Raw genomic sequence first — 72,089 nt, 5'->3', positions numbered from 1 at the left:
CTGTCCTCTCAGTGAAAATGGTCCAAATGCGATGTCACCGCACGGCTAATCATCTATCGGTTCTCACTCATGTTGGAATAGGATCCATTGATCCTTTTGCGTCTGTCACTACGCCCAACACTCGCGAGTTTGAAGCTCGTCACAGTCATCCCATCCCAGATCCTACTCGGAATACCACAGACAATGTTTAGACTTTTCGGATCTCAAGAATGCTGCCAATTGATTCTAGCTTATACCACGAAGACTCCGATCTTTTGGAATGGAGGCTAAAAGATATGCATTCAAGCTTGTTTTCATGTAGAACGGAAGTGTTTGTCAGGCACGCGTTCATAAGTGAGAATGGTGATGAGTGTCACTTGATCATCACATTCATCATGTTCTTGGGTGCGAATGAATATCTTAGAATAAGAATAAGCTTGAATTGAATAGAAAAACAATAGTACTTTGCATTAATTCATGAGGAACAGCAGAGCTCCACACCTTAATCTATGGGGTGTAGAAACTCCACCATTGAAAATACATAAGTAATGAAGGTCCAGGCATGGCCGAATGGCCAGCCTCCAAACGTGTACAATATGATCTATGATAGCATAAAACTGATCAAGGATGTAAAATAAATCACTAAAAGTAGTTTTTATACTAAACTAGTAGCTAGGGTTACGGAAAATAAGTAACTAAGTGCAGATAGTGCAGAAATCTACTTTCGGGGCCCACTTGGTGTGTGCTTGGGTTGAGCATTGAAGCTTTCACGTGTAGAGACCCTTCTTAGAGTTAAACGCCAGCTTTGGTGCCAGTTTGGGCGTTTAACTCCAGCTTTTATGTCAGTTCTGGCGTTTAACGCCAGAATAGGGTAGAAAGTGGGCATTCAAACGCCAGTTTGCATTATCAAAACTCGGAAAAAATATGAACTATTATATATTGCTGGAAAGCCCAGGATGTCTACTTTCTATCGCAATTGAGAGCGTGCCAATTGGGTTTCTGTAGCTCCAGGAAATTCATTTCGAGTGCAGGGAGGTCAGAATCCAACAGCATCTGCAGTCATTTTTCAGCCTCTGAATCAGATTTTTGCTCAGGTCCCTCAATTTCAGCCAGAAAATACCTGAAATCACAGAAAAATACACAAACTCATAGTAAAGTCCAGAAATGTGAATTTTGCTTGAAAACTAATAAAAATATACTAAAAAGTAGCTAGATTCTACTAAAAACTACCTAAAAATAATGCCAAAAAGCGTATAAATTATCCGGTCATCAGTAGGCTAGTAGAAGCCATATTGGAGAACCTTTGTGGCTGTTCGCTCACCTCCAAAATGTCCTCCATATTGTGATCCATGGCAATGCCATAGGATCTTCTGTGCCTCTTCTCTAGGCACACATCTACGCATTATTCCGTCTGCACATCTCTTAAAGAGATATGGTTCATCCCACAGGTAGTACTTTGCATTAGAAACCAATTTTTTCATTTGCTGCTTACTGTACTCCTTGGGTATGAATCTCATAGCTTTATAGTTTTCAATGTCTGCAAACCATGGTACTTCCTGAATGGCAAAGAGTTGCTCATCCGGAAAGGTTTTAGAGATCTCAGTAGGAGGGAGGGATGCTCCTGCTACTGGTTCTATCTGGGACAATTGATCAGCTACTTGGTTCTCAGTTTCTTTTCTGTCTCTTATTTCTATATCAAACTCTTGCAGAAGCAACACCCATCTTATGAGTCTGGGTTTTGAATCCTGCTTTGTGTGGAGATATTTTAGAGCAGCATGGTCAGTGTACACAATCACTTTTGATCCTACTAAATAAGATCTGAACTTGTCAATGACATAAACCACTGCAAGCAACTCCTTTTCTGTGGTTGTGTAATTCTTCTGCGCGTCATTTAAAATACGGCTAGCATAATAAATAACATGCAGAAGCTTGTCATGCTTCTGTCCCAATACTGCACCAATGGCATGGTCACTGGCATCACACTCTGTGTCAAAGACAAATGGTGTATCAGCAGCTAGCAGATTGCTCAGAGGTTTTGCAATTTTTCAAAAATCCTTTATAAACCTCCTATAGAATCCTACATGCCCCAGAAAGCTTCTAATTGCCTTAACAGTGGCAGGTGGTGGTAATTTTTCAATTACCTCTACCTTAGCTTGATTCACCTCTATTCCCTTGTTCAAGATTTTGTGCCCAAGAACAATTCCTTCAGTTACCATAAAGTGACATTTCTCCCAGTTTAAAACCAGGTTAGTCTCTTGGCACCTTTTCAGAACAAGTGCTAGATGGTCAAGACAGGAGCTGAATGAGTCTCCAAATACTGAGAAGTCATCCATGAAGACTTCCAGAAATTTCTCTACCATATCAGAGAAGATAGAGAGCATGCACCTCTGAAAGGTTGCAGGTGAATTGCACAGACCAAATGGCATCTTTCTGTAGGTAAATACTCCAGATGGACATGTGAATGCTGTTTTCTCTTGGTCTTGAGGATCTACTGTAATTTGGTTGTAACCTAAATAGTCATCCAAAAAGCAGTAATATTCATGACCTGCTAGTCTCTCTAGCATCTGGTCTATGAATGGTAAAGGAAAATGATCCTTTCTGGTGGCTGTATTGAGCCTTCTGTAGTCAATACACATACGCCACCCTGTAACTGTTCTTGTAGGAACCAGTTCATTCTTTTCATTATGAACCACAGTCACGCCTCCCTTCTTGGGGACAACTTGGACAGGACTCACCCAAGGGCTATCAGAAATGGGATAAATAATCTCAGCCTCTAATAGCTTAGTGACCTCTTTCTGCACCACCTCCTTCATGGCTGGATTCAGCCGCCTCTGTGGTTGAACCACTGGCTTAGCATCATCCTCCAATAGGATCTTGTGCATGCATCTGGCTGGGCTAATGCCCTTAAGATCACTTATGGACCATCCAAGAGCTGTCTTGTGTGTCCTTAGCACCTGAATTAATGCCTTCTCTTCCTGTGGTTCTAAAGTAGAGCTTATGATTACCGGAAAAGTGTCCTCTTCTCCCAAAAATGTATATTTCAGGGAGGGTGGTAGTGGTTTGAGCTCGGGTTTAGGAGGCTTCTCCTCTTCCTGAGGAGTTTTCAGAGGTTCTTTTGTTTTCTCTGGTTCCTCCAGATCAGGCTGAACATCTTTAAAAATGTCCTCTAGCTCTGATTTGAAACTCTCAGTCATATTGACCTCTTCCACCAGGGAGTCAATGATATCAGCGCTCATGCAGTCTTTTGATGTGTCTGGATGCTGCATAGCTTTGACAGCATTCAACTTAAACTCATCTTCATTGACTCTCAGGGTTATCTCCCCTTTTTGGATGTCAATGAGGGTTCGTCCGGTTGCTAGGAAAGGTCTTCCTAGAATGAGAGTTGCACTTTTGTGCTCCTCCATTTCGAACACTACAAAGTCAGTGGGAAAGGCAAATAGCCCAACCTTGACAATCATGTCCTCAATTATGCCTGATGGAATTTTAATGGAGCCATCAGCAAGTTGGAGACACATTCGGGTTGGTTTGACTTCTTCAGTCAAACCAAGCTTTTTGATAGTGGATGCAGGTATTAGGTTGATACTTGCCCCAAGATCACATAGAGCTGTCTTGATACAAGCATCTTCTAATGTGCATGGTATCATAAAGCTTCCAGGATCTTTAAGCTTTTCTGGTAAGCTTTTCAGAATGACTGCACTGCATTCTTCAATGAGGAAAACTTTTTCAGTTTCTCTCCAATCCTTCTTATGACTTAAGATCTCTTTCATGAACTTAGCATAAGAGGGTATTTGCTCAAGTGCCTCTGCAAACGGAATTTTTATTTCAAGAGTCCTGAGATAGTCTGCAAAGCAGGCAAATTGTTTATCCTGTTCCGCTTGGCAGAGTTTCTGAGGATAAGGCATCTTGGCTTTATATTCTTCAACCTTAGTTGCTGCAGGCTTACTTCCTACAGAAGTGGTTGGAGAAGCCTGCCTAAGGGGGTTGTTATCAGCACTTGCAGGTGTCTGATCCCCCATTGGCGTTTGAACGCCAGAATTGGGTGTTGTATGGGCGTTTAACGCCAGATTGCCACCCTTTTTTGGCATTTGGACACCAGAATTGGCCATCCATTGGGCGTTTAACGCTAAATTTTCACCCTTTTCTAGCATTTGAACGCCAGAATCATTCCTCTCTGGGCTCTTACTGTCCTCAGAGGGATTTTGGGCAGTGGCTTGGTCATCCTCTGTCAGTTGTTCCTTTCTTGGCTTTCTACTGGCTTGAGTTAAGACATTCAATGTCTTCCCACTCCTTAAATGAACAGCTTGGCACTCTTCTGTTATCTGTTTAGATAGCTGCTGTCTTGTCTGATCCAATTGTGCTTCCATATTCTTATTAGCATTTTTAGTGTCTTGTAGCATCTCTTTAAATTCTGCTAGCTATTTTGTTATAAGAAGCAATTGCTGATTGAGTTCAACAACTTGTTCTGGAGAGCTAAGTTCAGTGGATAGTGCTTTAGCCTCTTCTTTCATGGAGGACTCACTACTTAAGTACAGATGCTGATTGCTAGCAACGGTATCAATGAGCTCTTGAGCCTCTTCAATTGTCTTTCTCATGTGTATAGATCCACCAGCTGAGTGGTCTAGAGACATCTGGGCCTTTTCTGTAAGCCCGTAGTAGAAGATGTCTAACTGCACCCATTCTGAAAACATTTCAGAGGGGCATTTCCTTAGCATCTCTCTATACCTCTCCCAGGCATTATAAAGAGATTCATTATCTTCTTGTTTAAAGCCTTTGATGTCCAGTCTTAGCTGTGTCATCCTTTTTGGAGGGAAATATTGATTCAGGAATTTGTCTGATAATTGTTTCCATCAAAAGAAATAAAAGAATTTAGAAAACTAAATTAATTAATTAATTAAAAAGATTTGAAAAATTATGGGTGAGAATTTTCGAAAAATGAAGAGAGAGAAAGTGGTTATGAAGTTTTGAAAAAGATATGTCTTAAAATTAAAGGTACTTGAAAATTAATGCTAGTAAAAAAAATAAATAAAAGAAAAAATTTGAAAAAGATATGATTTAAAAATTTTAAAGATTGAAACTTTCTTAACAAGAAAATACCAAACTTAAAATTTTTCAATCAAAATAATAAATGTTGGCAATAAATTCAAATTTATTAAATAAAGAAAGGAAAAAGATTTTGAAAAATTTTTATGAAAGTTTCGAAAATATGAAAATAACAAGAAAAATTTTGATTTTGAAAAAGAATTGGGAAGATAAACAATTTTTAAAATTAAAATTTTGACTTAACTAACAAGAAACTACCAATATTAAAATTTTTGACCAAGTCAAGCAAAAGAGTTCGAAATTTAATGAGCAATTAAAGGAAAATATATTTTTTTAATTTAATGAGGAAAGAGAAAAACAATAAAATGACACCAAACTTAGAATTTTTAGATCAAAACAAAGAAAACAAACAAGAAAACTTTGAATGTCAAGATGAACACCAAGAACACTTTGAAGATCAAGATAAACACCAAGAGTCCAAGAACAAATTTTGGAAATCTTTAAGAAAATAAAAACACAAAGGACACCAAACTTAAAGATTTTTATACTACTTTGGACACTAATAATTCGAAAATGCACAAGAAAAACTAAAGATCAAACAAGGAACATAAAAAAGAACAACTTGAAGATCAAGAAAGAACAAGGAACATAAAACTCAAAAATATAAAGAATAAAAAGAACATATAGTTCGAAAAATTGAAGGAAAATAAAAACATGCAATTGACACCAAACTTAAAACATGAAACTAAACTCAAAAGAAAGACTCAATTATTAGTTTATTGGTTTTTTATCTATTTATTAAAAATTTTTGAAAAAAAATCTAGAAAAAGAAAACTAGATTTTAAAATTTTAAGAAAAAAAATAATAGAAGACTCAATTTTAGTGACTCTAAACCAACCAAAAAAAATTAAATTTTTCCTAATCTAAGCAACAAGATGAACCGTCAGTTGTCCAAACTCGAACAATCCCCAGCAACGGCGCCAAAAACTTGGTGCACGAAATTGTGATTAAACTTTTCACAACTCCGCACAACTAACCAGCAAGTGCACTGAATCGTCCAAGTAATACCTTACGTGAGTAAGGGTCGATCCCGCGGAGATTGTCGGCTTGAAGCAAGCTATGGTTATCTTGTAAATCTTAGTCAGGAGATTAATGATAAAAATGATTTTGTTTATGAAAAGTAAATAACATGAAATAAATGGTACTTGTGATTCAGTAATGAGGAACAGGTTAAGGTTCCGGAGATGCTCTGTCGTCTGAATCTCTGCTTTCCTACTGTCTTCTTCTCCAAACACGCATGGCTTCCTTCAATGGCAAGCTGTATGTTGGTGGATCACCGTTGTCAATGGCTACCATCCGTCCTCTCGGATGAAAAATACCAGGCACGGTTTCTGTACGGCTAATCAACTGTCAGATCTCTCGTCTCGGATGAAAAATACCAGGTACAGCTACCGCACGGCTAATCATCTGTCGGTTCTTACTTGTATCAGAATAGGATCTCTCTATCCTTTTGCACACTGTCACTGTGCCCAACATTCGTGAGTTTGAAGCTCGTCACAATCATCCCGTTCCAGATCCTACTCAAAATACCACAGACAAGGTTTAGACTTTTCGGATCTCAGGAATGCTGCCAATTAGTTCTAGCCTCTACCACGAAGGTTCTAATCTCATGGACTCGGTCAGTGGATTAGAGACCCAAGAGATACGCACTCAAGCTGTCGCCCAATGACTACGTTAAGCTCAGGTAGAACGGGAGTGGTTGTCAAGCACGCGTTCATAAGTTTGAGAATGATGATGAGTGTCACGGATCATCATATTCTCTATATTGAAGTACGAGTGAGTATCTTAGAACAGAATCAAGCATGATTGAATAGAAAACAAAAGTAATTGCATTAATCCATTGAGACACAGCAGAGCTCCTCACCCCCACATATGGGGTTTAGAGACTCATGCCGTAGAAAATACAATATGAGATGTAAAATGTCAGAAGTTACCAAAATGAATCTCTAAAAGTAGTTTTTATACTAAACTAGTAACTTAGGTTTACAGAAAAAGAGTAACTAAGTGCAGAAATCCACTTCTGGGGCCCACTTGGTGTGTGCTTGGGCTGAGCATTGAAGCTTTCACGTGCATATGCCTTAAATTGGAGTTAAACGCCACCCTGGGTGCCAAAATGGGCGTTTAACGCCAAGAAGTGTGCCAGTTCTGGCGTTTTACGCCAGAAAAAGGTCTCTGGATGGCGTTTAACGCCAGTTTGGGCCATCAAATCTCGGGAAAAGTATGAACTATTATATATTTCTGGAAATCCCAAGATGTCTACTTTCCAACGCAATTGAGAACACGCCAATTGGGCTTCTGTAGCTCCAGAAAATCCATTTCGAGTGCAGGAGGGTCAGAATCCAACAACATCTGCAGTCCTTTCTCAGCCTCTGAATCAGATTTTTGCTCAGGTCCCTCAATTTCAGCCATAAAATACCTGAAATTATAGAAAAATACACAAACTCATAGTAAAGTCCAGAAATTTAATTTTTTCATAAAAACTAATAAAAATATAATAAAAAGTAACTAAAACATACTAAAAACTACCTAAAAACAATGCCAAAAAGGGTATAAATTATCCGCTCATCAATATCCTAGCTCCAACCATGATGATTCCCTTTCTCTCTTTGCTCGTGTTCTCATTTTCTCTCTCCTCTACGACGACGACGGCAGCATGGTCCTTGCCAACGTCATCCTCCTCTCCTTTTCCCTCTCTTCTCTTTCCTTTTTTTTCATTCAATCTTTCTACTTCTCCTCTTTTCTTTTCTTTTCTTTACAAAGCGTGATTAAGAAGAAGAGTGAGTGTGTGGGGATAGGATTAGAAAAGAAAGAAAAAATATCAAGGAGTGAACCCCACTATCTTATTTATTTATTTATTCATTTATTTATTTTTCTGGTTATTACAGAAAAAGAAAGAAATGAATACATTTAAATTGATTTTAGACACTTACATGCACTTGCACTCCATATGGTTCTTCTTGACGTCAGTGTGACTTGGAATTTGTAAAGCTTCAATGTAGTTTTAAAGTGCTTCAGATTAAGTCCTCTTTGATTCTTCTTAATTTCTCTATTTATAGACAACAATGTTGGGTTGTCAAATGCTTCTCTCTCTCCCACAATCTAGCTTCACTTTTCTTTGGTCTCTCAGAACCCACGACCTTGTCTTGACCATGAAAGGCCTTGTTCCCCAAGCTGAATCTTTCACGTTTCTTCCTTTACCTTGGCCACCAAGCACTTACCCCCCACATTCCTTATTGACCACGAGCTAAATATTTAGAGTGAACCACCAACCTGATCCCTGTCCATTTTTTAGAATGACAACGCGACCCCTCAAAATAAAAATCATTCACTTCGGTTTTTGTCCCCTACTTTCGTGACACAACGCAATCCATGTGGGTCTTTTTTTGTCAAGGCCTGATGGAAAACATTGAGCTGTCATGTTAGTAATGTGACCTATCACGTTAGCTTGCTGACGTATTCGTTTTGTGCTTAGTTAGACAAGTTCAAATGGACAGGGGCTTAACTGTCCACCTCCACGTCTTCAAAAACGATGTTGTTTGCACGGGAAAAAACCCTTCAGTTGCTTTAGAGACTTTGTGTTTCTAGAAAACCCCATCAACGAAGCTTCACATTTACAAGAAAATCCTAGGAGTAGTAGCAGGTCCATGAGCTGGAGCAAGGAGCATGCATCAAATTCCATTCGCGAGAGTTACAGTCGTCTCTACAGGAAGTGTTGGTGCACCGAGGACTCCACGATGTCATTGTGGTGCGCATGCAATTCTGTGTCTCTCCTCAACAGAACTAAACCCTAGCAGGTTATTTATGGATGTCCACACTTCAAGGCAATCTAAAATTTAATTTAACTTTCTTTGATTTTATCTCCTTGTGGCATCCTCTTAGCTGTGGGTATATTATACAGAGTTCAACACCTCATTGCAAATACTTTGCATGGTTGGATGATTATGTTGCATCATTTGATGAGTTATCTAGAAATTCTCTTTTTATGGAGGGCTAGAAGCCAAATCAAAATTAGATACTTGATGCGGCTGTTGTAGATGCTGAGAAACTCAAAGATCTAGATGATAAAGTTGTTGGGTTAGAATTTGAAGCTAAGAATTGTAATGTCGGTAGTGATACTAGTTGCGTTAGTGTTAAAGCTATGATTATTACTTTTGTATTTGAAATTGTAATCTCAAATTTGTTTAAGGCATTTATCTAGCATGAAACCTTATGTGATTCTGGGTTTAAATTGTATTACTAACTTTAGAAGAATATATGTTGATTGACATGAGATAATGTTTTGATGCAATGAAGATGATATGTTAGTACGTTGATGCATTTTAGTATGTAGTTACACAAATTTCTCAATGGCTAATATTGGATAAACAAACCAAACAGATGCTTTATATAAAATAGCTACACAAAACAAGCAGATCATGTTCATCTTCAGTATGAGAAAGGGACAACATATAGCCCTTTAGCAACAAAAAGAAGGCCAATATATAGCCTTGAATTAAAACACCATCCAACACAGTCTAGTAGAGTTTCAAACTAACCTAAACATGCATACACCTAAATCGAGCATTGTTTTTCCAAATTTATAAACGCTGACATCAAATTAACAAAAAAGGAGTTCAGTTTGATATCATATAAGTCAACAACAAAAATTGTTACAAAGATCGGTATTTGTTTTAAGGAAAATTTCGGATTCTTAATGACGATAATCAGAGTGACGCAGCGGAAGGCGAGACAGGACATCAACACAGTAGGGCGCTTCGAGGAGGATATATCGTGTGATTCGATTTTCGAGGGCAAAAAACTTTTTAAAGAGGGGAGGATGTAAGAATTTGGGTTTTCCACGTAAAACCGTTTTAATAAAATAATAATCTTAAGTGCCCGAGATGGATTCAAAATTTAGAAGTTTTAATTTGAAAATATAAATGTGGAATTTGATTTCAGTGAATTATTTTGAGTTGAAAAATGTTTTTCTTTCGAAAAGTTTTTGTAAAAAATGCATACTGGCGCTTAAGCTGGCAGTACCGGCTTTAGTCTGTCCAGTGCCGCATATTTTGGAAAATAATATTTTGAAGATTGATTTATTGTTTTGAATGGACAAAAATAATTTAGAATTTAAAATCGAGCACTAATATTAAAGGTTTTTGCCCAAAATGGGCCAAACGGGCTAAAAATGCTAACGGGTTAAACCGGGTCCAAATCGGGCCCAAGGCCCAACATATATAAGCTCATTTAATGAGCTTTTCAGCTCATTTCTTCCCCCAAATGAGAGAGAGCCGCGGTTTTGAGATGAGAGGAGAAGAGGGGAGTGGTTACTATTCACCTCCATCTTCCGAGAGCCATAACTTTTGATCCGGAGCTCCGATTGATGAGCCGTTTGTGGCCACGCGAAGCTTTTGACGAGATCTTCATTTCTATTTAAGTTTTTTTTGGTAAGAACTTGAAGCTCACTCCCCAGTTTTCTGTCCTAAGTTTCTGTGCGATTTTGGTTATGGGTTTTGAGTAGATTTTGTGGTTTTGGTTGTTTAGGTGATCTCTAGTAGCGGGTAATTATTGGATTTTATCCCTACTTACGTTGGAAAAGATAAGGTTTCACTAAACCCTTGTGTTTAGTTATTTTGTGAACCTTAGGTTTGATGTTTGTATGTTATATGATGTTAGATTGAGTTTTTGGGTGTTTGTTGGAGTTGGTTGAGGCTTTGGATCAAGTTTGGTGGCTTCGTTTTGATGTTTTGTACGTTTGAAAATCGGTCAAGGTATGGTTTCAGTTTTCTTTATGTAATATGTAATGTTTCTGGACACTTAGGCTAGTTGACCTTAAGATAGGATTGAATGTTGTTGGCGTATGAATAATTATATGTGAATTGACGTTAATTCTTGGTTGTATTGGATTATTGTGGTTGATGATGATTTTGGGAATTATTATTGTCAATGAGTATTGATGGTGGGTTGGATTATGTATGAGGTATGTGAAGTGGGATGAAGATTTTTGAACTGTATGTATTGGTGTGTAATTATGATGTTGTTGAGAAAAATTGATGATTGGGTTGTTTATGAATTAAAATGTTGATGTTGATAGTATGGTATTGAGGATTGAAATTGAAATTGATTATGATGATTGTTGGAAATAGTGGAATGAAATTTGATTAAGGTGTTGATTTGAAAAATGAATGTATTGTTTTGTATTTGATAATGGAAACTGATGAATGTGGTTGGTGGAGGAATGATTATAGTGTTATATATTTGATATTTGAGGTTGAGGACATTGAAGGGTGAGTTATGAGGTAAATTGGAGTTGGTATGATTTTGGTCTAATTTTGGTTGAAATATTTTGAAAGTTGAGGTTTGGCAAAAGTCTGCATAATCTATTTTCTGGCAGCAGCTTCGGACGCTTTTTGGGAACGATCTAATCATCACAATTGAATGAGATTAATTTTTCTCGAATCTTTGTGATGTGTAGAAAAATCTTGGAAAATTTGGTTAAAGTTTAACGGTTGGATTAGGAGATATAAATTTTTGGAGTTTGCTACTTTAAAACTGATTTTCTGCTGCTACATAATCAAACCAGAAATTTTCCAAGCCTATATCTCCCAATCCTGACCATAATTTTGAGTGGGACCAAAAGGACATTTAGACTTGGACTATTTTCTTGTTTGTGTCAAAATTTCAGACTATTATAAATTTCGTGGAAGGAGTTGTGCTCGTTTTAAAAATAGAGCTCTTAGCTATTTTGACAGCAAAACTAGTTTTTGAAAGTAAACTTGTAATCAGTATAACTCTCTCCAGAAAAATGATTTTTCTATGAGGCTTTGACTGATTTAAATTTCTACAAGTCTAGTTTATTTTTGGAAAATTTCAGATACATCAAATGAAAATATGATTTTTGGTGAATTTTCTAAGAACAGGGTAGCTTGCTGTCTTGGTGCAGAGATTTCAAACTTAAAATCAATTTTTGCAAGAGAAATGGTTTTCCTTTTTTATTGTATTCAACTAAATTATTTCACCTTCCCAACAAGCTTGTAAGCTTCTGTGACACCTATTTAAGACTTTTTGGCTTGTTTTTGGATGTTAAACATGGAAAAGGTCTTGGGTGGATTTATTTGGGTTTTATTTTGAAATGTTAGAGAACAGAGGCTTAGGTTTCTGGTGTATTAAGGATGAGTTGGTTGAGAGAGAAGGAAGAGTAGAGGACTTGGAGATTGCTGACAACGAATTTAGAAATTGATGAACTAATGAGTTCGAAATGGAATTAAGAACTGATGATGGATATGGAAGGAAAGTGTGCAGGGCCTATAACCCTGGCATAGCAGGTTTCTCTGCTGCAAGAGTAGATGTTGTTGAAAGTGATTTGAGATGAGAAATGGTGATGTTTGGTGATGATTTGAGGATGAAGTTATTGTATTGTTGATAGTGTGCGGAGCCTATATCTCCGGCGTGGCAGATTGTTCTGCTGCATGACCAGTTGTTGTTAAGAGTGTGCGGGACCTATATCCCCGGCGTAGCAGATTATTCTGCTGCATGATTTGTTGTGGTTGGTTCCTTCTCTGCTACAGGAAGTGTGCGGGGCCTATATCCCTGGCGTAGTAGACTCCCTACTACATGAGTGTGCATGGCACTATATCTCTGGCGTAGCAGAAGAGCTGGTGCATGAGTGTGTAGGGAACTATATCCCTGGCCTGGCAGAAAAGGCTACATCCAGGAGGATGTGTCGGGTTGGCATTTATGGACCGACAAGTGATATCACGAGCCAATAGGATAGGCATTCATCATATGCATATTCTATATGCTTGTTTGTTTTGATTACTTGAGTTTGCCTAATTGTATAATATGCCTACTTGCTTCTTGAATTACTTGCTATAAATGAATACTATCTGTGTTTTACTTGCTTGCATTATTTGTGATTGTCTGGTGCTGAGGAAGTTAGGTAGGCGGTGGCGGTGGGATCGCATGGAGGTTAGGTTGGCGGAGGCTGTGGGATACAGTGGTGTGATTAGTATTAGTTAGAATTCCCCTAAATTTAGATAACCCGGTTTATGGTTTAATTTTCTTATATATTTATTTTATTTCGTTAAGCTTGAATATCCGTATGTGATGTGAAGTTCTAGGATTGCCTTCGGCGTCCCGGAGCCTTACATCTTACATCATTGGGTACTGTTACCATATTGAGAACCTCTGGTTCTCATTCTATACTTGGTTATTGTTTTTCAGATGCAGGTCATAATCTACTTCGGTGAGATTGCGAATATTATGATAGAGCGGAGTATGGTTCGTTCCTTGTTTATTTCTGTTTTACTTTCGTCATAGTATTCTCTCACTTTTTGTATATTTATCTTTATGGCCTTAGAGGCTTATTTGAGAGATAGGTTGTATAAGCTGTTTTAATTCTAAAACTTTGTATCTTTCTATTTGTAACTAGTCGGCTTAAACTCCACAAGCTGCGGCTAGTTCTCTATGATTATTATATTCTTATATTTATATATATTTTATTCTCTTATACTTATACCTTGTATCTTATGCGTTAGTTTTGTGTGAATGTCTCGCACTTTTGTAAATCTGTCTTTGAGCTTAATCCTTCATCGATCTCCTAGAATATATTATTTCTTTCTATATATAAATATGTATAAGCCTTAGGACTGTCGTAACCTCTGATCAACCTTTGCTTACTGCTAGAGGTAAGGCTTAGGGTAATTAGGGTGTTACAGAAGTTGTGTGTGGAGTTGGATTGAGGAGGTGGCTAATTCACGTTGATAGAATCTGTTGCAACCTGTAATAAGAAAGCAATGAGTTAATTAGTTGAAATATGTTGAACAATAGTGACAAACCACTATACCTCTTTTGCTTGGGGTGTAATTTGTAAAAGGGAAATTTCCCCTTGTTCTGAGACTCTGAATTACCCTTCCTTGGTAATGTCTTTGCTTTTATCTATCATAGTAACACATATATGCCGGTTTGGATCTTTTGAGTCATTTTTACAAGTCTTATAGTAATGTCCAATCTATCCACACTTGCTGCATGTCACTTTAAAAGTTTTTCTAGCTTTAGTAGTGAACATCTCAGGCTCTACTGAATCTATCTTCCTCTTCATTTTGGGGCAATGAGCTGGTCTCTTAATGATGGGAGGTTCTGTTCTTGGAGCATCACAAGGGGTTCAGTACTCCTCTGAATTAACAGGCTTGATGCAATGCACGTATGTTGCCCTAATTGCTTGCATGGTGAGCTATTTATGCACATACTCCTTTGGCCTGAGTCCAATTTTATACATCGCTGCAACTGCATGACAGCAAGGCATTCCTGAAAACAAACACCACATAGATGAAATCCACAACAACATAAGTATGAATTAGAAATTAAAGTTACCGTGAGGCAGAATATTATGATGATTGTCAATTTACCAATAAGTTGCCAAGCATTACAAGGTCCTTTGATGGAGGTTAACTCCAACTTTGCTACTTCCTTTATGAACCTCAAACAGCAGTCTATTATTGTCTCTAGCCCAGATGATTCTTCACTTATTAGCTTTAAGCTTGATAAACTCATCCAATTTCTTCTGCTGCACTTGTGTCAAGTGACCATGATGATTCTCTAGCTTCTTCTTGTGTGTTGTCATTTTTCTCATCAGGTAGCATCTTAAATATTTACACATTGTCAAGATTGTTTTTTCTCGATAATTTACGATCTTGACATTCCATACCCCACACATATTGTTGGTAATATTGTCAACCTTTGGCCCATAGCTGAAGTAGGCTTTCATCCACACTGCTAGATCACATCTCTGAAGATATTCTCATGCTCCCAAATTGATTTGCTTCATTTTCTCCATGGAGCGATTGAACTCTTGGAAAGTTGTGCACCTTGCACATTCCCATACTATTTGCTTAGTTTGTTGGTCCTTAAAGTGTTTGATAAAGTTTTTCCAGATATGAAGCACATAATTTATATGGTTTGCATTAGGCATTACTTCTTTGATAACTAACTCCATCCCCTACAATTATTAGACAACCACAAAAACAAAAATTCTTACAGGAAATTGTTATCAAGTGCACAATAGAGTTAAGCACAAAATTATAATTTACCTTTTGCTGATCACTTATGAAATTTAATCCATGCTGAGTGACCTTTCCCAAATCCTCTTGCAACAAAGTTAAGAACCACTTCCATGTGTCTTTAAATTCATTAGGAATAATAGCATATGCTATGACGAATAAGTGGTTATTGGCATCTTGTATCACTGTACTAAGTAGTTGTCCACCATAATAACCTTTCAAAAAATAGTCATCTAGACCAATTAAAGGCCTACAACCCTACTTAAAACCCTTCTTGGAAAAATCTTAACTTATGTATAACCTATCAAATAATGGGAGAGATTCAAGCTGTGGCATTGTTTCCATCAATGCTGTGGATCCGGGATTACTCCAATGAAGCTCCATCAAATAATCTCTAACTTTCGCATACTGTGCCTTTGCATTACCAACAACCACCTCTCTATCAACTTTTAAAGCCCTCGCAATCATTTTTGGGTTAAGCTGGACATTATACTCCTCTATCATGTGATCCATTTCCTGTCTCGATTTCATCTCAGGATGGATATGTAGTCTTTTAATGAGCTTTGATGCAACCCAATCCCTATCAGCCATGTTGCTGCCATAATCTCTAGCACATGTGTGCTCATTTATCGAAGTCTTCTCCTGGAAACATCTACTAGAACTATTCCATGATGTTAATATCAACCATGGACAATTCTCAGCTGCACATGATGTTCTCAGCTTATGCTTCTCATTTTCTATGTATAACATGTCCTTTCTCTCAAATACTAAATAGTCCTTCAAAGCCATTTTGAACAATTCCATTGTTGAGAATATTTGTCCAACTTTAAACACAACCTCTCCATATTCAGTATCCTCACTAAAAGAGTCATAAGTTGTCCTTCCTTCATCCTCAGAAAAAACTAGGCTATTGAAAGCCTCACTCTCATACTCATAAAGTTTATCATAATCACTATCCATCTCCACATTAGTTGGGACTAAGCTTGGGTTATCAAGCCTATCACCCATATTAAGAGCCTCACCCTCATTTGATTCACCTACAGGCCTAGTTCTCTTCTGTATTGATCCAACCCCAATATTAGGTCCAAGCCCATTATTTTGACCCTCCATCCCCTTATTTGCTAATCCATCCTTTAAGATGTCTTCTTATAATACCAGAAGATTTCCTAGAAGCCCTTTTCTTAGCAGTCCTTCTTGGCCTGCTACTAGATGGACTAGCCTTATTACTCTTATTCTTCTTAGGTGACTTTTTTTTTATTTTTTTTGGCACACTATTCTTCTTCTTATTTCTTTGTTATTCATCAGTACTCTTATCTTTTGTGTCATAACCAACAGCCTCATTACACATCTTCTTCTTTGTTGAAACTCCATTTTTTGGTACCTTTTTCTTCTTTTTCTCTTCCTCACTACTGATATCATCTGTCTCATATTTAGAGGAGGAGGTTTGTATGGCTCATCCTCTTCTGTTGTCTCATATCCATCTCATGATGATGATGATGATGATGATGAACCTAGTACAATAGTCTCTTCAGTCAAACCTTCTCTAACTACCTCAGGCATATCCACATTGTGATCAAAATAAATGTACAACTCATCAGTTTTCCTATACCTCAACTTACTTTCCCTAATCTAATTAACCTCCATATCTCCTTTAATGACATGAAGTGTAGCTTCTATATTAGGTGCTCCCATATCAAGTCAGAACATCTATTTATACTCCCAGTAACTCAATTCCTTAAACAATTCAACAAAGTCAAAGAAGTTTACATAACCCAGGTTTAAAGGGAAAAACCTCTTCACTTTACCATGTAAGTAGCAGAGACCTCTCTTAGAGTCTCTGCCAAATCTTCTCCCATGGTGAAACACAGGAATGATCATATATTTAGACATCTGCAATTATTTATTTAAATTTTACTAACATATACTAACAATAAAATATTTAAACAAACAGTTAACTATGACTACAATATTTAACTTTTATTAAAATGCACAAAAATTTATTCGTATTTAAACTTTTCTATAAACAGGACCACAAAGGGTTGCAGACAACAATGATAAGTTGTCAGAATCAGAATCGTCATGTTGGACCACATAAAGCACAAGGGACAAACACTTTCTAGAAAGTCACTAACCTGAACCTTGTGAAGCGTTGTCAGAGGATTCTGTCTAGCTCCATCAACAACACCGTCCACCCGCTGTCAACTAGGATGTCATCAGCACCTTTGCCAGCAGCAACGTCAGCGCTTCCCTTCACCAACAAAGCGTCAACAATGGTCTCGACAAGGGAGGAACCTTTTCTCCTAAGATTTTCTTGTAAATGTGAAGCTTCGTTGATGGGGTTTTATGGAAACACAGTCTCTAAAGCAGCTGAAGAGTTTCCTTCCACGCAAACAACGTCATTTTTGAAGACGTGGAAGTGGACAATTAAGTCCCTGTCTATTTGATCTTGTCTAACTAAGCACAAAACGAACATGTCAACAAGCTAACATGACAAGTCACATTGTTAATGTGACAGCTCAGGGTTTTCTATCAGGCCTTGACGGAAAATTACCACAGGAACCGCGTTGTGTCATGAAAGTATGAGACAAGGATCGAAGTGGATCGTTTTTAAACTTTTTATTTTGAGAGGTCGCATTGTCATTCTAGAAAATGAATAAGAGTCGAGTTGGTAGTACACTCAAATATTTACCTCACATGTCATTAATCAAAATTCAACTCCAACGGTTTTTTGACTCAACAACATGCATGGTGTACTTCGACATTTTAATTACTGTGGTCGAATCTTTCGAAGCGTCGAAGATTCACACCAACACAAATAATTTAATATATCTTGACCTTAGAAAAAAAAATTGAGATAGAATTTGTAACTTTTTTTATTATGTACTAAATAATTTTACATGCAACGCGAAATTCTTAATCTAGTTTGTTTAATTGAAAAGGGAAATTTTGCAAATAGTTAACAAGCAAGCAACGAGTATTTTGTTTTAAAACCGAACATCTACACTCTACAGCCTAATTTGCTTGTGAAGCAGCACGTAGTCGATTCTTTTTGTCTCTCCATGCAGCCTGAATTCGGTTTGCTCCAAGGGATCTCCAATAAGGCGATTCATACCTAAAATATCGCAGTTATCAAACAATATACGTCAACCATGGATTTAGAAATTAGCATGCTTGTTCTTACTAATTACATGTCATTAAAGGCATTTCTAACTATCTTTCTTCTTCAGAAAGAAGAAGAAAATTTATAATGAAACCATGGAAATTTCAGCATTCAATTGTGAAGTTGGAGTGTGTGCAAGTACAACTTTTGGTTAATTTTCATATTTCTAAAGCGGTAATAAACTAACAAGACCCTCCCAAAGTAGAAATCGAGATATAATAAGACAGGGGAATGACCTTATGGCTGCTAGCGTCCTCGGACTCTGCAAGAATCTTGTGAAACGGGTTATTATTTCTTCAAGGTCAACAGCTCGAAGTGAAAAGGCCTTGACGTCGGTTAAGCATGTTACCGTCCTACTGCTAAGCAACCTCCATTCAGGGGGCAATTTTTTATCATCTGCAGCACAATCATATTGATCATCAATGAACATGTGCTAATTTATCTAAAATCAATTAGTCAAGAACTTAAGATGATAGAGTCCAAGTCGCTAATTAAAAGGCATATTGTCACAGCATGGCATCAAGCATTGCTATACCTGTGCTAACTAAAGAATTTTCAAGACACCATATCAATAGTTCTTCACCACAAGCATCCTCGTTGAATAAGCAAACTCTAGTTCCATCTTCTTCAATGCTCTCTAGTTTTCCATGCAGAACAAAGACTATCTTCTCGACCAAACCACCACGACACAATATATTACTTCCTCTAGTGTATACACGTCGCCTTAATCTCTCACAAATGGCATCAAAGATGGGCTCATCCATCAAGGCAATAATTCGAACCTGCAAATATTTAGAGAGAATTTTCAGAGTTGTCAAATATATATATATATATATATACACACACACACACAAACACACGGGTCTTGGATGTCATTGGTTACGTTTCATGACAAACGTGCAAAACGATTTGCCTTCAAACTGGTTTCCACCTTCAACATCAATACTAGAAGACTACATACAAGAAGAGAGATCTCAAGGGAAACAATTTTAAATGAAAGAAACACATTTCATCAAACATATAACACTCAAAATGCAAACATGCTAAATTGGTCTGAATATAAATAACAAATCATATGCCACGGATATTCTAGTGCTTACTTTCTTGATAAATTTAAAGAGATGGCGTCTAATGTCTCTTTGGAGATCCTCTGACATATTCTCCATAAGCATTTCTTCTTTAACCCCTCTTGTTGCAGCCCAATTATACGTTTCGGACTGTCTTACTCTCCTGCATGATAAAATTATTCTGTCACTTGTACATTGTATAATCCACAATTTCATGAGGCATACAACTGGCATAAAAATTTAAAAGTGGGAGGCATACTATTTTCATAGTATTCAAGCATTCATGCTTTTATTATAATATCAATAGTTCCTCACGTATTACAAATTTTCTACATCACTGCAATAACACAACTTAATCCAAGAAAAAAGGATGATTGTAAATTTGTAATGAACAAACAAATTAAAATGCAAAAGACTTTTGAAATGCACTTTTTAAGATTAAATAGAGTAATAAACCAGTATTATTTGTTACACACATTAAAATTGACATGATCATATCGAAATGGATTGCAAAATAATTATGCCACTGAGATGATCATATTACCAAATGCATATTTACAATCATATATGTAGAAAAACATGGTCATATTTTCAAGGAAGCTGATTTACTAGTAAAACAAGGGGGCAATCAGTGAGGGCATGTACACGATCTTCAGCAGTGACTGTGTCTTTAACTCTTTATAACAGTAAATTGCCCAAACACATTAACATAGGAGGGCACAGGGAGTTAATGAATAATGACCAATGAATTGAATAAAAAAAATTGAGAAATATGATATTGGTAGTGTGGAAGTGATTTGTCAAAAAGAGCAATGTTTCTACCATTTTAGATCTTCTGGTAAGCAGCAATCACTCATCCATTCCTCAACAGCACTTTCTCTAAGTTTGTTTTCAACTCTCCTGTAAGCAAAACAAACACATTAAGAACCCATTTGGGCCAATAATAATTTTTACAAACTTTTTATAAGTTAAAGAAATGGTTTTCTTTTGACTTTTTTTATTGATTTAGTTATACTGTTTATTACTTATTGAAAGTGCTATATTTATCAAATTTGTAATCATATTTTTATTACTCTATTAAACAAAAATCGTAGAAATTAAAAATATTACAAAATAAATAACTTGGAACATTTTTTTTTTCTGAGGCAAACATGAAGAATATAACAGAAATGGTTATTATTTACTATTGACCATAGATAAACAGCTTCATATATATAATTAACTTCTAGTCTGATGGGCAAATTAAGTCTTCTAGTCGGATATTAAGATAACAAAATCATATTTAATTTCTCTAAGTGTGTTTCAAACACAATAACCAAGTTTCAAAAAAAAAAAGTCACTTCATTAATAATAATAACTTATAACAAAGCATCAGTGTCTTATATCGGTTATGTGCTAGTGCAAAAAGCCCAACCTTAATTTCGATAAAAGCATGTCATGACTAAGCAGGAGTATTGTGACAAATAATTATAGAGAAATGCTAGAGGACCATCAAAATCATTGTTTTTGGCCATCAATTAGCCATCAATGTTTAAAAGTATGGGATAAAGTACGCTGGATTATTAAACTAAAGGAACTAGACTAAAATAATTGAGTTGATGGCTAAGTGATGACCAAAAACAACAAATTCAGATGGCCCCTAGCATTTGTCATAATTTATATATTATTTATACAGTTTACTATCCTTTTTTCCAGATTCATACAATAAGCCCAAACAAAATTCTGCCAATAGAAATGCCCGAACGTGCTTACACAACAACGGTTAGATTCAAGTTGAAAGAAAATGGTCAAGCTATATTCAAACACACAGAGGCATGTGGATATCATAGATTTATGGGTAATGTTACGGTGAAGAGTAAAGATTTGGTAAAGAGTGAAAATTATTTCTTTTAATAAAGAAAAAGCCCACCAAAAAAGGTTATCATGTGCAATACACATGTTCTTTATAAATTTAGTAAAAATCTTCACTCTTCACCCAATTTTATTTTTCACCAAAGAAATTTCCTAGATTTATGCGTAGATGAATTTACACATTAGCGTGGCTGAGATTATTAAAGGGGAACAGGTGAGTTAGAGAAACAATTGATCAAATAGTTAATGGAAACACAGAAGAAGGAGCATAAATTTCTACCTCTGTACAAGACCTTGACTACTGCTTTGTAAGTGTCCAATGAGAACCGCTAAATGGAACAGTCCTAATCCTATGATGCTCATCACGAACAGGACTTCCCACTCAAAAGAGCTTGGGGTTTGATTACCAGCAAGAGTACAGATTTGCTATATCAAAGATCAGAATAACATATTATTGTTAAGGACATTAATTTATCATCACTTAAAACTTTAAGATATTATTAGTTTGACATGATATTAGAGCATCTAATAGCATGATGTTACATACTCGTATATCATTTAGGGGAGAGAAATAGTGTGTTGGGGAAATAGTGTGTGCTAATTTTATTAGAGGAGAGAGAAGGAGGATGCTCAGAAGGAGAACAAGGATTGGAGTATATTATTCAGGAAATTCGACTAGATTCAGACCCTTTGGAGAGAGGTACCCCTGTCACGATCTTTGTCCTTTCCTTACACTAAATACACTGATATCATTCTGCACCTAGTTTATATCTCTTTCTCATCTCGATTCTCTGTTCTAGTCTTCTAATTCTGCTCCTGCTCCATCCATTTCTACTACCGTTAGTGTGTTTCTGCAGCTGTTCTACTTCTATAATTGTCGAGGTACCAAGTTCTTACATGTGTTCAGATTTCAGAAGTCCCAGCAATCTCTTTCAGCTCAACACTAAACACAAAGGGCTTGCCAGTATTGGGTTCTAGAGAAAGAGAGATCAACCACAATGGGAAGAATTATTAACTTTATCAAAGGAAGAATAACAGGAATCGCAACTGCTAAAATAGGTACTGTCAATTAATTAAATTGATTGAAAAAGATAGGACAAGTGTTGTTCAACTAAAAAGGTGCAAGATGGAAACTTGCTCATAAGCCTTAATGATAATTTACGCAACTAGCACCGAAGAAACCAAAAGAAAAAAGAACGAAATATATACCTGAAAGCCCCAGAACAGTGCATATACATATTTCTTGATGTAGTTTTTATGTATAACAAGTGGTGCAACGTTAGCGTAGATCCCAAAAGTAAAAGCACCAGCAGGCAAGGAACTAAAACAGGCAGTAGCATTCACATTGTTATTCCAATGATGTGATGTCTGGTTTGACAAACGCCTGTATCCACAGTCTATGAATTCAATGCATCCAGTAATATTAGAATTACGACAGGCATCACGCAAACATTGATTAACTCTCTGGAAGAGGAAAAAGTAGGGAATAAGGGACAAAAGTTAACAACTGATTATTAATCTTCATTTACTAAATCAAAATAACAATAATGCCTCTTACATCTACAAAGATAAGTCACATTTGATGCACATAGAAATCGTCAACTTACTTAAATGTTCGATATACATATTCTACAATATTTAAGACAAGTTAATGCATAAGGATATAAGTGGAGAAAATATATTAAAACATCATTAATTTATATTGTTGGATGAACTGCACAATGATAATAGTGATAAGGTAGGAGACTTAAACTTCTGAATGCACGCTGCTATACACTACCGCTCTTACAATGACAAATCACTTTCATTTGCCTATAATTCACACTACGTATTTATCATGTTCTAGCAACTATATGGAGATGAAAAGCACTGAATCAAGTAATAAGCCTAAATATGTTGTTTCACTCACCTGTAGACCAAAGAGGTACCAATTAGCCCCAACAACATGTCCAGATAGCATAAAAACGAGAAGATGTATAAAGAAACTTTCCCAGACCGTTGAAAATATGAACCCTGTTGGAGACTGATCACGTAGCAGAGGTAGAAACCCCAATAATTTGGGGATATACTGAACAAGAATAGCCGCACGCAGAAGATTCTTAGTATAATTCATTCCTGAGGAACCCAAGTAGTTTGGAACAACAAACAACATCATTATCTGCACAGATTTCACTATTTATATCAGGACAATAAGTTTAATGAGTACATAATAAATCTAAAGTTGCTTCTATCTTTTTCCAAAGATTGAAAAATCTTTCCTTACGTTGCCATGGTGTATTCTCAAGCACATGTTATCGACCATTAATTCTTTGGAAAACCAAATAAAAATAAGTAACAATAAATCGACTTCAAATTGAACATGTTAAAAACGCACAAGAAGCAGCTTGTAAAGATGAGGCTAGCAAGTTAGCAACTAGCTGACTAAAACCCATGAATCTCTTGAACCTCTGCAGCATCGAAGTTGTTACTTGCTAGTGACAAAGTCATTTTTCTTAAATGACAAACAACTTGGAGTTTCTTGACAAGTTATCAAGAGCCTCTATGATTAATGCCAATTGAAAAATAAAATAAAAGGTGACCATTTGGCATGAAATACATTAAGTAGACAGAGCTTTGCAAACAAGAATCAGAAATTAAATGTTAGCAGAGAAAGACTCCAAAACCTTGAGTGATAAATGGCACGGTTTCTTCCCAAAAGAGTTCCTGAAAATTCGAAACTCCAATCTTATGGACAAAATTCATCTTAGACTTCCATCTACTGATCTAACCCCATTAAGTTACATGAAGGAATGTACGAAGATAAATATTATTTATGTGGATACACTTCACCATTGTTAAATAAATGGACCTTAACAATGTTAAGTACAATAGACAGTGGAAAATCTTACAGCTTCTAGCATATACTTGTTATTTATTTAGGGAAATCATATTGCACTAAACAAATCTAAAAAGAAAAGAAAAGAAAAATAGAAAAAGTGTCTCATCTGTGTTTACACTGTCCTATGGCTGATTCCTTGTGGAGTTCTTTGTTTGGCATTTTTAGTATGCCTCGGTTTGCTAGATCAGTTTCTCTTGATGAGGTTTGCAGGTTTTGGGAAAGGGAAAGAGGCAAAATCTTTGTGCCAATGTGCAACATATTCCACTTTTAATGATAGATTCTCAGGAAAAGCTATGGTCTGGGATAGAATTAGGCATTTAGCATCTATATGGTGTAAAGGATATGATTTATTCAGAGGACTTTCCATCTCAGACATGATGAGAGATTGGAAAGCTACAGTTCATTTAAGTTGTGATTTTTTGAACTTCTTTTGGGAGGAACTCTTTTTCTCCACTCTATTATACTGTTTCCATTATACCTTAATGAAATTCTTTTTCTTGTTATATATATATATTGTTAACAAATTCAAGCTAATAAGCTCTATAAAGTGGTAAGGGCAAGAACTTACATAACTTTCCTTTTATATCAAGTCAAACATACATGATACAAGTAAATTGCAAAAGAAATTTTGAATCAAATTTGACTATTTCTTGAAAAAATGGAGATAAAATAATTTAAGTATTATGTTGTATAGTTTGGCTTTTACATCTCCACGTCACATAAAATGTTGCTGGTAAATGGTAATGGACACTTTTGGTATTTGGTATACTAAGCTAAAATGTGAGTAAGTCAGCCCAAAAAAAAAAAGAAACAAAAATAAAGGCATGCTTCCATGAAGAAGATATTAAGATGGCAAGACATTACCTGAGGTATAGGAATTATAACAAACAAGTCCAGAAAAAAATAGCCACGCAAGTAACGTTGAGCAATTTTCTTTGGATGGTCAACTAAATCTCTTGCACCAAGCATTGTTGACTCAGGTGAAATATATGCCAACCTAAACTGTAAAAATTGCAGCTGGAATGAGTTAGTTAAGCTAAAGTCATGTGTTAATTCTCCAAAGAAAATAATACACTTGAACAAACTGGTACTTAATTTTATTTGTTGAATGAAAAATTATATTTTATTCTTCTCAATTACTTGTGACTCAATATACTTGTTGAAGCCAATTTTCATAAATTGATTATCATCTATCATCTATAGATACCTATTCTCTCGTATTTCTGAAGTAGAAATTTTATTTGATGCAAGAGTTTCTAAACCCTATTTCTTCTGATGCTAGAAAACTCTTCTCATATACGTTCATCCAAATATTTCTAGAAAGGTTGTCACTAAAAAATTACCTGGAGAAGAATGTTCAAGAAATATATAAAATCATTTAAACTTCTAAATAAAACAAGGGTCGTATTAAGTTTCCAGTCAATAGCAATACACTTCAAATCCTGCACAATAAAAAGGGAAAATTTAAGGGAAATTGTAATAGTATGAAGAAAACGTTAGTAACTGAAAATTGTGGGATAGGAAATCACCATACCTTTTGTACATAGAATAAGAAGAAAAATAATGGATCTAGAAAAACTGCAACCATGCAAAAAGTAGCTAGAATCATCTTCCATTGTTGTACAACTTTAGTGTGAGGGTTGACAACACCATGAATACATGAAGAGTAGAAAGAGAAAACTTTTCTAGTAAAACCCTTGAAATCTCCATCATGATCGTTATGAAACTGTGAACAATTGAACATCCACAATATATGGGTGAACGGGCTATACTTCATTGTGTGACAATAATGGTAAATTAGTAATGAATAATGCCCGCAATGAGAAATAGAAAAATTACATGATCAAATTACGTCGTAAACCTTGTCATAATGGCCTTTGTAAAACAAGTATTGACCAATCATGAATCTGGATAATACTTTGCTCAAGAAAGAGAAATCATGGGTGGACAAGAAAAGCAAAATTCTATTTACTTATTTTCAGTTGCACACATCATATTATGCAACTTCTTATCAAGCTATTTAGTATTTTGCTTATAATAATATCAAAACTAAAATCCCACCGAAACCAATCAGAACAGATCATCTATGATACTCTTTTTGATATTTTAACATATGATAGAAATATCATATAATTCTCTTATTTGTAACATATGTCAATAATGACATACCATGATACAACCACATGAGCAAAGTACCCAAGGAAAGCCCAAAGAGTTACTTTACTCCAAATAAAGTCTACATGCAAAAAAGAATTACTAAAATCTTGTTGCATTGCATTTATGTAAATCTTGTTGAGAATTGCATTTATGTAAATCTTGTAGCTCTAGAGCACTGCATTTATGTAAATCTTGTTGAGAACATACAACAATCTAAACAAAACGCTTCAAGTGTTAAGGAATCTTTAGGTTTTAGAAACAATCAGTTTATCCAATTAAAAATTTTCTCTAAATAAAGGAAAATGTCAGGATAATGTACAATGAGTTACAGCTAGTGTGGGGACTCAATGTGGTGTGCTAGAAGAATTTCTCATTAGTGTAGGACTATACCAAGGGTCATCTCTAAGCCCGTATCTTTTCACATTGGTTATGGAGGTGTTTACTAAGCATATCCAATAATCCGTACCACAGTACATGTTTTTTGCTGATAACATCATCTTATGGGAGAATCAAGAGAAGATTTTAACCAGAAACTGGATTTGTAGAGAGAAGTTTGGAAGTATATGGTCTGCGCATAAGCCGCAATACGACAGAATATATGGAATGTAAGTTTGGCATGAGAACAGAAAATACTAAGTGAAAATTGGAGAAAGCACCCTACTACAACTAAAACGATCTAAGTACCTTTGGTGTATTATTCAAAATAATGGAGAGGTCAAGGAAGATGTAAACCATAGAATTCAAACGGGTTGAGAGCGGAGTGCGTCGAGATTTATATGCTATAAAAAGGTACCTTTAAAAACCATATATATGCTTCATAAATATGAAATTGCAGTCAACTTGAGAAGGACATTGTGAAATATGATTCAATCAAGTATCTAAAAACTATGGAGGAAAGGAAAAACATTGAAGGGAAGTCAATAACACCACCAGATGCACAGCAAAAAAACACAATCTAGATGAAAATTTCCATAGGAGACTGTTTTCCCAAAAGGAAATAAAAGTCTACTTTTAGGAAGAAAGGCACCTTTTGACCAAAGGTATTCGATATTCTTGAGTTTTCATGCTGAGCAACCTTTAAGTAAGCAGGGCAGGTAGTACAACATGGATCATTACACATTCCCAATTGCCCGGACATCAATAAGTATTCTTTTCTCCTATCACTGTTGTTATTCCAGTGATGTTGACTTGTTCTGTGGAAAGCAGAAAAAGTTCTTGTATTGCTCTGCACTACATTGTTTCCTGTCACAACTATATTCTGCTGCAATATATCTCCAGTTCCATTGGTGGCATATAGTGGACCACTCACTTGTCGAAAGGGGGAGGCTATTCTCACACTGTGAAGTGGACCAGTGTCTCTCACACCACTAGCTTCTCTGTTAAATGACTCCATAGAGCCTGCAGGAATAAACATTAATGCATTGCATTTAGCCCTTACAAACACCATACCAATAATCTTAGAGTGCAATACTTCTATAAAACTTAAATATGAAAGAAGGGAATATAAATTATGAGAAAGTATACACCTACGAGTAACCATTACTGACAAGTAACAAAGGTAGGTAAAATTTAATGCATCATACGAGAAAAAGGATTGTAAATGACATATTTATCTTTATATCAGAAATTTCTGAGAAAAATGGAACTTATCCTTAATGAATCTCCTTATCTTAAATCCTTAGAAGTATATTTTAATCATGGAAGAGAACAACTAGACACAATATCGGCCTAAAATTAACGACACAATAATTGAAATTCCTGCAGCTTTGTAACATTCAAGTATCCAACCTCACTAGTTTCTATTGAAGAGTCAACAAAGACATTTACGTGATGCTCCTCATGTGTATCTACAATACAAGCATAGCATAGTGAGTGCGTTGTGTTGAATTAACACATATATTCCACATTATTATATAGCAAATATATGAGTCATTGCTAATAACAATAAATTACAACTGGTTTAGCAATCAGATCACTGTCTGATGACTCAAAGTACCGAAAGCAAATGGGATTAATTTGCTCAATTGGTTTCTGAACACAAGTGAGTCACTTTCGTCTTTGTATAGATTTTAAAAAACTTACACTACATGACTAAAATGAACAAATTTGACTCACATTTGATGACCAATTTGACTTAGGATTGTTATCTACGAATCAATTTTGATTCAATTGACCTATATTAGTCAAAATAAATCACATGTGAAACTACAAGGACCAAAATGAGTATAACGCACCTAATAATAGCCATAACAAAAAAAAAGAACAAGAGAGTAAAAGGCCTACCTGTATGGAGAGGAGGTCTCGGAGAAAACCCCACGAATGATTGAGTAGAAATTCAAGCCAAAGCATGCATTTTTTGGTTGAGTGGAGAAGAGGATCGGACAGAGTTGAGTGTGACTGTGTGAACATGACTACATATATGAATAAATATATTTCTTGACAATGTAGCTGGTTGACTGTTCTCAACTGACTGTGCTCGTGTCACGAAACCTGCAACTTCTTTCCCTCCAATATCACACCCGCTCTATGTGTGAAGAAAAATGAATTCCAGTTTTCTTGCGAGAAAGTTCATTAGAACTACTGAATTAGTGAATAGCTGGAACGAGAAATGCTGGGTTACAACTTATAACTTACAACTTACAACTTACAAGTGTGTTTATTAGGAGGCCAATTCTATGGTATTTTTTTTGTTTGGTGTCTAATTTTTTATTGAGAAGTGATAGGGCCATCAACTTTTGGTATTTGTAGCTATCAAATAGTTATCGATTTTAATGGTGTGAGATTTCATCAAATGGCTCACTTTTTCCTGCTGGTTACATATTGGCCAGAATTTGAAAAAGTTGCTGGCCCCTAAACTTTTTCTTTTTACTAGGTTACTTTTTATAATAATTTTAAATATCTAAAATTTTTTAATTTTTATATTTTTAAATTTAAAATTAATTTTTAACCTATTTTAATAATTAAAGAATACTTTTTAAAAACCATAACAAATACTAAATAAATATTATAAGCAATTCTCCCAAGGAATTTTTTATTTTTGAATTACTTGTTTAAGTTTTTAAGTAATAGATTAGAAACGCAAAAACTTTTATAGTTTTATTAAACCAAATAGATAAATTTTTTATAACTTTTAACTATCATTTTAATTTCTTTAATAATTCAACAACATACTTCTTATGACTTTTGAACATTTTTCTTTTATAGATACATCATTTTAAATAAAAAACAAATAAAGTTTTTAAGTGATACACACAATTTTTTAGAAAAATATAGAAATTTTGTATTTTTTATTTTTTCATTTCTCTTATTTCTCTTTTACTGTTTTTTTTTTCCTCTTTTTCTTTTTGCTCTTAAGTTTTCTTTTTTTAGTATTTTTTTTCATGTTGTTTCTCCCCTTCAAAAGAAAAAGAAGTAGAAAAATACAAAATATAGCAAAAAAGAATAAAAAACACGATATAAGTCACTTGTAAAAATATATAATATATATAAAAATACACCATGCAAGATGTTCGAAATATTCCAAAATATCATTTTCAAAATGTGTGATATTACGTACCATGCATCGTCTTTGTCTTCTATTGAATATACGTCTTCCTATTCAATATAACTTATAAAAGAATACGTTATTTTAATTTTTTTTTTCCGCCTTGCAATACACATAAGTTGAATGCTAATCTTTAATAAAAAGTGAAAATTAAAACATTAACCAAATATTTTTGCATTAAATACATTATCAATAAATAGGTCAAAAAGTTTTATTAATTTTAAACAAGAATTTAATTTTGATGCACTGACAGTATAAAACGTTTTATATAATCATGTAATTACAATTATTCTTTTAATGATCATTTCCAGTCATTGTAAAAGTTAGTTATTTTTACTAATGTGGTATTATGTGATTGGATGCACGTATAAAAATAATTTTACACTGACAATACATTAAAATTAAATTCTTTTAAACAACACATTTAAAACTAAGAAAAATTAATATATATCTAATAAATAACACTTTATTTATATTTTTTTGAAATATCTAAATTACAATAATATAATATAATAATAAAAAAAATATAACAATGTTATTTTGACAACAATGTTATGTAAAACACAACATAACAATATTACCCACAATTGTATTTCTTTATAATATAAAGTAAACTATAAAAATGGTACTTAAAAGTTTATATCGCTGACAAAAAGATCCTGAAAAGATGTTAATGACAAATAAACTCCTGAAAGATTTAAAAATGTGATCAAAAAAATAATATATTAAATATATATTCTAAAAAAATACTTTAGAGATCAAATTTTAATATAATTTATTTGCTATCATTGTTAAATAAATAAGATATTTTTATTCTTAAAATTTAGTAATATTATGTCAAGTGACATTTTTTAAAAAAATAATTGTAAATGATCATATTTTTTAAAATAGTAAAAAATATCTAAAGATTAAATTTTGTTCCAAAATTTTTTTTGTATATTTTCTAAATATTTATTCAAATGTTTCTATAAAATTCAGAGTAAATAGATAAGTCATTTACTAAATATAAAAGTTTTTTATATATCACTTACAAAAATATAATAATATTAGTTAGTTTTGTCGCATTTATTTCTAATCATTCAAAAATTGTTTTGTCGATAACATAAGAACTTTTTATCAATAGCTAAATCTTTTGACTACCAAACTAATAGTTAACACTAATATAATATAATATAATTAACTCATCGGATCTACCATTGTTATTGCTAATATACATTGTTAATCATTAATATCGTTAAAATATGTTAGTAAACTATGATTAAAGTTGCTCACAAGCACTAATCAATATCATTTTTTTATTTAAATAAGCTAAATAAAAAAAATAAGAAAAACAAAGAAACTACTTAAATAGAAGGGTAGTCTCATTTAAGACTACTCTTAAACTCCTCCCAAATAGATAAAGAAAACTTCAATTGATAAAGTTATAACCTCATCGTCAACTTTACCATAGTGTCTGCCACCGTATTTACATCTTTTATAATCAAACGAAAGTCAACAAACCAATTTCAATGATGATATCCCTTATTTTGAGCACCAACGGATTAATAAACCCAAAACCATCATGGTGATTAATAACAAGATTAAACACTTTCACACAATCTGCCTCACAAATAACATCTCGTTGACCCACATTCCAGGCTAAGAGATATCTTCTCAAAATAGCAAACAATTCCCTTTGAAGAATACTATTACTCCCAATCATTCCCAAACACCCCCTTTGCCAACTTACATTACAATCTCTAATAACGCAAGCAAAACCAACACTATCACCAGAACCAGGATAACTAGTATCACAATTAATCTTAAAAGTACCGATGGATGGGGATTCCAAGAACCACTTAGAATAGAGGGGAGTGACATATGTTGTAATTCAAAAATACTCCTAAACTCCTTTTCTGAAGTTAAAGCTAGACAAATCACTTTTTTCGGAAGTCAAGTCTCATGAGGATTAAAGATGTCATTATTCCTTACTCGCCATATCTACCAAAGTCCCGAAAAGAACTTGAATGGATGCTCTCTGCTATGATACAAGGACCAGTTCTTCAAATTTAGAGGATGACAAAAAATATCCAACCTATGCCATACAAGTTGAGCTTTTAGACAAACTCGAATACAATGTAGAACCGATTCCTAGTTAGAAAGGCATCTTGGGCACCTATCCGATGATGACATCCCTCTTCTGAAGTGAAAACTTGCGGTAGGAATAGCCTCCTTAAGACACAGCCAAGCCAAACGCTTGTGCTTTTCCGGAATAAGCTGGTGCCAAAGCTAAAGCCAATTCTCTCGCTCCTCCCAACCAGACAACTACTTACACAACCACAAGTAACCGTTGCGTGAATCATAAACTTTGGTCGTAGACCCAAACCAATACCAATCCACTTCTGGACCTGCTTACATATCTGGATTGTAAGAAAGAATATTACCTTTCAGATTTTGAGATAAAGGAAAATAAAGAATATCCAAATGACACCTACCAACCGACCAAATATCCTGTATCCGGAGGTTCGAATCAGAAATATGAATATAATCCATCTCATTAGATAACTGTCCTTCTTTCCTCCAACTAGAAAACCAAAAATTCTGCTTTAAATCCCAATACACCAAGTAAATCCATCTTTCAACACTTTCCAAGCCTTGCAATTTTCAAAGACTCCTCCAAATGAGAGAGGCCTTATTCTTAAGACAACCAAAATAGTCATATAGAGATGATCGAAATTTGATATCCAACAATTGGACCCATAACTTGTTTGCCTGATGGAAAAAAAGTCCAAACTAACTTTTCAAGAAGAGCAATATTCATACAATAAGGATCTCTAATCCCCAAATTTTCATATTTTTTTGGAGTAACCAATACCTTCCAACTAACAAGATTCAATTCTCTTCCATCAACTTATCCTTTCCAAAGAAAATTTCTCATCATAAACTCCAGTTTACTAATGATCCATTTGAGAAAAAAAGAGACATGCATCTAGTACATGAGAATAGTGGTTGCAATAGAACTAACCAAGTAGAGTCTACCTGCCTGATTGAGTAAACTCCCTTTTTCAGCTTACTAGTTTACCCCGAATCTTATCCAGGACACCGTTAAAAACTGAATGGGTCACCTTAAAATGGCTAAAGGTAACCCTAAGATACTTGTCCTTGTTGTAGAGACATTCTTGGAACAAAACACTTTAGATTTTTTCACATTAATCTTCATCTTAGATGCTTTACGAAAAATCTCTAAAACTAACATCATATTTTGTACTTGTCTCTTTGTAGTTTTACAGAATAAAAACAAATCATCTACAAATATTAAGTGGGATATTTTTTGTCCCTCTCTAAAAACAACAACTGCCTCCCACAAGTCCAAATCAACCTGATGACTAATAAAGTATGACAATTTTTTCATACATAACATAAAAAAAAAAATAAGATGACATAGGGGCTCCTTGTTTAAGACCCCAACTAAAAGTAAAGCCATTTAAACGATTCTCATTTCAAAAAATAGATTAAAAAAAAAAAGCAGTGACACAATTCTTATTAAATTAACATGCACATTCTTATTTCATACTAAAAATTATTAAATTAATTACATAACTAAAAATTACTTCAAATCAATATCACTTAATTACTCCAATCTGTATTGATGTATTAAATTAAGTGTTTACTTCAGTACAATAATAAATTCATACGTACCGATACGTTTAAAATATGGACAAATAATAACAAGCCATGTGGAATTTATTTTTCACATCAGCATTTATTTTTTTTTTAAATATGTATTATATCACCACTTTTACTGAAACACCCTTTTAATTAAATAAAAAAAATATTTTTTTTATTTAATTTTATTAAAAGTTTTAAACACCCTTACTTTATTCGATTAGACAAAAATACCATTTTAAATCAATCAAGTTTTAGAATTCAACTAATCCTAATTTTATATTTTCAAATAATTTAAAAATAAAAACAAAACATATCTGGAAAACAAAAATATCATCCCGAGGACATTAAAAGAAGTCCAACGCTTAACAGGAAGACTTGCTGCCCTATTCAGATTTGTCTCATGCTTGGCTTTAAGATCTATTCCCTTTTTTCAAACCCTTAAAAAGAAAAATATTTTTCACCGGAATGACGATTGTGATCGAGCTTTTGTCAATCTGAAAACAACTCTCTCACAACCGCCGATTTTATAAAAACCCTTACAAGGGGAAGATTTATACTTATACTTATCAGTTACTAATTGGGTGATAAGCTCCGCTCTTGTTACAGAAAGGGACAAAGCTCAACATCCAATATACTTCGTCAGCAAAATACTACAAAACGCTGAAATCAATTATCCGAGGATTGAAAAATTGGCATTAACACTGCTATTCTCGGCAAGGCGACTCCGACCTTATTTCCAGAGCCATGTCATCTATGTTCGCACCGACCACCCATTACGACAGGTGCTACACAAACCAGAAATTGCTGGCAGGCTTGTAAAATGGTCGGTCGAATTGTCAGAATTTGATATCAGATACCAAGCCAGAGGACCGATCAAATCCCAATTCCTTGCCGACTTTATAGCAGAATTAACAATGCCTACCGAAGACGACTATACAATACAATGGACATTATACGTTGATGGTTCATCTAACATTCAAGGATGTGGCGTAGGGATCCGACTTGAGGGTAGTGATGGCTTCATCCTAGAACATTCAGTACATCTATCCTTCAAAGCCAGCAACAACCAATCAGAATACGAAGCCCTCATCGCTGGACTATGACTTTGTTTAAATCTCCAAATTTCCAACATAAAGGTTGTTGAGTTAAGAAATTAACCAAATTAATTAGTGATGACAAACATTATTTTTGGGCAAAATAAATAATTAGTGTTGATTAATTATAATTATTTATTACTAATTATTTATTATTGCAGGCCAGAATTCAATAGCCCAAATGGAATGAAAAGCAATTAGCAAGGATGGTGGGCTGAAAGCAAAATTGAGAGTCCAAGGAAAAGCAAAAAAAGCCAAAGAAATCAAAACGGGCTGAACTTGAGAAGAACTCGATCCAAGCCCGAATTGAATTTCAATTCCCTCTCACTTGCTTTCACTAAATCAACGTTCCTTTCTTCTCTGTCTCAGTCAAATCAGAAAATCAGAAAAGTGAGAAAGAGAGAAAGAGCTTCTTCCCTAAGCTAGTCACCAAAGAAGCAAGAGAGAGAAGTATTAAGCTTGAAACACAGAAGTCTAATCAGAAAATCCAAACAAAATCAAGCTTAGGTTAAAGGTAACCCATTTTCCTCTTGCATGCATCAGATCATCTTCGCTTCTTCCCAACTCTCTGCTCTATCTGAAATAGGATACAAAGGAAAGATGGTTTCTGTTCTTCTCTGCTGTGTATCCACGGTCTTAAACATGACTTGGGGACCAAGTTGATTTTCAAGGGCTAAGATCAAGTTGACCATGTGAAGATTTCTATGGTTACTGCTATATGGCTTTCGGTCAAGATGAAGAAGTCAGAAGGAGAGTTTCTACTCTGGGGATTAAGGAGAAAAAGTGTATCTGTGGGTTGGTAAAGCTCAAGGCTCAAGGTGTTGACCTTGGAAGAAGAACCCAGCAACGTGCAAGGAGATAAAAGAGGTTTGCTGTTCATTCAGAAACTAAGGAGAGAAAACCAGTGAATAGAGGTTTTGTTCTGAGAGAGCTCTTTGAAGAAGTTCAACTAACTGGACAGTGTAACCTAATCAAAGGTGCACTCCGCCAATATGAAGAACTGAATCAGAGGCTTGCCAATCTGGTTTTTCGCATAGCACAGAGGCTTGCCAATCAAAGAGAGTGAGTCTAGTGATGGTATTTCAGATGACGAGCTTTTGTTTTTTGCTAGGAGATTCAGAAGGATGATGAAGAACAAAGGCAAATACAAGGGTTCGAGTTCAAAGGAGCACAAGATCGACTTGAGCAAAGTGACGTGCCATCATTGCAAGGAGGTTGGACACTTCAAGCTAAACTGTCCAAAGCTCAAAAAGGAGGACAAAGGAAAGAAGGAAAGGAAGAGGGAAAGGAAAGAAAGGCTGTTGATGAAATCAATCTCCTTCATGTTTTACTTATTGTAATGTACTTTTCTAAGTTTATCTTTCTGTAATTTTTTGTGAGAAAAGGCATTGTGAGAAAGCTTAAGAAAAATCCATGAGTGGAAAAAGGTTGAGAGAAATACTTGAGAGAAAAGCCTAAAGTTATTTTCTGATTTCTTTAGGTTAGTTAAGTGTCTTGTATCTTGTACCTGTAAGGTATCCCTTTCTTAGTTGGGTTAGCACTAAGAGTGAATAGTTAAGTATTAGCATAGCCATGTCAAGTTAGGATAGAACTTGAGTGTGAAAGGATTGGGTCAATCCTGTGAAATTGGTGTATGTAATACTGTTAACTATAGTGAAAATTCTTCCACTGTTGTGGAGGAGACTGGACGTAGGTTGCATAGCAAAAGGCAACCGAACCAGGATACATGCTGGTGTTAGCTTTTCTCTTCTCTGCTGTGTTCTGTTTTCTGATATTCATGAGACAAAAATAAATTCTCATAAATTTCCGCTGCTTAGTTTAAATAGAATCAGAATTGTAATTTTGTTTAAAAGGGTCATAACAGCAACAAAAAGGAAGGCATAGATTCAACCCCCCTTCTCTAAGCCTACCACAACCTTCAAAGGTATATTGCGATTCGCTTCTGGTAGTACAACAGGTAAATGATCTATTCCAGGTTAAAGATCCCCTCCTTTCTAAATATCTAAAGCTCGTAAAAAATTTAAGTTTAAAATTCACTGAATTTGAAATAAATCATATACCACGAGAACATAATCACAGGGCCGACATTCTTTCTAAGCTCGGCAGTACACAAGCCGACTTATATATATTACACCAGTCCACTATAACATCTCCAAGTATTACTCTAATCGATGTTGTGAGTGTTACACAGGAAACAGATTGGCGTACCCCATTTATACACTATTTGCAAACAGGGAACACATCGGACAATATCCAGAATACAAAACGGTTTCGACGATAAACGTCCTTTTTCACTTTAATAAATGGCTCTCTGTATCGCCGAGGATACTCCCGACCACTTCTAAAATGCCTCAATAGAAGTGAGGCAAAAATAGAATTATCCGAAGCCCATGAGGGAATCTGCGAAACCCACACAGGAGCTCGAAGTTTGGCTTATAAAATCCTCCGGGCAGGCCTCTTCTGGCCATCCATAAAAGAAGATACCAACCATAAAGTCAAGACATGCGACAATTGCCAAAAGCATGCACCATTAATACACATCCCGGCAGAGCAGTTACATTACTCGGACATCAGTTGGCCCTTCAACCATTGGGAGTTCGACATTCTTGGACTATTCCCAATGGCACCGGGTCAGGTAAAATTTCTTGTTGTTGCAATCGACTATTTCTCAAAATGGGTGGAAGCCCAACCTTTAGCTAAGATTACTTCACAACAAATGACACCTTTTATTTGGAAGAACATTATTTGTCGTTTTGGTCTTCCCAGACATATCATTACTGATAATGGTCGCCAGTTTGTCAATCAGAAATTCACATCTTTTTTGCAAAACCTCAAAATCAATCATCACTTCTCATCTGTGGAACATCCACAAACTAACGGACTAGCTGAAGCAGCAAATAAGGTGATATTAGATGCTTTGTAAAATATTCAGTTGAGCTTTTATCCATTTTCATTTCTGGTCTTAATTTTAGGTAGGGATGGCAATTTATTTCCGACGGGGCGGGTATCCGCGGGGATTTACCCGCCAGGGGATGGGGATGGGGACATTTTTTCACTCGTGGGGGGGTGGGGACGGGGATCCGTGAAATAAACGGGGCGGGGGCGGGGAGCAAGGTCCCCGCCCCGTAGAGACCCGTATAATACCCGCATATACAAAATTACTAAAATATTCCTAGTATATATATATTGGATTAATACTCAAAATCGTCCCTGAAAGATCACACATTCTTCATTTTCGTCCCCGAATAATTTTTTTAATCAAATTAGTCCTTGAAAGATTTAAAATCAATCGCGTTTGTCCTTCCGTCAATTAGTTAACGGTTTCCGTTAATGTTTTCCACATGTATCGTTAAATGACAAATCAACAATGATAAATCAACATTGTCTTTTGGTATTAGGGCATATTGTGTCAAAACGGCGCCGTTTCTCTTTTCATCTCTCTCAAAACGCATGAAACATCACAATAGTTAGAGAGAATGCGACGGAGCTCGGATCATTGGAAGGGATGAGGAAGCCATAATCGGTGATGCTATGCAGAGTGTGACTGGGCTCATTCTTTGCAGTTTAGGGTACCAATGCTAAGCCATAGTTGGAGTTGTGACCACTAACCAGCGACATTAACGACATGGCAAAATGGAGCAATAGTGACGCCAATTAGACAGAGAGATAGAGAGACTCACTCAGTGATGCGACACAGAAACCCGACAGCCCAACCACATCACCAATCCATCAGCGACACCCACAAACAGCATGCCACACAAACAAACGGCAGTAATTTTGGTCGAATTTCAGAGTTCAGAGGTAGAGAAAAGTGAGATTAAGAGAAGTGAAAATGGAGTCATGGAGCTTGGAGATGGAGGTAACGTTGTGGATTGTAAATCGTAAAAGTGAGAAAGATTGAGAGGTTGGGGATTTATTGTTAGGGTTTTCATATATTCAACTCAAATTGGGCTTTGATTAGGTCAAAATGCATTCTGGGTTAAGAAGATAACTTTTAAATTGGGTTCTTTCTAAAATGCAACCTCGCACCACAGACGCCATTCCGGCAATTTAGCGACTTTCTCCGGCAATTCTACTCAAAGCAGCTTCCTCCAACTCGAAGTGTAGAACCGCAACAGAAAGGAGAGGTAGAATTGTAAAATCATACCTTTTGATTAAAGCACCGTGTTCTTCTCTTTGATTAGCACTTTGTCGTCTTTTCTCTCTCTGTGTGTTTGATATTTTGTGTTTTGTGTGAAGAAGGAAGAAAGAGCGTCTGGATAATGACTGGGGAAAGCTTCAAATGGGGAGAGATGAGAGAAACGGTGTCGTTTTGATATGTGCTGTGTCACTTAACGATTTATGCAGAAAACGTTAACGGAAACGGTAACTAATTGACGGAAGGACAAACGCGATTGATTTTAAATCTTTTAAGGACTAATTTGATTAAAAAAATCATTCGGGGACGAAAATAAAGAATGCGTGATCTTTCAGGGACGATTTTGAGAATTAACCCATATATATATATATTAGTTATGATTTCTAAAACCCTAACTCCTAACCCTTTCCTCTCTACCGGCCGTCACTCACTCACTCACTCTCCTCTCAAAACTCAAATTCTCCTTCTTCCTCTCCGTCCCTCCTCCATGCTCACCGTTGCTCACTGCCCTTATCCACTCTCATTGCCTTCACGCTCACCACTACTCACCGCCCTTGCCCTGGTCCGTTTCCTTTTCTTAGATTCGCTCCGCCACCCTCTTCCACTCAGACACTCTCTCTGCCACCTCCTCCACTCAGACACTCTCTCCGCCGTCCAGCACCTTCGTTCGCACTCACTCGCGCGCCTGACACCCAGCTCTAGGAGAAGCGTTCTTCGCCTGACATCTAGCCCTAGGCAGCGACAGAAGCGCTCTTCGCCGTCGCCGTCTTCATTTTCTTCGTAGAGACAAAAGCTATTTTTCTTCAGTGATTCTGTAATTTTCATCTACTTAAAGCATTTTTTGTTTCTTTCATTCTGTGATTTTCTTTGATTTTATTTGAATTTCAATCAATTATCTTGTGATTTTATTTCATATATATATATATATATACACGTGTGTGTGTGTCCTTCTGTTTTTTTGGTGATTTAGTGGCTAAAAAAAATTGGAATTGAATATTTGAAGTTAATTGCTATGTTGTGAGGATATATGGTTATGGATAGTTGAATATTTGAAATATTAATTTTTGAATATTTGAAGGATTTGGTTATGTTTTTTATGAAGGTTGAGGTGGGTTTGCAGAAGATCTTTGATGGTTGATGGCTGGGTTGTGAATTTTGTGTAAATTTTGTTTTTGGATTAGTGATGGCCGAATGTAAATTGCTGTTTGATGTGGCTGGTTGATTAATTTAGTATATGGTTGTGTTCAAATTGGAAGCATGAATATGAATGGTTTTATGGTTTGAGTAATTTTTGGTGTTTGATTGATTTGGTTTGGGTATAGATTATGAATTTATGAGTTATGACTAAATATTGTTGATGATGAAGATTATGATTGTAATGATAATTGAAGATTTTTGCTTATTTCTCTGAATTTTTTACTTTTTAAAGAATCAGCGGATATCCACGGAGACTCCGATCCCCGGCGGATACGGAGTTCCCGTTACCCGTCGCGGGGATGGGGCGGGGACGAGGACGGATTATAGATGGCAGGGACAGAGACGGATTATGGATGGCAGGGACGGGGGCGGGGGGCATGTCCCCGCCCCATGGGGACCCGTTGCCATCCCTAATTTTAGGGGTTTTCGCGTGTAGTTTGAATTGATTTTGAGTCAAAAACTCATCTTATTCGAAGACTGATTTTACTTGCGATGCAGTTTGAATTGGATGATTTTTTTTTAAATTGGATCCGATCCGATCCAATTTCAAGCGGTTTGGATTGGATTAAATTTACAGTTTTGTAAATTAAAAAAATTAAATACATATAACAAGTCTTAACATTAAATTTTAAATAATCAACAATGACATAACAAGTCTCAACAATATTTTAAAAAGCCAATAATAACATAACAATTAAAATAAAATTATAGGTTAGTTAAAATAAATAATATTTTAAACATAAAATATTTATTAAATAATAATAATACATGAATAATATAAAAATATATAACAAAGTATAATTGTAAATATAATAATAAAATAATAATATTATAGATCTAAAATCCGATCAGATCCACCAGTTTACAAAAAATTGAATCCAATCAAATCTGAATTAGTGTGATTTTTAATCAGTTTTGAATTTAAATTAAATTAAATAAACAGTTTAATTTAAATATATTTGGATTTGAACACCTACTTAATTTATTTATTTCTAGTGAAAGAAAATCATAGCAGCGCCGAATGATTATGTATCCATCCTGACTCGAATGCGTAAACGACTTGGTGTTTATTTTACCATCATCAAAATTTAATTAACAATTTTTCTCTTGCAATTTGACGACTTCTCACTTGATTGTGTTGATAGGCAATTAGTATTTGCCGTGTTTTGGACTCCACTGAATACCATGAACACAGAACCTTCCCTTAAAGCTTATTATATACAACAGCAACTACGAAGTATTGATGAAGAACACAGTTATAAAATTATAAAGAGAATTAAGTTGACTTGAAAGTCTACACGGGTCCCTTTCAATACTTTTCATTTCAAAGAAGAAATTTACCGATCTATGTGTCCATTTATGTATAATTTCAAATATCAATAAAAATCGTTGTTCAAAATATCAACTCTAAAGTTTCCAACTACACATCATCACCATGTCAAAACCTTTCTACTTGTTATGTGCATTATTCTCCACCATATTCACGACATGTTATGCTGATTCATCACCAATTTGTGCTTCTTCTGGTTGTGGTAATGGAGTTCCCATTAAGTACCCTTTCTGGAAACGTTCCGGCACCGCCGTCGGAGAAGTTTGCGGTTATCCGGATTTTGGTCTTGAATGTTCAAAAAAAGGCTACCCTATCCTCCAACTGGAAACTGACACATACTATGTTACAGACATAAACTATGTGAATCATTCAATCACACTTGTTGACATTGATGTGATGAATGATACATGTCCAAGGGCAAAGAACACCGTTTCCATAGGGAACATACCTTTGTCTTTCAGTAATTTGGATATGAACATCACTTTCTACTTCAATTGCAGTTCTCAGCCTTCAGTGGTTGGTGCCGTGCCTATCAAGTGTTTGATAAATGGTCAGGGGAAGAAGTCTTATGTGTTTGAGGTTGGAACGGATATTGGTGGTAGGACTTGGACTAACTCTTGTGATGCTGAGGTTATGGTGGCAGTGAAGCATGATCAGATCGAAAGTGGTGATTTGATCAATGGGTTTGGTGCAGCTATGAACAAAGGGTTTGTTCTTGATTGGAACAGAGCTGTGGATTGTGCTGAGTGCGAGCTTTCTGATGGGTATTGTGCATATAATGGAACTACTAGGCAAACCATGTGCATATGCAAAGATAGCATAATTGTTGCCGAAAGCTGTAAAAAAGGTATGCTGTTTTCAGATTAAATTTTTAATTACATCTTAAGTCCCAATAATGTTTTGAACCACAAGATCATGCAAGTGTAGCAACAAAAGTTCTTATCAAGATGTTGAGATAAGCAATGATATGTTGGGAAAAATACTAGGTATTAATCTAAATTATTTTATTTGTGAAAATCATAGAAAACTGAAATCTCTAAATAAAGTTGCCACTGAAAGAAAGTACTAAGTAGCCTTCATTCCAGTGATATACATATATTTATGGACTCAGGAAGGCATTGTGTACTTTTGTGGACTAAAAGTATTGGTGTTTATATGCGCAGAATGTTTTGCTTTGAATCTTGGAACCATTGAACAATATTAATTCTGCTCTTGGTCTCTTTGTTACAGCTGCAGGTAAACGCTGGACCAGACTAAAGAAAGTCATTATTGGTAATACATCCAAAGGTTTCCTTTCATATTTTTCTTTTATGGTAGTTTCGTATTATATTGGCCAGAATTTTCAGAAATCATCAACTCTTCTTCATTGAGGAATAGTAAACAAGTGCTAAGGCTTAAGAACATTTCTCTTCTTTTCTCAAGTATGAAAAAATTTAAATTTTTATATCTTCTACAATACTTTTTTCTTAAATTGGAAATAACATTCAAAATTGAATATCAGTTGCTTTATGCATGGCAATGGACATGACTCTTTAGTGATATGAACAATTGTATCTTACTCTTTTACTCTTTTACTATGCATCTGTCCACTTCAACTAGTTTTTCAATTGTTCACATTAAAGGGGTAGACCTTGAAATGGTTTCTGTGAATTTCAAGCCAAATATCATAACTTTCTTAAGGAAGATCCCAACAGTATAACAGATTACACTTATTTATTTTGGTTTTTCTTTCATAACAAAAGTTTATAGAATTAAAAGTATTAGATGTTCCTCTAATTCTTTATTTGTTAATTAACAGGTGCTACAACAGTTGCAGTAATTGCAGGATTGTTGAGTATTTGTTACCTTACATACAAGTTACCAAGATGGCGAGAAAAATATAGCTTTCTGACAAAAGGTAACCAAGATATTGAAACTTTCTTAAAAAATCATGGCGTGTTAACTATAAAAAGATATAAATTCTCTGATGTGAAAAAAATGACCAACTCCTTCAAAGTTAAACTAGGACAAGGTGGTTTTGGTGTTGTATACAAGGGAAAGTTATCCGATGGTTCTAATGTGGCAGTCAAAATGTTGAATCCATCCAAAGGAAATGGTAGAGAGTTTATCAATGAAGTAGCTAGCATTAGTAGAACTTCACATGTTAATGTTGTCACCCTTTTTGGATTCTGCTTTGAAGGCCGCAAGAAAGTTCTTATTTATGAATTTATATCAAATGGTTCCCTTGACAAGTATATTTATAGAAAGGAAGGAGTTGAAACTACTGCATTGTTGAGTTGGGATAGGCTGTATCAAATTGCCAAAGGGATAGCTAGGGGGTTAGAGTACTTGCATAGAGGATGCAACACTCAAATTTTACATTTTGACATAAAGCCACATAATATTCTTTTGGATGAAAATTTTTGTCCTAAGATATCAGATTTTGGACTAGCAAAACTTTGTCCTGGGAAGGAAAGTCTTATTTCGATGTCGGATGCTAGAGGAACAATAGGGTATATAGCTCCAGAAGTATGGAATAGACATTTCGGCAAAGCTTCTCATAAATCTGATGTTTATAGTTACGGAATGATGCTTCTTGATATAGTGGGAGGAAAGAAGAACATTAATGTAGAAGGGAGTCAAACAAGTGAGATATATTTCCCTGATTGGATATACAAAAGGCTTGAACAAGGCACTCAATTAGGGCCTGAAGATGGAGTGGTGGCAATAGAGGAAAATGAATTGGTTAAGAAAATGACGATTGTGGGTTTATGGTGTATTCAAACAATTCCAAATGATAGACCTACAATGAGTAAAGTTGTAGAAATGTTAGAAGGCAGCATAGATTCCATAAAAATGCCACCAAGACCTGCTCTGTCTTCTCCTGTAAGATCGATTGCAGAATCTTCTACTTTGTTGAATTAGTAGTTTAGTACATCACATTATATTCAAAAGTTCGTCATTGGGCACTATGCACATATTGGTTCTTGTGGGCATTTACTAAGATAAGTACTTGATCTTACTGCTGCCTAGAGCAAGAATGTTATTTTTCAAATTTTCACGTTAAGGGCAAAGAAATAATAATAATAATAATAATAATAATAATAATAATAATAATAATAATTGGTTGTGCAATGCTATGAGTGTTACTAGTTATGCTTTTGCTTCTGCTCTTCTCACGCATTAGTTGTGATTGGTTCTAAAAAGATAACAACTTAAATAGTAATTTACATAATAATAATATATAATTTGAAATTCTATTGTTTTAGATTTTATATTTTTACAAAATTAAGTAATTTTTCTCTTAACATTACTATCAAATTTTTCTTCTTTCTATATATATTACTAAACAATTATTTAAAAATTCACTTCTCAATACAATTAGAAGCCGACTCTTATTGATATTCATAGTTAAAAAAGTTTTTTCAATTAATACAGTTGCTACGCAAAAATTAAAGCTAATTTCAAAAAAAGATAAATAATATTCGTTTGAATTTATTTTTAAGAAAAAACACTAATTTCATTTAAATATGAGAATTGATCATTCTAACGAATATCTAATATGAAATTTTTAAATTGACGATTAAGTACCAAACATTGAATAAAAAATTATTGTGGGGTCAAATTTAATAATCTAATAGGGACAAATAAATATTATTATCATATACTACTCAACAAAATTTTAAATTGTAGTGGGAGAACTTGCCCCCACAACTCTGCACTTGGAACTGTCCCTGCTCTCCAAAGTCTCCCAAGTGTTTGATTGGTCCTCCCATCCGGTCCTATTTATATTTTACCACATACACATGAAATATCTATTTGATAATGTGAGTCATCAAAAGCAATAAACAATAACAATCTAAGTAGAGAAAAGAACAAATAGGTCATTGATCCTTTTATCCTGCGGATATTTAAGTCTCTAAAGATTAAAAAATATATTTAAATTCCTGATTTTCTCAAAACCTGGACACCTGGATCTCTCCGTTCATCTGGATTTGCAAAATGTAACAGAGACATTTGACGTGGATACTGCTCTGTAGATGTAGCCGTTATAGTGTCCTACGTGGATGGTAGAAAAAAGTAACGGGACAAAAAAGCCCCAATGCTCAAATAACGTCGTTTGAGCCATCACTCTTTTTGAAGCTCGTTCCTTTAGTTTTCTATATTCCCTATGAACTCTAAAGTAGTACTATTCCAGAAAGAGGAATTGCAGCAAAAGGTAACAAAAAACCCAAGAATCTAATTAGAAACTCTCCCAAGATTCTCCCAAACGAGTTCTCAAAAATCAAAATAGGAACCAATTTCACCAACCCTAACTCAGAAACTGAGAAAATGAAAATCAAGAACAGGGTAGAAGGCACAACACTAACTCAAAAAGAAATGTAGAATCAACCCTAATCCCTAACTACTAACACTATTGAAGTAGCTATGGGATTTGCTGAAGACGAAGTTTAGAAGGCGTCCTCATCGTTCTCAGTGCCTGAATGGCGTCCTTGTCAGAGGAAGAAGGAGCAGACAAGGTGCAACTCGCCGTTTGTGGAAAGAAAAGGCATCGCGTTCTTGGAGTCTTCGATAAATTAGAGCCAACGGAGGCGTCTTCTCATCACAGCAGAGGCGGCGGCAATGAGCTTGAAAGATGGCGGCGGCAATGTTGAAGGAGAATAGTGTGGGCTGCGATTGTAAGGAAGAAGGCTGCGACAATGTGAGGAACCATGGGTTGAGAGGGAGAGTGAGTGATGAGAGTGTCGTTTCGTTTGGGGGTTTAGGGACTTTAGATTTTTTTTTTGTTTGTTTCAATAAATAACGACAGTAAAGAAGAAGCTTGGGCAGACTTTATTTTAGGGAGAAAGTACGAGTTTGACTTTTGATCTTTCTGTAGGATTTTTGGTCTTGTGTTCAAAAGTTTAAAGCTGTATAGAGAATACATATAATAACCAAAGGGACAAGCTTTGGAGGGGATAGTGAGTAAAACGATGTTGTTCAGAGTTTCAGTATCTAGGGACTTTTTGTCCTTAAACTTTGTCCTAAACCATCCAGGCATACTAGCCACATCTGGAGAATGGCATTCACGTCAGACTTTTCTGTTATATTTCACAGCACTAGATGGATGGAAGGATTCATGTGTCCAGGTTTTGAGAAGGTCAAGGACTTAAGTGTATTTTTTAATTTTTAAAGACTTAAATGTCTGCGGAATAAAAAGTCAGAGACTTATTTATTCTTTACTCATATAAGTAAAATAAAATAGAAGAAAAGAGCATTAATAATAATAATAATAATAATAATAATAATAATAATAATAATAATAATAATTTGAGCATGTACCATGGCTTATCCTATATATGACATTTCCATATTGAAAGATTTTAATTAGATCATGATAAATCAGTAGATAACAATAACATACACCATAGTAATAAGAATAATATATTAATATATAATAAATTAAAATAATAGAATAAAAAACTGTGTCCATATTCATCGTCAAATTCATTATTCTAAAAAAGGTGACAAAGTCTCCAATTAGTCACACATACTATTTTCAGTAAAAAAATATTCGATGAACACAAAAAAATATAATTAGCAAAAAAAAAAACCTTAATCAATAATCTCATACACACAAATATATGATATTTCAAGTATTTTTTCACAGAATAATTAACTTTTAGGAATAATTAAACATTCAACAATATAACAAGCAAATCTGTTATGATATTATAATTAATTCTTTTACAACAATATCTAACCAATTTCATTCTATGAACATCAAATATATATTCTTATATGACAGATAACTGATAAATAATTTTTTATATTTTCACATAACATATTTGATTTTCGATATATTAGGATATTGTAATAAGATGAAAGGAATATGCATATACCCTATGAATTCTTTTACAGCATACGGAGTGGACTTTGTAAGTGCGATCATCATTATTTTTTTTTGGTGACATTGTTGAGTGTTCTCACTCACTCTTGACTCTTAAGTATAACACGACTCACCAATAATGTATGAAGACACCCTTTTAACCCGTGGATTTACCACTTTATAAGGTTAACATCTAATGCATTTTCCAAATTCGGTAATATTTATGTATAAATAGTATTTTAATAAACGTGTATCTTTTCTCGTCTGTCATTTGGCAATTTTTTTTAAATATATTTCTCTACCGTTTGAGTTGTAGATATGCATAGATGCTAAATATGAAAAGATATATTTTTCTTATTAATTTACAAAAATGTTAAAATAATTTATCAAATAATACATTGCTTAATAGGAGAAAATGCATCCGAATTTATTTTCATGTTATTATGTTCCATATGTAACTAGATCATTCTCACAAGCTTTGAATATAACACTACAAAAAAATGCTGAGTATCATCGGATTTACTAGGGGAATAATGAAAATAATTTGCCGGTAAATTGGTTACCGTAGGATTTTGGGTCGGATACAATCTACGACATAAACCACGCCGGAAATTGATTACCGGTGGATTTATTTTTTCAACAGTAATTTGCAGCAAAATTAGCATCGGAATATGATGTTAAGGTTACAAAAATTTGATATCAGTTAACGTCAGAAATTATCTAACAGTAAATTTGGCGCTTGACATTGTGACTTTGTGCCGAGTTACCATCGAAAAAATTCGATGGTAAATTCGACAGTGGCTTTATTTTTTATTACATTGGATAATCATTACCGTCGAGTAATTCCGACTGTAAATCTGACTGTAGGTTTAATTTTTTTAAAAAACTTATAATGGACCCTAATAGTTAATAATTGATAATTAACTCCCAATTAGTAAAAAATAAATTAGTAATTTGTCTGAAAACAATGATTTATATATGATGTGAAATATCAAATATATAGAATAAAAACACGAAGAAATAAGATGCTTCTAAACTAATCAAAACAAAACCCTAATGACTATGGTGCTTGATAGTCATCGTTGTCATAATCAAAACAAAGCATGCTCGTAACACGTCAACCTACCGTCATCCGTACCTGAAACATTGTAATTATTTACAATCTAATCAAAGTTTGATAAAGAAATACATAAGATCGAACTACAGTTAGCACGCGTTATAATTATATGAGCTTACTAAATAAAGTATAAACATACAACGAGCTAGTTAAGATATATTTAGGTTAACCTTATTCAGATTCATCATCATCTTCTTCCTCTGGTTCATCATCCTCCTCTTTCAAGGTAATTTCCTGATCATCAAACTCATCTTCTTCTTCTTCATCTTTACCCACCCCTCTTCTTGAACATCGTTGTCCTCTAGTGGTAGTGTCTTATCATCTACCCTAAGGACAATGATGTCATTATCCATAACAGCCGACCTAAGGGTGATTGGATCACCAGTATCAACCACCATTTTCGAAGGAGTTGGGTCATAAATTTGGTAAGATTCCTAACCCTTTGTCCTGTCAGACTCAATGTAACCTCTCAGCTTAGTCTTAACCACAACCACCTAACTAGACTTATATGACTTTGGATAAGTTAAATAGTATACTTGTCGTTCATTTTAAGGTAGAATAAAAGGATCGTAGTGCCTATATTTTCTGGTCACATTTACTTCAGTGATATTGTAGTCCTTGTGCTTTCATATTCCTAGTCGCGAACTTGGATCATATCATTCACATTTAAACATGCACACATTGTACGTAGTCTGTCAAAAATACTCTAATTGAATGATATTGTACAACACACCATACCAACCAGAATCCCCACTACTTGCATCTCCACGAATTCAGACTCTGGTGTTATCTGCTTTATTTCCCACCGACATCCATTAACACTGAATATTGGGTATCTTGTGCCCTTATTCATTGGGCCCAACTAAGTGCAACTACGAACCATTCTCTTGTGGACTAAGAGTATTGGTGATGCATAATGTTTTGCTTTGAATCTTGGAACCATTAAACAACATTAGTTCTGCTCTTGGTCTCACAATTATAGCTGTAGATAATCACTGGACCAGACTAAAGAAAGTCATTCTTGGTAATACATCCAAAGGTTTCCTTTCATATTTTTTGTAAGACCCCAAATTTTCAAAAATTAAATAATTAACTAATGAGTTAATTATGATCTATTATTTTATTTAAAGAAAATTATTAATTAATGAAGTGTCTGCCACAGGAGAGCAGATGTGACATTGTTTGGGCCTTAGTGCCAAATGTAAAGTGGGGACGCCCACACACTGAGAACTGTTTTCCAGATGTACGCTTATTGATTTGGAAAGTCACACTGTATGCGGCCTGGCCGTACGACTTAAAGTCACACTGTATGCGGCCTGACCGTACGACTTATAAGCACACTGTATGCATCTGGAAAGCCATACCTGGGACTTGTGCCTGGGTAATGTCGGGAGCGGGTAGGCAACCGACACATGAGCTCATGGCCTGCGTTAGGGATAGACATGCATCATGTTGTTTGTACATTTGCATTTGATTGCGCTTACTTGTCTTATTACTTTGTGATTGTATTGTTTGTCTTGTTGTGATTTGCTTGTACATTGAATTGAATCTCTTGTTTGCACTACTTGTTTGTGAGTGTATTTAAGTGATTACGAGTTGACATTTGACTGAGAATTAATATGTGGCTGAGAGACAGAAAGTGTGACTAATTTTATATTTAAGTTTTGTTTTGAGTTAAGAGATTTTAAAAGAAGGTAATTAATTATCTAAAGTAGGACCAAGAGTATTTTCAATGGGTTTGATAAAAATATATTTTTATTGAGTAAAGTTAATTATTTGCATTTTATTCCATTACTTTTACGGCATTCCCATTCCCTACTGAGAACGTGTGGTTTGTTCTCACCCCAAATCTTCCACCCTTTCAGTGACACAGGTTCGGAGATTCAGTTAGAAGATGCAGACGACTAGTAGTTTTACTTGTGATTCCTGTTATTTTTATAGAGTTCCCTCGCCCTTGTTGCTTTAAGTTTTATTTTAGCCAGAGGGATAGGTATTGTATTTAAGTTTTACATTGAATTTAATTGTATAGCATCTATTATTATTAATAATTATGTGAATTTAATTACTAAAACATTTTTCTGAAATTTTCTTAAAAACGGAAATGCGATATCGACGTAAAGGCTCAATAGTAAATTTATAATAGAGGAAATCAGGTCCGTAATGCCTTACTTTTGGTACGATCATGACGTGCTAAAAGTTAGGGTGTTACATTTTTCTTTTATAGTAGTTTCGTATTATATTGGCCAGAATATTCAGAAACCATCAACTCTTCTTGAATAGTAAACAAGTGTTAAGGCTTAAGAACATTTCTCTAATTTTCTCAAGTATAAAAAATTTAAATTTTTATATCCTTTACAATAATTTTATGCATGGAAACGGACATGACTCTTTAATGATCTGAACGTCTATACCTTACTCTTTTACTCTTTTACTATGGGCATCTGTCTACTTCAACTACTTTTTCAATTGTTCACATTAAAAGGGGTAGACCATGAAATGGTTTCTATCAATTTCAAGCCAAATATCATAACTTTCTTAAGGAAGATCCCAGAAGTATAACAGATTACACTTATTTATTTTGGTTTTTCTTTCAAAACAAAAGTTTATAGAATTAAAAGCATATTAGATGTTCTTCTAATTTTTTTTTTGCTAATTAACCTGTGCTATAGCAGCTGCAGTAATTGCAGGATTGTTGAGTATTTGTTACTTTACATACAAGTCACTAAGATGGTGAGAAAAATACTGCTTTCTGACAGAAGGTAATCAAGATATTGAAACTTTCTTAAAAAATCATGGTGCGTTAACTATAAAAGGATATAAATTCTCTGATGTGAAGAAACTGACAAACTCTTTCAAAGTTAAACTAGGACAAAGTGGTTTTGGTGTTGTATACAAGGGAAAGTTATCTGATGGTTTTAATGTGGCAGTCAAAATGTTGAATCCATTCAAAGAAAATGGTAAAAAATTTATCAATGAGGAAGCTAGCATTAGTAGAACTTCTCATATTAATGTTGTCACCCTTTTTGGATTTTGCTTTGAAGTCCGCAAGAAAGTTCTTATTTATGAATTTATATTAAATGGTTCCCTTGAAAAATTTATTTACAGAAAGGAAGGAGTTGAAACTACTACATTGTTAAGTTGGGATAAGCTGTATCAAATTGCCAATCAAGGGATAGTTAGGGGGTTAGAGTACTTGCATAGAGGATGCAACACTTAAATTTTACATTTTGACGTAAAGCTACATAATATTCTTTTGGATGAAAATTTTTGTTCTGAAATATCAGATTTTGGACTAGCAAAACTTTATGCTGGGAACGAAAGTCTTATTTCCATGTCAGATGCTAGAGGAACAATAGGGTATATAGCTCCAGAAGTGTGGAATAGACATTTCGGCAACCCTTATCATAAATCTGACGTTTATAGTTACGGAATGATGCTTCTTGATATTGTGGGAGAAAAGAAGAACATTAATGTAGAAGGGAGTCAAACAAGTGAGATATATTTCCCTGATTGGATATGCAAAAGGCTTGAGCAAGGAACTCAATTAGGGCCTAAAGATGGAGAGGTGGCGATAAAGGAAAATGAATTCGTTAAGAAAATGATGATTGTTGGTTTATGGTGTATTCAAACTTGAGTTGAAGTCATCACTACCTCTAAGAATTTTAAATTAATTAAGCTTTTACCAACATGAATTAAAAATTAAAGATCTTTGACCAATCACAGATATTGCTTAGTCATTAACACAAGCCTATAAATTATTACAAAATTAGACCTTATAAACTTTTAGACTTATAGATATGATTTACTTATGACCAATTTGCAGCAATAAAATTCTCAAAATAGCAAAACTTATGCTATATATTATTTTAAAACAAAATTGAAGGGATCGGAGTACCTTGCAATTGGTCGTCTAACACTTAGGGGTATTCGTGGTGCAGTTTGGATCGACTTTGAATAAAAAAATCATCCGGTCCGAACACTAATTTTACTTACGGTGTAATTTGGTTTGGATGATATTTTTTAAAGAATTCGATCCAATCCAACCAATTTCAAGCAGTTTGGATTTGATAGGATTTGCGGTTTTGTAAAGTAAAAAAATTGAATATATATTATATATAACAAGTCTTAACATCAAATTTTAAATAACCAACAATGACATAACAAGTTTCAACAATATCTTAAAAAACTATCAATAACATATTAATAGAAATAAAATTATAGGTTAGTTAAAATAAATAAATAAATCTCATTTTGAACTCAAAATATTTATTAGATAATTATAATAATACATGAATAATATAAAAATTATAACAAATTAAACACATTATAAGTAAAATTGTAAATATAACAATAAAACAATAAAATCATAGCACATTGTATGTTTTAGATTGGACTGGATTGATTTTGATGAGTAGATCTGAAATCCAATTCGATCCATGTGTTTTGCGAAAAATAGAATCCAATTAAATCCAAATTAGTGCGATTTTAATTTATTTTCGATTTGGATTGGATTGGATAAATGGTTTAATTTGGATTGGTTTTGATTTGAACACCCCCATTAACACCAGGGGAGACTTTAACATTCACATGATAATCAGAGTCATCTTTATCATCCTTAGTTTCTTCTTGTTTCTCTTCCTTCTCTTCCTTCTTGTCTTCCTTCTCTTTTGACTCCTCTTCTTCTTTAGAAAAGCGAGAAGATCGATTTGCAGTGAAAGGACGTGATGACGATGCCTTCTCCTTGTTCCTTTTCTTGAGATTCTCAATAATTCTTGATTTTATGCTTCAAGAATACAGAAACTCACTCAAGTTTATTTAATTAAATATGACTACTCACATGAAGATATCTTCACATAAAAAATCATTAAATAGTTACTCAATTAATATTTCTGAAATCACATTGAATTGAAATATATTTGATATATACTAGCTTCTTTTTTTTACCATACCTGTCATCAAACTCATTAACGTAATCACGCACATGTTCGAGGCTCTCCGAAGTCTCCCAAGTGTTTGATACGTCCTCCCATCCGGTCCTATTCATATTTCACCGCATACATATATGAAATATCCATTTGATAATGTGAGTCATCAAAAGCAATAAACAATAACAATCTAAGTAGAGAAAAGGATAAATAGGTCCTTGACCTTTTATCCTGCGAACATTTAAGTCCCTGGAGAATGAAAAATATATTTAAGTCCTTGACTTTCTCAAACTTGGAACCTAGATCCCTCCGTTCATCTGGATTTACGAAATGTAACAGAGATGTCTGACGTGGATACTATTCTATAGACGTAGCCGTTACGGTGTCCCACGTGAATGATATAAAAATGTAGCAGGATAAAAAAGCCCCCAATGTTCAAACGAGGTCATTTGAATCTTCACCTTCTCCGAAGCTCGTTCCTTTGGTTTTCTGTATTCCCTATAAACTCTAAAGTAGTATTATTCCAGTAAGAGAAATCGCAGCGAAAGGCAAAACCCCAAGAATTCTAATTAGAAACGCTTCCAAGATTCTCCCAAACGAGTTCCCAAAAACCAAAGCAAGAACCAAATTTTCCAACCCTATCTCAGAAACTGAGAAATTGAAAATCTAGAACAGGGTAGAAGGCACAACCTTAACTTAGAAAAAAATGTAGAATCAACCCTAATTCCTAACTACTAACACTAATGGAGCAACTATGGGATCTGCTGAAGACAAAGGTTAGATGGTGTCCTCTTCGTTCTCATTGCCTGAATGGCGTCTTTGTCAAAGGAAGAAGGAGCAGACGAGTGCGGCTTGCCATTTGTAGAAAGAGAAGATGTCGCATTCGTGGAGTCTTTGATAAAGTAGAGACAATCGAGGCATCTTCTCATCGCAGCAGAGGCGGCGACAATGAGCTCGGAAGATGGCGACGACAATGTTGAGGGAGAATAGTGTGGGCTGTGATTGAAAGAAATATGGCTACAGCAATATGAGGAACCACAGATTGAAAGGGGGAGTGAGTGATGAGAGTGCAGTATCATTTGGGGGGTTAGGGACTCTAGAGTTTTTTGTTTGTTTTGATAAATGGGGGCAGTAAAGAAGAAACTTGGGCAGTTTTTTTTAGGAAAAAAATGTGAGTTGGACTTTTGATCTTTCTTTAGGATTTTTGGAATTGTGTTCAAAGGTTTAAGGCTATATAGAGAATAGATATAATAACCAAAGGGACAAGCTTGGGAGGGGATAGTGCGTAAAACGACGCTATTTCACAGTTTCAGTATCTATGGACATTTTTGTCCCTAAACTTTTTTCCTAAACCATCCACGTGATACACCGTAATAGCCATATTTGCAGAACGGCATTCACGTCAGACTTTTTTGTTACATTTCATAGCTCTAGATGGATAGTAGGATTCAAGTGTCTAAGTTTTAAAAAGGTTAGGGATTTAAATGTATTTTTCAATCTTCAAAGACTTAAATGTCTAAGGGACAAAAAGTTAAAGAATTATTTGTTCTTTACTCATATAAGTATAATAAAATAAAAGAAAAGAGTATTAATAATAATCATAAGCACTAACCATTTGATCATGTACTGTAGCTTACCCTGTATATGACATTTCCATATTCAAAGATTTTGATTAGATCATGATAAATCAATAGATAACAATAACATACACCATAGTGATGAAGAATAATATATTAATATATAATAAATTAAAATAAAAGAATAAAAATTATATCCATATTCATCATCAGATTCATTATCCTAAAAAAGGTGACAAAGTCTACAATCAGCCACACATACTATTTTTTTGTAAAAAATATTCAATGAACATAAAATTAAAATTAGCAAAAAAAAAAAACCTTAATCAGTAATCTCATACACACAAATATATGATATTTTTAGTATTTTTTTATAGGATAATTAACTTTTAGAATAATTAAACATTCAACAATAGAATAAGTAAATTTGTTATGATAATATAATTAATTTTTTTTACAACAATATATAACCAATTTTGTTCTATGAACATTAAATATATGTTCTTATATGGCAGATAATTGATAAATAATTTTTTATATTTTCATATAACATATTTGATTTTCGATAACATATATATATATATATATATATATATATATATATATATATATATATATATATATATATACCCTATGAATTAATAAGATGAAAGGCGTATGCATATACCTTATGAATTCTCTTACGGCATATGGAGCGGACTTCGTAAGTGCGATCATCATTATCTTTTTTTGGTGGCATTGTTGATTGTTCTCACTCACTCTTGACTCTTGAGTATAACACGACTCACCGATAATGTATGAAGACACCCTTTTAATGTGTGGATTTATCCCTTAATAAGGTTAACATTTAATGCATTTTTTGAATTTGGTAACATTTATGTATAAATAGTATTTTAATAAACGCGTATCTTTTCTCTTTTGTCATTTGGAAATTTTTTTAAATATATTTCTCTATCGTCTGAATTGTAGATATGCATAGACGTTAAATATGGAAAGATATCTTTTTTCTTATTAATTTACAAAAATGTCAAAATAATTTATCAAATAATTCATTGCTTAATAGGAGAAAACGCGTCCGGATTTAATTTCATGTTATTATGTTCCATATCTAGCGAGATCATCTCACAAGCTTTGAATATAACATTACCAGAAAAACGCTGATTACCATTAGATTTATCGGCGAAATAACGAAAATAATTCACTAGTAAGTTGGTCACCGTCAGATTTTGTGTGGATACAATCCAAGGTATAAACCTCATCGGTAATTGATTACTGGCGGATTTATTTTTTTTATAGTAATTTGCGTCAAAATTAGTGTCAGAATATGATGTTAAGGTTACGAATGTAACACCCTACCACACAGAACTTTACGCTTAAGTCGTAAAACAGAGGTGGTGTGGTATTATGACCTCTAAAATAAAATATAATACGTTTAATAATTGAAAGAATGTAGTATTCTAGGAGCCTTAAAGAATAGGTAAAGCAAAATCGCAAAATTAAAAACGCAACGCTCAGAAATAAGGATTACTTGCGTGAGAAGAAAGCTAAAGTTCACTAATATATTGTACAAGAGATAAGAGTAGAAGACCAAGGGTATAAAATAATAAGCTCCTAACTCAGCCTGCGAAGCTAAGGCTAGCCGGAGGATATTTACATTCATACATACATATATACATGTCCCAAAATGCCCAAAATGCAGAGATAAGACCCTAGTTCTCCTTAACCTCTAAGAGGAAACAAAATAAACGAGATATGCGAAGAGAAAGTTAAGTACATATATACATCAACTATACTACAAAAGAAATCTAGAAACTACTCCGCTTTAGAAGTCCAGACGCCTAATGAGGTGCCTCTCAACTTGCATCTGAAAAATAACAACACAGTATGGGGGTGAGAACCGGAGGTTCTCAGCATGGTAAAGGTGCCACGCACATAATATATAAGGTCCTGGGAATGCCAGAGACAATCCTAGAACGCCGACACTTAGATTATAAAGCTTAAAAGTATTAAACAAAATCCATAAAAGGTGGTCTTATAGGATATCTAAGTCTAACTTAACTTAACCGTAACTCTAAGTCTTTCCTCCTTTCCTCCATACCTCCATCTCCGATAATTCGCATAGACAAACAAACAGACAAGGCAAGCACAAGTAGAAAACAAGTAGTTCAAGTAACAATTACAACAATTAGTAGAATATAATTAATTAGGCATTCCCAATTAATGCGTAGCAAACAAAGCACACACATGCATATGATAAATGTCTATCCTACTGGCCGTGAGCTTACGCATCAGTTACTTTGCCAGAACCCGACACATCTGGTAGCTAACCCAGACATTTGTCTCTAGGTTGTGCATCTCCAGGAGGATCATAAACGAAGGAGAGTGCCTTTCCACAGTGAAGGAGTGTGCCTTTCCATCTTCTCCTAGAGCATATACCAAGGAGAGTGCCTTTCTACATCGAAGGAGTGTGCCTTTCCACCTTGCAACCAGAGAAGAATATGGGGGAAACAATACGAAGGAGAGTGCCTTTCCACCTTTCCCACATCCACATCACGACAAGAGATGGAACTTCCATCCTCAACTTGCCATCCGAACACATTTTCAAGTTAATACGCAAGCGGGATCGCACCCAGACCTTGCCATCTCGACCATTTCATTCACACATACATCTCGACCATTCTGGCCACACACAGTCATCTCAAATATCATCATTTTCAACCTTTACTTCATCTCTAAGTTACCTCTATTTCCTAGCTTCAAATTACTACTAGAGTTACTACTATATTTTATGACTAAACGAATGAAAGAGGTTTAGAAGTTTAAAGGTCTACAATTCAAAAACCCAGATTTGATGAAATAGGGGCCACGCGTACGCGTGGATTCCAGCCCGAAAGGGTTGGTTGCATAGCGAGTGACTAGATGCATAAGTGAATTCCAGGTCACGTGTACGTGTGGACATGCATTTTTCCAAAAAAAAAAAAATTTGCCTAGTCTGAAATGCTGCAAAATTTCAGATTTCAAACCCAAACTTCCGACGCGTGTAACTTTTTTGTTTTAAAACATTTTTCATCCGTTCTTTGAACAGCGTAAACTTCACGGACCTAATTTTCATACAAAATAAGTTTGAAATAATTTAGGGTGTCCGGAAGCCAAGTTATGGCTCACCGAAGTTCGGCCAAAAACCAATTTTACTCAAAATCACAAAACCTCATTTTTCATTAAGAATCAAACTTAATTCACTTACCAAACCTGTATCCATTATCAAAACACATATTTAGCAATACCACAACAATTCTCACCTCTACCATTTCCCATTCAGTCACATCGTACATGAATCTCTCCTTTACTTTAACAAGATCAACATATTCTTACTCAATATACACTTATATACGTATCATCATCACTTCATCACTTATCATCCATTTAACAAGCACCAAAGCCAAAACAAAATTCTCATATAGATCACTAAGCATCAAATAAACTCATATGTTCCAGCCTATCCTATGGTCACCTAGCTCAAGTTTTCACAGAACATTATATGTTAAATACGAGAAACCTAAACCATACCTTGGTCGATTTTTGTGTATTATCCAAGGCGAAACACCAACCAACACAGCCCCTCAATCCCCAAAATCATCAAAGCTCAAGTACCCAAGCTCCACCAAGTTCCAAAGCTCATAATTCAAGCTCCAACATATACATATATACACCCGATTTCACATATATCACCATATATACTCAAAATTCATAATTTAACATACTAGAACCAAAATTTGGTTAGGGTTAGAGACCTCACCATACCCACAGACCAAGAGAGCCAAGTCCAACAAGTTTCACGAGCTAAATTAAACCTAGAGAACCAAAATCAACTAATTCTCAACCTGGATTCTCTTAAATGTAAAAAAATTGAGGAGTAGAGAGGCTGAGGTGATAGAATGGCTTACCTATGAAATTGTTCCAGTAGAATCGTAGAGCTCAACGCAGTGGTCGCGTGGCCGCAAACGGTGCGGCGATCGGAGCTCGGATTGGGAAGTTATGGAGGTTTGATTTGGGAACAAGGGTTTGTTCTTCCTCTACCACCTCAAGTATGTTTCCCAGCATGAATGAGAAGAAGAAAGGAAATAGGAAGCTGTGTCTTCTTTAATGGATGGGCTCAGTTGGGCCTGGTTCGACCGGTTCGGCCCGTTCGGCCCAATCTCCGGCCAAATTCTTTGAAATTAGTGTCAAATTCTCGTTTTAAATAGCTCTATCCTAATTTAATATAATATTCACATTTTTAATTTCCTAAATTAAAATTTAATTTATTAACTAATTATTTACTAATTTAACGGGATTTACAACGAAAATATAATGCCAATTACTATCGAAAATTATCTGACGTTAAATTTTGAGCCAAACGATATGACTTTGCACCAAGTAAATTCCACAGTGGATTTAGTTTTTTATTACATTGGATGATCGTTACCGTTGAGTAATTTCGACGATAAATCTGACCGTAGGTTTAATGTTTTTTTTGAACCTATAATAGACCCCAATAGTTAATAATTGATAATCAACTCCCAATTAGTAAGGAATAAATTAGTAATTTGTTTGAAAACAATAATTTAGATATGATGTGAAATATCACATATATAAAATAAAAACACGAAGGAATAGATGTTGTTAAAATAATTAAAACAAAGTCGTAATGACTATGGAGCCTAATAGTCATCATTGTCATAATCAAAATAAGGCATGCTCGTGACAGGTCAACCTATTGTAATCCCTACCTAAAATAATGTAATTATATTACAATCTAATCAAAGTTTGATAAAGAAATACATACGACAGAACTAAGGTTAGCGTGTGTTATAATTATATGATCTTATTAAATAAAGTTTAAAGATACAACAAGTAGTTATGTATATTTAGGTTAACCTTATTCAAATTCATCATCATCTTTGTCCTCTGGTTTATCGTCCTCCTATTCCTAGGTAATTTCCTGATCATCGAACTTGTCTTTTTCTTCGTTCCTATCAACCCCCTCTTCTTTTTGAACATCATCGTCCTCTAGAGGTAGTTTCTCGTAATGTATCCTAAGGTCAATGATGTCATCATCTATAACTGCCGACCTAAGAATGATCGGATCACCGGTATCAACAACTATTTTTGAAGGAGTTGGGTCATCAATTTGGTAAGGTTCTTGACCTTTTGTCCTATCAGGCTCGATGCGACCTCTTGGCTTAGTCTTAACCACAACCACCCAACTAAACTTGCATGACCTTGGATAAGGCAAATAGTATACTTGTCGTACATTTTGAGGTAGAAAAAAAATGGGTCGTAGAGCCTATATTTCGTCGTCACATTTACTTCAGTGATATTATAATTCTCGCGCTTTCGTGTTCCTAGTCGCAAACTTGGATCATACCATTCACATTTAAATACGCACACATTGTACGTAGTATGACAAAAATACTCAAATTGAATGATATTATGCAACACACCATACCAATCAGAATGCCCATTTCTTATATCTCCACAAACCCAGACTTCGGTGTTATCTTTTTTCTTCCCCACCGACCATTGTAAAGAATGAAACCTATATCCATTAACACCGTATATTAATATGTTGTGCCCTTATTCATTGGGTCCCAACTAAGTGCAATTAGTTCCCATTCTGTTATGTCAATTAGATTCACTCTGATGTATTCTCTGAATCAATGTAAAAAATTGTTGAGTGATGTATCAAGATTTGTTTATTGAAATAACCTATGATACAATAGGATAATTAAATAAGTTTTAGTGTACAATAATTTTGATTATATGGAGAAGTTAATAGCTTAATAATTGAAATTTTTACGAAGACTTAAAAAACTCACCTTAGATAAGGTGAAACCTGGTCATAGTTAAGCAAAACATACATATGTGTGGCATCAATCTCCTTTTTCTTTAACTAGTATTCACTACTCACACCTATTGCAACTCCTTCCAGAACAAATATTGGATAGGTTGGTCCGCTTGACGAGAATTCTCTCCTCTCATCGTTCCTTCTAATTCTTGTTCTACGTGACTCAATATGAGGCTCAAAGTTGAAGGAGCAAAATACGGATGTTTTTTTGGCTAGGGATGCTTCACATATGCTACCCTCGATCCGAGCTCTGTTCTTTATAGTACGCTTGAATGAGCCATCAACCTTTCAAAAGGGTACGTCCACCTAAAGTATACTGATCCACACACTCTTACTTCGTATGGCAAGTGGATTGTTAAGTGTTCCATAACATCAAAAAACCTAGAGAGAATATCCTCTCTTACTTACAAAGTATGACGGGAATGTTCTTCTCCATGACTGTGAGATCATTAATACTAAGTTTTGTTGCACATAATTCCCTAAAGAACTCACTTATTTATGTAAGGAGTTTCCAAATGTTGGTAGGAAATTTTCTAAACGCAATAGGAAGCAATGAGTCCATAAAGATATGACAATCATGACTCTTCAACCTAGCAAGCCTACTTTGTGAGACGTTTGCACACCTACCCAAATTAGAGGCATAACCATCGAAAAATCTCAATTCCCTAATCCACCTACAAACATCTTATCTCTGGTTCTTTGTTAGAGTGAACACCGTCTTCGGTTTAGACCACCGAGTGTTTTCAAGTCTCTTTAAGTTCAGATCTAGCCACCTGCAAATGTCCACCAAGTCTAACCTTGCCTTATCATTATCCTTGGTTCACTCATCGTCCATTACCATGTGCATGATATTATCAAACAAGTTTTTTCAATGTGCATCACGTCAAGACAACGATGAACCAAGTTGTCTTTTAAATATGACAACTCTCAAAATATACTCTGTTTTGTCCAATTATTCTTAGTGCTATATCCTGGAGGTTTCAACCCTACCCCCATTATCGACGATGTGCAAATGGATATAGCACTAAGAAATAAAACTATGAATTCTTAGCCCCGTTCGTCAGCTAGATTGCCTTTGTATCCTCTGTACAAATGGACATGACAATCAAACTATGAATTCTTACCCCTCATTTGTCATCCACTTCTCCGTCTTTCGTCCACATCCAATACCCATCCTTGAACCCATTATGGTTGAAGTAAAGTGTTATATCCGAAGTCCTAACAACTTAGTCAACCGAAACTTATAGCACAGACACCTAGATACCCCTTGAGACCTAAACGATTCTATGTTGAAGACATATGCAAAAAAATTGTCAACCCCTTCAAAGAACTCAGGTTTTAAACCCTCCTACACCGTTATCCCTATCATACATCCACAAACGATGACTTAAAATCATTTTACAACAAATACCCTAGAATTCAACCAACAACATAACTTATTAAATTTTTTAGATGGCAGAGTTTTTTCTATAAGTAAAATCTCTCACCAAATCCAATTATCATTTTCTCACAAACTAAATATGTTTTAAATAATTTAAATAGCTGCATGCATAAAATAGAACAAACAAGCATTCAATAAAATATCAAATTCTAGTCGTTCTAGTGTATAACCCCTTATTACTCCACAATTTTTCAGCAAACAAGGGTTTCGAGAAGGAAAAGTATGTCCGGCATAAAATTTAAACAATTGATTATATTCAGAGATAGAAAATCAACCTAAAATATGACTACAAAAATTACGAAAGAAGCAAACTCCAATTGATCTTAGAGAAATTAACATCGTCCTAATAAAAAGACAACTTATTAAATTCACAAGGTGAAACCAATTCAAAAAAAATAATTTGGAATGAATAAGTAAAATCTTCCAAACAGCTCAACCACTCTTAATTTTCTTCTACCTAACCTAACCTAACATTATTCAATTTCTAGTTACACTAAATTAATATAACAAACTCTAGTCACTCACTTCATTGAAAAAATCTAATCAATAATTTAATAAAATACCTAACAAAATTCTAAACAAACAAAAAACTGCAAAAAATAAAAAAAACTATAGAAAAATTACTTCTAATGGTGGTTGCAGGATGGTGGAAGGCTGGTGGTGATAAGAGGCGGCAGTGATGGCGACAAGATGAAGAAAGAGAGACGAGAGAGAAAAGAAGAGGAGAGAGAGAGAGAGAGAGTTTGCAGAAGTGAAGGGGAAGGGTTTTGCATTTATTTTACCCCAAATTTATTGGCGGACGATGCCTAAATGCTGCGTTTCACTAAACACTGTTATCGTCAAAATTTTCTGACAAAAATCTGACGTTAAATTTGGCGCTAATACAAAACTTTTTGTGCCTCTATTTACAATCGGATTTAGTTACAGAATTTCTAATCAAATGGTAACTTATTCGAGGGACAAATTTTCACTCGTAACCGTAAAAAAATCCAATGCTAGATCCACCAGTAATTTTTGTCGATAAATTTGACGGTATTCAGCATTTTTCTTGGAGTGTAAGAAAACTAGAGAGGAATCTATAAGGAGTGGAAGGCCATAGACACAAGTGTGATAAAAAATAGGGTAGATTTTTATGAGATTATTATCAGTAAAGATGTCATTTTTTATAAGGTAGTAGCAACAATAAACTCAAAACAAAAATTTAAAATAAATAAGGTGGATACAAATTACGTTGTCTAGAAGTAAGTGAAATTAGAGATTGAAGATGGAAAGATAAAGTAAGAAAAAGGAAATCAGTCTAGTATTTTATGTAGTGTTCAACTTGAAATAGAACAATAAGATGAATCTGATGAAAAAAAATGCTAGTAAAGAAAACAAAATGAAGAAGCAAATTTAGAAATTGATGAGCGGATATTTTATATGCTTTTTGCCATCATTTTCATATAGTTTTTAGTATGTTTTGTTTAAGTTTTCATAGGTTTTAGTGCAAAATTCACATTTTTGGATTCTACTTTGAGTTTGTGTGTTTTTATGCAATTTCAGCTATTTTCTGGCTGAAATTGAGGAGTTGGAGCAAAAGTCTGATTTAGAGGCAGAGAAAGCACTACAGATGCTGTTAGGATCTGACCTCCTTGCACTCGAAAGAGCTTTTCTGGAGCTACAGAAGTCCAAATGGAGCGTTCTCAACGGCTATGAAAAGCTAACATTCCAGGGCTTTCCAGCAAGGTATAATAGTTTGTACTTTGCTTCATAATTGAAGGCCTAAAACTGGCGTATAACGCCAGTCATCTGTCCTATTCTGGTGTCTAACGCCCAAGGGAGGAGGGACCAGCGTCCACGCCCAAGAAGGTGCCCCTAGCCAGTTTTCAATGCCCTAGGACCCTCCTATCACATGGCTTACTCTTTTGCTCAGCCCAAACACTCACCAAGTGGGCTCCAGAAGTGGATTTTTGCACTAAAAGACTATTTTACCCTTCTTATGTAATCCTTAGTTATTAGTCTAGTATTTATTTGAGAACTTTCATACTTTTCAAAAACCTTTTTGACACTCTACACATTTTACATTGTATTTTCTATCAGTATGAGTCTTTAAACCTCCTAGGTTAAGGCTAGGAGCTCTGTTGAGTTTTATGGATTAATAAAAGTATTACTATTCTATCTTCAATCCGTGTTTGATTCTCTATTCTAAGATGTATCTTCGTTCTTCATCATCATGAATGCATTGAACCGGCACAAGGTTATCTCATTCCACATGGGTTCAGAGTGAGTCTTTCGTCAGACAATGATGAACCACTAGCTTGACTATACATCTCTTAGACGGCTAATCCATGACTTCGTTGGGACTTCTCAAGACATCAGTTCAGCCGAGGTATAGGAAGATTAGAGTCTTTGTGGTAGAGGCTAGAATCAAAGGTGCAGCATTCTCTAATCCGGAAGATTCGACCTTGTCTGTGGCATTTTGAGTAGGATCATCAAGGGGAATGAACTGCAGGAGCTTCACCCTCAATCAGACTGGATCCGCACTAACCCTGGGGTTCAACACTGGAGGAGAATCGGCGACCTCTCAAGAAAGGTGTTGATCACATATAGCCTGCCATAGAAGAAGTCATTCATAGTTGGAGTAGACAGTATGACCGAATTGATTCAGAAGAGCAAAGCGTCTCTGAAACCTTACCTATCTTCTTATCATTGCATTCACCATCAATTGAGTAACGTTATCTTTATTTTACTTTTATGCATTTTAAACAACCAACCAACTTTTCTATCCGCCTGACTAAGATCTACAAGATAACCATAGCTTACTTCAAATCACAATCCTCGTGGATTGACCCTGACTCACTCAGGTATTACTTGGACGACCCAGTGCACTTGCTGGTTCAGTTGTGCAAAGTGTAATTCCGCGCACCAAGTTTTTGGGGCCGTTGCCGAAGATTGTTTGAGTTTGGACAACTAACGGATTATCATGTTGCTTAGATTAGGTATTATCATTAATTTTTAAGTCTTTTATTTTCTTCTTCTTTTTCGAAAAAATCAAATTTAAAAAAAAAACAAAACTTTTTCAAAAACCTTTACTTTTCTTTATCAATCTTTATCTTTTGTTTGAATCTTTGTTCTTGTTCTTGTTTGAATCTTTTTTCTTAAAATTTTCAAAAACCGTGTCTTTTATTTGAATCTTGTGTTAATCTTTAAGTTTGGTGTCTTCTTGTGTCTTTTCTTTTAAAAATTTTCGAAATTGGTATCTTTGGTTTTAAAAATTTTTAAGTTTGGTGTCCTTTGCATGTTCTTATTTTCTTTTAATTCTTTGAGTTTTGTTCTTAGTGTTCTTCTTGATCTTCAAAGTGTTCTTATTTTTCTTCTTGTTTTGATCTTAAAATTTTTAAGTTTGGTATCCCTTTGTGTTTTTCTTTGCAATTTTCAAATTCTAGGTGTCTTAGATCTAAAAATTTTAAGTTTGGTGTCTTTTTGTTGTTTTTCTATTTTTTCATTAAATTCAAAAATAAAAAAAATAAAATATCTTTTCTTATCTTGCATTAATTTTCGAAAATCTTGCACATTTAAATTCAAAATTTTTAAATTAGGTGCTTTCTTGTTAGTCAAGTCAAGATTTAAATTTTAAAATCATATATTTTAAAATCTTTTCAAATCTTTTCTTTTAAAATTTGATTATTGACTATCTTATCTTTCTTTTAAAATTTAACTTTCAAATCTTTTTAAATTAAAAACTTATCTTTTTTATTTAAAACTTATCTTTTCTGAACTTCCTTATCTTATCTTGCTTACCTAACTTATCTTCTTTTCAATTTAAAACCTTTTCTATCTTATCTTCTCTGAAATTTTAATTTTAAAATCTTTTCAAATCTTATCCTATCTTGTTGATTTTTTCAAAAATTTTTAAAATCAAATCTTTTTTAATCTTCTATCTTATTTTATTTTCAAATCTTCTTTAATTAGTTAGTTGTTTTCTCTCTCTCTTCTTTTTCAAAACTCCTAACTAATTCCTCTCTCTTCTAATTTTCGAAAACTTCTTGCTTCTTTCTCTATCTTCTTTTTTGAAATTCAACAATTTATTTTCAAATCTTTTTAGTTAATTACCTTTAATTTCAAATTCAATAAATAAATAAAATAAAAACAAAAATATTTTAATTCTCGTTTCTCTTCTTGCTTCTTAATTTTCGAATTCCTCATCTCTTTATTCGAATTCTTCTTCTCTCTTCTTCTATTTACATTCTTCATTTCTTTTCTTCTTCAGATCTCACAAAGAGTCCTCTGTTCTTGACCATAGAGCTCCCATTCTTCTTCTTTCTTGTCTTTTTTTTTCTTATTTATAACCAGGAACAGAGATAAAGAGCCTTTTTTTAAACCTGATCCTGAACCTGAGAAAACTCTAAGGAGGCATTTGCAACAAGCTAAAGTACAACATTTCGGAAGAAACCTTTCAGAAAATTTCGAACAAGAAGCTGAAGACATGGCAGCCAATGCTTGGAGGAGATGCAAGAAAGGTTCTTGGTGACTACACCATACCTACCTCTGACTTCTATGGCAGAAGTATCTCTATACCTGCCATTGGAGCAAATAACTTTGAGCTTAAGCCTCAGTTAGTCTCTCTTCTGCAACAGAATTGCAAGTTCCATGGACTTTTACTGGAAGATCCACACCAATTCTTGTTGGAATTCTTGCAAATTTGTGACACTATTAAGACCAATGGAGTGAATCCTAAGGTCTACAAACTTATGCTCTTTCCCTTTGCGGTTAGAGACAGGGCTAGGATATGGTTGGACTCTCAACCTAAAGAAAGCCTAGACTCTTGGGAGAAGTTAGTCAATGCTTTCTTGGCCAAATTCTTTCCTCCTCAGAAGATGATCAAAATCAGAGTGGAAGTTAAAACCTTCAGACAAAAAGAAGGTGAATCCCTCTATGAAGCTTGGGAAAGATACAAGCAACTAATCAGAAGGTATCCTCCTGACATGCTCTCAGAATGGTCTATCCTATGTACCTTCTATGATGGTCTTTTTGAGATGTCCAAAATATCATTGGACAGTTCTGCTGGTGGATCACTCCACTTGAAGAAAATGCCTGAAGAGGCAAAAGAACTCATTGAGATGGTTGCAAACAACCAATTCATGTACACCTCTGACAGAAATTCTGTAAACAATGGGGTCCCTCAGAAGAAAGGTGTTCCTGAAGTTGACATTCTGAATGTCATATTGGCTCAAAATAAGATATTGACCTAAGAGGTCAATATGATCTCTCAGTATTTGACTGGAATGCAAGCTACAGCTGGCAGCACTTAAGAAGCTTCATTTAAAGTAGAAGCTTATGATCCTAACCAACCCACTATAGAAGAGGTGAATTATATGGGAGAACCCTATTGAAACACCTACAATCCCTCATGGAGGAATCATCCTAACCTTTCATGGAAGGATCAACAGAAGCCTCAGCAAGGCTTCAACAATAATCAAGGTGGAAGAACCCAGAACAGGTTTAACAACAGACCACCATTTCCATCTTCTCAGGAACATATGGAGACCCCTAAGCAGAGCCTTTCTGACTTAGTTACTATAGTTTCCAACCTTTCTAAGACCACTTATAGTTTCATTACTGAAACAAGATCCTCCATAAAAAATTTGGAGGTACAAGTTGGTCAACTGAGCAAGACAATCCCTGAGACTCTTCCTGACACTCTTCCTAGTAATACTGAAGTAAACCCAAGAGAAGAGTGCAAGGCCATCACCACTGAGAATGATGCCAAATCTGGAGAAATTGAGATGGCATTGAACGCTAGTGAGGAAGACATCACTGGGCGTTCAACGCCTAAACAATTATCAAAGCTGGCATTGAACGCCAGTGAGGAAGCCCTCACTGGGCATTCAACGCCCAAACTGGCAGGGAATCTGGCGTTGAACGCCAGGAAGGAGGTCCCTTCTGGGCGTTCAACGCCCAACTTGGCAAAGGAACTGGCGTTGAACGCCAGTGAAGGGATGCATGATGGGCGTTCAATGCCCAAAGAACCACCAGAACTGGCGTTGAACACTAGTAGTGGCATACCTACTGAGTGTTTAACACCCACTAAATAAATACCTATCCAAGAATTAAAGGAAGCCAAGGCTTATGTAGAGACCATAGAGGTTCCCTTGCATGCACTCCTACAGTACATGAGTTCTGATAAATACTCATCCTCTAATGAGGATGAAGACGCTAGGGAAGAGCAAGTTGCTCGGTACCTAGGAGCTCTCATGAAGCTGAATGCCAAGCTGTTTGGCACAAAACCTTTGGAGGAAGAACCTCCAGTGCTTACCAAAGAACTCAATGCTTTGGTACAGCAGAAGCTACCTCAGAAGATTTTGGGTCCCAGACGCTTCCTAATTCCTTGCACCATAGGCACCATGACCTTTGAGATGGCTCTGTGTGACCTAGGGTCCAGTATAAACCTCATGCCACTCTCCGTAATGGAGAAGCTGGAAATCTTTGAGGTACAAGCTGCAAACATCTCACTAGAGATGGCAGACAAATCAATGAAAAAAGCATATGGCTTAGTAGATGATGTGTTGGTAAAGGTTGAAGACCTTTACATCCCTGCAAACTTCATAATCTTAGATACTGGGAAAGATGAGGATGAATCCATCATCCTTGGAAGACCTTTCTTAGCCACTGCCAATGCTATCATTGATGTAGCTAAGGGAGAACCAATTTTACAACTAGGGGAGGATCACATTCTGTTCAAGATGCCTCACCCCAACTCTCCCTCTGAAGAAAGCGAGATAACTGTACAACACTTAGTATTCCAACCATCTCTTTCAGTGCAGAGCTTTACTAAGCCCCCAAACACCAATTCTAAGTTTGGTGTTGGGCAGCCATCAACAAGCACTGAGAACAAAGGTACTAAGAAGAGAGTACCTAAAGGCTGGAGGGACAAGGAAGTCCCCACTGAAGACCTCTCACTTGGCATGAGAGTTGTCTTCACCAAGAAGCCAGTCATACCACATACAGTGAGTCGTGTCCTGTCTCTAGAGTATGTGGAGCTCATCCATGAGAAAACAGGAAGAAAGTTCACTGTAAGAGGCGAAATTTTGAGCCTATATAAATCTCCACAAGGAGCTAACCATCAAGCTAATGACGTTAAATAAGCGCTTGTTGGGAGGCAACCCAATCCTATTTAGTAACTTCTATTTATTTTAATTTCTTAAGTTTATTTTCTTTAAGTTATTTCTTTAGGTTCATGATCATGTGCAGCAGTCAGAACAGAGACAGAAAGGTTCAGCAATGAAAATAGAACACTCTGAATAGAGTGTCTTGCTGGCGTTGAACGCCAGGCAGGGAGCACTGGCTGGGCGTTCAACGCCCCAATTGGCAGCATAGCTGGCGTTGAACGCCAGCCAAGAGCATAGTGCTGGGAGTTCAACGCCCATGAAGAAGAGCAGGGAATCTGAATTCCCTAGATTTTCAGGACCAGTGGGTCCCACAACATCTTTACCTACCCACTTCTTTCCTCTTCTTTTTCACACTTTCCCAAACACTCTTCCCTATAAACCCTAGCCCAATCACATCCATATTACTTCCCCAAAACCATCATAACTCCCACTAACCCCCACCCACTTCAAAATCAAATTTCCCTCCCATTTACCCCACCCATGACTGAACCCTAACCTAGCCCACTCCTATAAATACCCCATATCACTAACCCTTCATACACACACTTTATACACCCTAAAGCCCCCTTGGCCGAATTCCTTTTCTCCTTCTATCTCCATCTATTTTCTTCTTTTTCTACTCCATTCTTCTCTTTTATTTATTTTTGCTCGGGGACGAGCAAAGATTTTAAGTTTGGTGTGGAAAAAGCATTGCTTTTTGCTTTCCATTACCACTTATGGCACCCAAGGTTGGAGAACCCTCTAAAAGGAGGAAAGAAAAGGCCGTAGCCACCACCTCTAAATCTTGGGAGATGAAGAGATTCATCACCAAAGCCCACCAAGACCACTTCTATGAAGTAGTGGTAGAGAAGAAGGTGATCCCTGAGGTCCCTTTTAGGCTTAAGAAGAATGAGTATCCAGAAATCCGAAGAGAGATCCGGAGAAGAGGTTGGGAAGTCCTAACTAATTCCATCCAAAAGGTTGGGATCTTAATGGTGCAAGAGTTCTATGCTAATGCATGTGTCATGAAAAACCATGACATGTGTGAACCCAAATCCCAAGAATGGGAGCACCATGGTCTGAGGGAGAATCTTGGACTTTAGTATGAAAAGTGTGAAGTTGGCATTTAACTTGCCTTTGATGCAAGGAGACCCACATCCTTACACTAGAAGAGTCAACTTTGATCAAAGACTGGATCAAGTGCTTTCAGACATCTGTGTGGAAGGAGCACAATGGAAAAAGGGATTCCCAATGCAAGCCTACTCAACTAAGAAGGCTTGACCTAAAGCCTGTAGCTAGAGGATGGTTGGAATTCATCCAACGCTCTATCATCCCTACTAGCAATCGGTCAGAAGTGACCATTAACAGAGCCATCATGATTCATTGCATCATGATTGGGAGTGAGGTGGAAGTACATGAGGTGATACCTCAAGAATTGTACAAGATAGCTAAAAAGCCTTCCACCAAAGCATGGTTGGCATTCCCTCACCTCATTTGTTACCTATGCAATTTTGCTGGAATTGTCATAGAGGGAGATATCTTCATGAGAAGGACAAGCCCATCACTAAAAGAAGGATGGAGCATACTAGAGAGCCAGCACATGAACCACAACATGAGCATGTGGAGCCGTCTCAACATGAGATCCCTGAGATGCCTCAAGGGATGTATTTTTCTCCTCAAAGCTATTGGGACCAATTGCATAATTCTCTTGGAGAATTGAACACTAATATGGAGCAGTTGAGGTTGGAGCATCAAGAGCATTCCACCACCCTCAATGAAATAAGAGAAGATCAAAGGGCTATGAGGGAAGAACAACAGAGACAAAGGCGTGACATTGAAGAGATCAAGCACTACATTGGATCCTCAAGAAGGAGTAGTAGCCGCCATCACTAAGGTGGATTCGTTCTCTTAGTCCCCTTCTCTTATGTTATTTTTCTGTTTTCTGTTATATTTTATTGTCTGTTCTCTTATTCTTGTTGCATGATCATCTATGTCTTAAAGTTATAAAATGTTCCATATATCTCTCACCTTACTTAAAAGAAAATTTTATTTGAAAAGAATTGAGAGATACATGAATTTCGAGTTCTATAATAAGAATAGTCAATTATTTTGATGTGGTGGCATTGCTTTTGTTTTCTGAATGTATGAAACAGGAAAAAGAAAAAGCATGTTGTAATAAAAGAAAAAAAGTATAATATATATATATATATATATATATATATATATATAAAGGGAGATAAAAAGCAGAAAAAGCCAATAGCTCTTTAAACCAAAAGGCAAGAGCAAGGATCCAAAGATCCAAAGAGTGTGTTTAAGAACTCTGGACACATCTACCTGGGGATTCTAGCAAAGCTGAATCACAATCCTAAGGGGTTTACCCAGTTAAGTGTCTGTGGCATTTATGTATCCGGTGGTAATACTGGAAAACAAATTGCTTAGGGTCACGGCCAAGACTCTAAAAAGATGTGTTCAAGAATGAAGAAGAACTAAACTAGGAGAGTCAATAATATCATCTGGATTCTAAGTTCCTAAAGATGCCAACACTTCTGAGTTTCAATGGATAGTGAGATGCCAAAACTATTCAAAAGCAAAAAGCTACTAAATTTCGCTCATCTAATTGAAACTGAGGTTCATTAGAAACTCTGAGATTTATTGTATCTTACTCTTCTTTTTATCCTACTTTGTTTTTAGTTGCTTGGGGACAAGCAACAGTTTAAGTTTGGTGTTGTGATGAGCGGATATTTTATACGCTTTTTGCCATCATTTTCATATAGTTTTTAGTATGTTTTGTTTAAGTTTTATGAATTTTTCATAGGTTTTAGTAAAAAATTCACATTTTTGGATTCTACTTTGATTTTGTGTATTTTTATACAATTTCAGGTATTTTCTGGTTGAAATTGAGGAGTTGGAGCAAAAGTCTGATTTAGAAGCAGAGAAAGCACTACAGATACTGTCAGGATCTGACCTCCTTGCACTCGAAAGAGCTT

General features: G+C 35.1%; 3 protein-coding genes, 1 non-coding gene and 1 pseudogene across 5 annotated transcripts; 2 read left to right on the top strand and 3 right to left on the bottom strand.

Moving 5' to 3' along the window:
• Positions 1 to 14,857: 14,857 nt before the first annotated feature.
• On the bottom strand, positions 14,858 to 16,226 carry LOC112749149 (uncharacterized). The gene is made up of 3 exons (XM_025797416.1): positions 15,485 to 16,226; positions 15,147 to 15,331; positions 14,858 to 15,055 (listed from the first exon to the last, which is right to left on the bottom strand). The coding sequence occupies exons 1-3, from the start codon at positions 16,224 to 16,226 to the stop codon at positions 14,858 to 14,860; spliced, it is 1,125 nt and encodes a 374-aa protein (XP_025653201.1).
• Positions 16,227 to 17,965: 1,739 nt separating this feature from the next.
• On the bottom strand, positions 17,966 to 28,861 carry LOC112751092 (probable cyclic nucleotide-gated ion channel 20, chloroplastic). 2 transcript variants are annotated; one of them, XM_025800130.3, is made up of 14 exons: positions 28,513 to 28,861; positions 28,018 to 28,076; positions 27,257 to 27,627; positions 25,607 to 25,798; positions 25,416 to 25,514; positions 24,937 to 25,074; positions 23,104 to 23,352; positions 22,404 to 22,658; positions 21,475 to 21,620; positions 20,166 to 20,243; positions 19,377 to 19,506; positions 18,812 to 19,058; positions 18,513 to 18,672; positions 17,966 to 18,228 (listed from the first exon to the last, which is right to left on the bottom strand). In XM_025800130.3, exons 3-14 carry the CDS (start codon positions 27,620 to 27,622, stop codon positions 18,129 to 18,131), a joined length of 2,160 nt encoding a protein of 719 aa, XP_025655915.1. In that variant the 5' UTR covers positions 27,623 to 27,627; positions 28,018 to 28,076; positions 28,513 to 28,861; the 3' UTR covers positions 17,966 to 18,128. The 2 variants fall into 2 exon arrangements, with proteins under 2 accessions (XP_025655915.1, XP_025655914.1); XM_025800129.3 differs by lacking the exon at positions 28,018 to 28,076.
• Positions 28,862 to 41,092: 12,231 nt separating this feature from the next.
• Positions 41,093 to 44,294, top strand: LOC112749148 (LEAF RUST 10 DISEASE-RESISTANCE LOCUS RECEPTOR-LIKE PROTEIN KINASE-like 2.1). Its single transcript, XM_025797415.3, has 3 exons — positions 41,093 to 42,027; positions 42,411 to 42,452; positions 42,979 to 44,294. Exons 1-3 carry the CDS (start codon positions 41,286 to 41,288, stop codon positions 44,082 to 44,084), a joined length of 1,890 nt encoding a protein of 629 aa, XP_025653200.1. The 5' UTR covers positions 41,093 to 41,285; the 3' UTR covers positions 44,085 to 44,294.
• Positions 44,295 to 45,795: 1,501 nt separating this feature from the next.
• LOC112749147 (LEAF RUST 10 DISEASE-RESISTANCE LOCUS RECEPTOR-LIKE PROTEIN KINASE-like 2.4) lies at positions 45,796 to 51,779 on the top strand (annotated as a pseudogene).
• A 15,058-nt stretch (positions 51,780 to 66,837) lies between these two features.
• Positions 66,838 to 66,946, bottom strand: LOC112752838 (small nucleolar RNA R71). Its single transcript, XR_003177251.1, has one exon. It is a non-coding gene; the product is annotated as a small nucleolar RNA R71 (small nucleolar RNA).
• Between the last annotated feature and the right edge of the window lie 5,143 nt (positions 66,947 to 72,089).

The sequence above is a fragment of the Arachis hypogaea genome, chromosome 15, assembly GCF_003086295.3.
Source record: "Arachis hypogaea cultivar Tifrunner chromosome 15, arahy.Tifrunner.gnm2.J5K5, whole genome shotgun sequence".
Classification (NCBI taxonomy): Eukaryota; Viridiplantae; Streptophyta; class Magnoliopsida; order Fabales; family Fabaceae; genus Arachis; species Arachis hypogaea.
Note: the sequence above shows the minus strand (reverse complement) of the source record. Positions and strands in the feature narration are given on the sequence as shown.

What these genes read in the sequence shown, in the direction of transcription:
- LOC112749149 (XM_025797416.1), bottom strand. Translation starts at nt 16,226, where the DNA reads ATGGAGGGTCAAAATAATGGGCTTGGACCTAATATTGGGGTTGGATCA. An exon ending in TTTGATGGAGCTTCATTGGA is followed by an intron (nt 15,332 to 15,484) that starts GTAATCCCGGAT and finishes ATTTTTTGAAAG; the next exon opens with GTTATTATGGTGGACAACTA. An exon ending in TCATAAGTGATCAGCAAAAG is followed by an intron (nt 15,056 to 15,146) that starts GTAAATTATAAT and finishes TAATAATTGTAG; the next exon opens with GGGATGGAGTTAGTTATCAA.
- LOC112751092 (XM_025800130.3), bottom strand. Translation starts at nt 27,622, where the DNA reads ATGGAGTCATTTAACAGAGAAGCTAGTGGTGTGAGAGACACTGGTCCA. An exon ending in TTATAATTCCTATACCTCAG is followed by an intron (nt 23,353 to 24,936) that starts GTAATGTCTTGC and finishes AAATCTGTGCAG; the next exon opens with ATAATGATGTTGTTTGTTGT. An exon ending in AGGACGCTAGCAGCCATAAG is followed by an intron (nt 18,229 to 18,512) that starts GTCATTCCCCTG and finishes GCGATATTTTAG; the next exon opens with GTATGAATCGCCTTATTGGA.
- LOC112749148 (XM_025797415.3), top strand. Translation starts at nt 41,286, where the DNA reads ATGTCAAAACCTTTCTACTTGTTATGTGCATTATTCTCCACCATATTC. An exon ending in TGCCGAAAGCTGTAAAAAAG is followed by an intron (nt 42,028 to 42,410) that starts GTATGCTGTTTT and finishes TCTTTGTTACAG; the next exon opens with CTGCAGGTAAACGCTGGACC. An exon ending in ACTAAAGAAAGTCATTATTG is followed by an intron (nt 42,453 to 42,978) that starts GTAATACATCCA and finishes GTTAATTAACAG; the next exon opens with GTGCTACAACAGTTGCAGTA.